A 72089-nucleotide genomic window follows, 5' to 3' on the forward strand; every position below is an offset into this window, starting at 1 on the left:
ACCGAGCTGGAGGAGGCCTTCCAGGCGTCTAAGCATGCCATAATTGGGGCCATTCGCGAAGGTGTAGAGATCTATGACATGCAGAAGCGCACCTGCCTCCGCCCCGACTGGTCCAGGCGAGGCATTGGCTACTTCCTTCTCCAACAGCATTGCAGCTGTGCCTCGGGCGTGCCGGACTGCTGCCCGGGAGGTTGGAGAATCACACTCGCTGGGTCTCGCTTCCTGTCCTCCGCGGAGCAGCGTTATGCGGCTATCGAAGGGGAGGCCCTGGCCGTGGCCTGGGGTCTGGAGCAGGCACGATACTTCACGCAGGGATGCGACGATCTCGTCGTGGTCACCGACCACAAGCCCCTGGTGAAGATCTTCGGGGACCGCACACTCGACGAGATCACAAACTCACGCTTGTTCAGGCTTAAACAGCGTACCCTCCCATGGCGTTTCGAGATTGTTTACCTCCCTGGCGTAAGCAACCATGCCGCTGACGCTGCCTCAAGGCACCCTTCCCCCTCGGGCTCGGCTAGCGGCCTCTCCCTGGAACCGCCAGGCGTGCCTGACACTGTCGAGTTGGCACTCATGGCTTCCATCTGCGTCGATGCTCAGGAGCTCGGCGCCGTCTCCTGGCCCCTCCTCGCGCAAGAGACAGCGGCTGACGCATGCCTCGGCCGCCTGCTGGACATGATTGAGCACGGGGACGGAGTGGACGCGCATGACCCTGCCGTGGTGAGTTTGTCGCCGGTCTGTGACTCCATCTATGCGCAGGACGGGGTCTTGCTGTATCAGGATCGCGTCGTGATTCCCCTATCCCTCCGCGAGAGAGTCCTTCGACACCTTCATGCTGCCCACCAGGGGGTTTCGGCGATGGAGCAGCACGCCCGGGCCATAGTCTACTGGCCTGGGATGTCTGGGGACATCCGCACTGTCAGGACCGGGTGCGCGGACTGCAACCGCAATGCTCCATCACAGGCAGCTACGCCCCCTCTGTCATCTCCGCCACCGTCCACCCCGTTCGAGGCAGTGTTTGCTGACTTCTTTGATTACGGGGGCCGCCACTACCTGGTCGTCGGGGATCGGCTCTCAGGCTGGGTGGAGGTCCTGGGCGCTGCGGCCGGGACTGATGCTGGAGGCGCAGCTGGCCTTGTTCGCCACCTCCGCTCATTCTTCCGGACCTTTGGGGTGCCTGAGGAGCTTTCAAGCGATGGCGGCCCGGAATTTATGGCAAGCCACACTCAGGACTTCTTCCGCCTATGGCAGATCAGGCATCGTGTGTCCTCCGTCAGTTTCCCACAGTCTAACGGGAGAGCGGAGGTCGCTGTTAAGACTGCGAAGCGGCTTCTGATGTCCAACAGTGGCCCGGCGGGCAGTCTCGACCAGGATCGCTTCTTGCGCGCGATGATACAGTTGCGTAACACACCCGACCCAGACTGCAACCTCTCACCAGCACAGATCATTTTCGGTCACCCCCTTCGAGGCTCGCTCTCCTTCGTTAACAGGCTGGAGAGGTTTTCGAACCCGCATATCCGTCCTCTCTGGCGTCAGGCATGGGCTGTGAAGGAGGATGCCCTTCGTACGCGGATGTCCCGTACCACCGAGTCTCTGGGGGTTCATTCAAGACCACTTCGCCCTCTGGCACTCGGTGAGAGGGTGTTTATCCAGAATCAGCAGGGCCCGAGCCCCAATAAGTGGGACAGGTCTGGGGTGGTGGTGGAGTCGCTTGGCCACGATCAGTATCGGGTGAGAGTTGATGGCTCAGGTCGCCTGACGTTGCGCAACCGGCGGTTCCTCCGTGGCTACACGCCAGTCGCCCCATGTACCCAGCGGCTGCCGTCGCCGCCTCCCCTGCCTCCTCCCTCCCTGGACTCTCTGCCCCTAGCTACCCCCTCTGGTCCAGTGGTGCCCCAGGGTGACGCCCGGCTGGGGACGGATGGGCCCCGTGTTGCTGTTCTGGGCCCCTCTCTGCTAGGGCCTTCAGGCGGGGCGTCGTCTCTCCCCGCGCCCCTAGTTCCCGCTGGTGTGGCTCCCGCTACACCTCTTCCTGCGCCGTCGCCACTGCGGCCCGCCCGTGCTAGGAGGCCACCTAAGCGATATGAAGCTGAGTCTGGCCAATGGATTTGAGCCCGTGGACCCACGTGGATTCGTGGCTCCCCGGTCTGGGGGGGATGCAGGGTGGAGTGTACTCCCGACCGCTAGGGGGCGATAGTATTGGTTTATGTGTTTAGTACTCTCTGTTAAGAGGTTAGAGTTAGGGGAAGTTGTGGGTGCCATGTTGGATGCCAGGTGGTCCGAGGACACACGGGGTTCTCCTTTCTCTTTAGGACGTGTTTGCCTGTTATACGTAAGTCTGTTATTAGTTATATGTATCTTATTATCAGATTGTGGTTAACAGTAATCGTTCATGTTTGTTTATATCTTGTTATGTATGTCTTGTTTTGGTAATTGTATTTACTCATACGCTGTATTCCCACCCACAGGGTGTTGACATCTTTGTCTGAATAAATATTATAAACCGACATTGAGGAGTCTTCTTCACAAGGGGGGCCTGATTGAAAAAGTTTGGGAACCGCTGTACTGACCCTTCACCCATAACGGCTATCGACTAGTGCTACTGTGCATGATATTTCTATTGTAATCATGGGAGATAAATGTTCAAAGAAGAAACGAAAGCAAACGCTGTTGGGGGGACTGGAGATGAAGACGTTAGGACCACGGCAAATCAAATGAAGAACTACAAATCCCTGATGACAGGGAGATGACGTATGACTGCTCTGATGCATCAACCCCTATTTCATTAATTTTCTCTATATAACGACGTCGAACATTGTTCGGCAACGACACTATATAATAGTTTGCCTAACTGGCCATCGGATTTGGGCTCCTATTATCTATCTTGCTCGCCATTCAAACTTCTCCGCTTCTATCACCCAAAAAGGGGCGTGGACATTCTGACGACAGGGAGATAATAATAATAACAATACATTTTATTTATGACGCGCAATTGCTCTGATGAATCCTATGGCCAGCGGTGAGGTATAATATTATGGTTTATAGTATGTGTGTGTGTGTGTGTGTGTGTGTGTGTGTGTGTGTGTGTGTGTGTGTGTGTGTGTGTGTGTGTGTATAAGCATATGTTGAGTGTGTATTGTGTGTGTGAATGTGTGTATTGTTGTTATTGTCATTATTAATGTATCTTTCTCCTTTGTTGCCTGTTAGTTAGTTTATATGTGTCTTCAGTGGTGTAGTCTAGTTTTTTCTAGTGGGTATACTGTGATTTTGCCCTCCCAGTCAGAGCGACACCTGTCCCGTAGCGACACCCCATAAGCACCACCACACTCACTTATGCATACAGTATGCATCTACACCGGTGTTTGCTGCCTTGGGGGGGTTGGTGTAACAGGGTTATAAATTATATTTAAGTTATAGGTTGAAGTTCATCAAAATCGTTTGCTTTTTATCATTTGGTTAAGTGTTTTGAATTGATTTCCCCATGGCTGCATACGTTGTGTAGTGCCCCTAGTGGTGGTTGGACTGGCCGCGTTTAATGTTTTGACGAAGGCCACCGTAGCTCACCCCTTTCGTCTTGGTGAGCGGTTGAGATGGTATGTTAAAGTTTGTGCTCCGGTCCCGTTTTATATTTCCTTTGATAAAGAGTTGCCACTAATGTAAACCGAATGTATTATTTGAGATTAATGTTTACCATTGGTTTTTATGCCATTACTTTTGAGTTATGTTTTGTTTATTTGTATTTTATGGATGGATAAAGTTGTGAGCTAACTAGCTAACAGCTAGCTAACAGCCATCTTAGCGTGAGCTAATGTATTGTTTTGCTGACATGCAGGGGCGAGAGCTGTTTTGTGCTGGAGCCTACCATTAAATAACCACCATTTTGTTTGCACATTCAGGTATGTTGTATGTATGTTGTATCCATGGGTATGGTTTAGTCTTGTGTGTTATAATGATATGAATGGTATGATAACTAATAATTATTTGATGTTATGACAAAGGCAGAAGCCCTTTCGTCTTTGTGAGCTGTTGAGATGGGGCGAGAGCTGTTTTGTGCTGGAGCCTACCATTAAATAACCACCATTTTGTTTGCACATTCAGATAAATAAACAGCTTGAAAGTGAACCTGTGTGCCTGCCTGGTCTGTCCGGATTGTGAGGGGTTACAACTGGTGCCGTGACCCTGCGACTTCAAAGGATCAGCCCATCGCCGATCCAACATCCTACGGACCCCAGGCCGGCTGTCGAAGAGCCCCATAGATGTATTGAGGTTCCATGAATGATACAGTTATATGTATAGCAGACAAGTTTATCAGACACAACGCAGAACGAGTACTATTGTAACGGGGCAGGGGCAGCCCTAAAGCTTTCCAACACCCCTGCCTTCTAAGAGGATACTGTTGAGGAGCCAACCAAGGTTACCCAGACAACACCCAGAGACCAGGAACAGTCCACAATGAATCTTTATTAAAAGGAATTACAAAAGCTAATTAAAAATAGAGTCTTTAAAAACAACAGAGTCCAATGGGATGGGGTAATCCGATGGAGTCTCGACTCGGGCTCCCCCCCAGGGTTAACTCCCGGCCGTATCCCGCCGGTCAAGGACCCTAAGGTCCGGCACGTCTCTATCCCGGCGTGGCGCCAATGGTCTCGCTGAGGACAGGAGGGAGAGGGACTCAACAGGTGGGATATAGACGACAGTCACTCTCACGGTGCGCACCTCCACTAACTCCCAGCTACGCTAGACCATAGGGTTAGCCCTCGATCTCCAAAATAATATAACTCAAAACTTCAAAACAATACTTAAAACTAAATGATCAAAGAAAACCACACAACTGTCGAGAAGACAGAAATAATAAACCACACAAATAAGGAGCTTGCCACTAGCTCGTCATAAACAACACTACTCAAAAGAATAGACACACCAAGCAAAAGCAAAATAAAGTTCACAAGAAACACTGGAGAGGCTAACCCTAGAACACTATGTCTGTATAGGAGGCGAGCTAATAGTCCGGACGTTCCCGTCAACAACAGCGGGACTACAGTGGCCCACAGGCCGCGACAGATGATGAGGTAAGGCGTAAAGTCCACTTAACTCTGGGAAGGGTGCTTTGTGCCACACCCTCCCTTATCCCCAGTCAGGCGTTCTCTCGATTCCACGCGGGTCCCTCTGGTATCCAGCAGGGGTTCGTCTAGTGGTCGTCCTATCGGCACTCGTGTCTCTGTACTCCCGTCTGGCCACTCGTTCTCGAACTGCGCTCCCCTCCTCTGCTTGCTGGCACCTTAAATAGAGAAAAGGGGAAGAGTGCCACTCCCAGTCCCCAATCACCATCAACCAGCACCAGGTGTACACAGGAGGGGCAGTGACCACAACACCAACGGTGCGCCCGACCGAAGGGAAATAAAACACAGACGAAAAAGGTTCCACATGCAAATGTCACCCCGTGACACTCCCCCCCACTGAAAGGTTCTAGTCCCGAGAACCCCGTGTATACATTACTGTCTATATTTCTCGGGGGGCTTCCCGAGGTTCGATCGCTGGGAGCGCCTGGGTGCTGGTTCAGCAACCCCCTGTCCTCCCAACTGCACTCCTGGGCCCATCCCATACATAAAAACCGAATCAGGGATGGCAGCGGCTTGGGAGGGACTTTGGGGGATTGTCTCATTCTGGGCAGTCGTAGGCTGGTAGTTGGCACAGGGGCGAAGTTGGTTGCGATGCAGGACTCGTTCTGGACGGCCCTTGCCCTCTGGTCGTACCTTGAACACAGGGAGGTTAGGTTGAGACTGCCCTACCACTACATATGGCTGGCCTTCCCAACGATCACTCAACTTTCCCTTGCCCTGTCGACGATGATCCAGCACCAATACTCGTTCACCTGGCAGTAAAGGGGCCTCTTTTGCGGTCCTATCGTATAGTCGCTTGTTTTTGTCTGCTGCCTTGCGCAAGTTATCTGAAGTCTTTTGGTATGCGTAGGCTAAGTGTTCATGGTGTCTTGCTACCCACTCAGTCGTGCTCGTCGGTTCCTCCCCCTCGGGTGTTCCCATGACCATGTCTATGGGTAACCGTGTGTGTCGGCCGAACATCAGGTAGGTGGGGGCATAACCTGTGGAGCTATGAACACTGTTGTTATAGGCATGAATGAGGCTTGGCAAATGTTCAACACATCGGTTCTTCTGTTCTACCTCCAAGGTCCCGAGCAGATTTAGCACAGTCTGATTCAGTCTCTCACAGCCTCCATTCCCCTGAGGGTGATATGGCGTTGTGTGGCTTTTGCGGCACCCATAAGTTTGACACAGTTCTTGAATGAGTCTCGATTCAAAATTGGGCCCTTGATCTGAGTGGAAGGTTTCAGGGCAGCCGAAAGGTTGGATCACATGGGTCCACAATGCTCGGGCTGTGGTTACAGCGGTCTGATCTAAGGTAGGAACTGCCCATGCAAACTTAGTAAAGAGGTCAGTCATGACCAGGATGTTTTGGTAACGATCAGTAGGTCTGCTCAGTGTAAGGAAATCGATCGCTACAATGTCTAGGGGTGCTCTAGGAATGATGGGGACCAACGGGGCCTTACCCTCAGTTCTAGTTTTCCTCAGCACACAGCATGGGCAGGCCTGGAGCCATGCGTGTACGTCGGGCTCCATCCTGTGCCAGTAGAAGTGTCTCCGCATCATGGACAGGGTTTTCTCCAGCCCTTGGTGGCCCGTCTGGCCATGGTAGGCGGTCCACAGGTCCTGCGCTTGGTCCTGGGGCACAAGAATCTGCACCAGAGGTTCATTTGTGATTGTATCAAGACTCTTACGACACACAACTCCGTCTCTCAACACAAGCTTTTTCCATTGCTGGAGCAATTTCTTTACTGGTTTAGGTTGTTGTTTTCTTTCAGCAGCAGGGGGCAACCCACCTCTCTCCAGATGCAACCTCACCCAGCTCAGATGTGGATCTCGCCCTTGGCGTTCGGTCCAGTATGTCGGGTTCCACCCCCAATTTGCCGGGGCTGGCTCAGCGAACACCCCCTGGACCTCCACGACGCTCACCAACAGCCCCTCGTCCTCAGGCGGCTCAGTACCTAGTACAGGGGATTCGCCGGGGGGTGGGTGGAGTCTAGAAAGAACATCAGCGTTAGTATTCTCCCGTCCTGGGCGGTGTTTGATTTCGAAGTTAAAGTTTGCCAATTGTGCAGCCCACCTCTGTTCGACTGCTCCTAGCTTTGCTGTTCTCAAATGGACAAGGGGGTTGTTGTCGGTAAAAACTATAAACGTTGTACCCCAGAGGTAATCCTTAAACTTTTCTGTCACTGTCCATTTCAAAGCTAATAATTCTAGCTTAAAAGAGCTGTAATTTGAGTCATTTCGCTCTGCAGGGTGTAGGCTGCGACTGGCATAACTCTCTCGGCGCCCCCCTGATGTTGTGCCAGTACTGCGCCCAAGCCACAGTTGCTGGCATCCGTGTAGACTACGAAAGGTGAGCTGAAATCTGCATAGGCTAGGATTGGGGCTTGTAGGAGTTGCTGTTTCAACTGCTGAAAAGCTGCCTCACACATTGGAGTCCAGGTAATAGAGAGCGAGCTACGCTTGCGATTTCGTCCTGTACCAATCAGTAATTCGTTTAGAGGCTTAGCAGTCTTAGAGAAGTCCTTAATAAATCGTCTATAGCAGGGGTAGGCAACCTTTTTGATATGAAGTGCCATTTTTAAATTTTCTTGTTAGTCAGTGTGCCAACCACAATATCAACATTAATTATGACTCGACATCAAACCAAACCAAACAGACCAACAGATCTGCAATTTTATTCCACAACATGAACAACAATTTTCAGCAAAGAGCTATGTATGCAAAGCCATGTATGCTAAATAAACCTAAAAATGTAACTAACTGAAACTTGAACAAAATTACCAACATAACATCTAAGACAACTAAACTTTGTGATGCGTAGCACAACTTTAAGCAAATTGGAGCGCTCAATTTCTACCAAAGTTGCTAACTGCGCTCCCTATGGTTATCATTTTAATAAGTAGGCCTAACTGGAGGGTGATTATACAAGGGTCTTACTTGTATGAATTATAATTTATATTTATATAATTATTTGGTTGTTACTTACATTTTATTCTTTTATTCCAACCACAACAAACATATATTTTTTTGGGGTTGCAAAGAGCTATGTATGCAAAGCCATGTAAACAGTCCTAACAATCAATGTTGTGATCCCTGGCCCTGTTTTCCTTTGCTCAACTCCATTATCTGGGGGTGGTACTTGGTCACTTTAAGTTGCACACAATTAATGCAACCGCTCCCCTCTGTTTCCCGACCATGGCAGGGGCACCATCTGTTGTCACTGCAAAAATCCTGCTAATGTCAATCCCTCGCTCCACAAAATGCTCGATAAGAACTTTAGCGATGTCCTCACCTTTTGTTGTTTCTGGCATTGGTTTTAGGCAGCAGAGCTCCTCCCTTACAGCAGAATCACAGTATCTTGCTATGACAGCCAGACGTGGCATGTCATTCACATCTACGCTCTCATCAAGTGCGAGGCTAAACACCGTCGCATCTTTCAAACCAGCGGTCTGCTGCGCTTTCACGTTTTCTGCCATTTCTCCTATTCTTCGTTCCACACTTCTGTCTGACACTGGGATGTCTTTTATTCTTGATTTTATTGTGTCTTTGTTTGATAAGCCTTCAAACAAAACATCTGAGCTACAGAGGAAAGCCTCCTTAATATATTCTCCATCAGTGAATGGCTTTCCACGTTTCGCAATGCAATGAGCAATGCGAAAGCTTGCTTCAGTTGCGTGATTTTTAGCAGTGGCAAATGCTTTAAAGGTGCTGGCCTGCTTCCCATACCTTGACACAGCACGTCTTATTGATTCGGCCTTGTCTGCTTCATCCTTGAACGACTTGAGTTATATTGATACAAGTATCGAATCGAATTCAGAATTTTACTTTGAAAATTGGCGCCAGAATACGGCTCTCGTGGAGTGGATGAGAGACTAGGGCTGCATTCGTAAATTCGCCCTGAGAGCGCCGGAGCGTCCCCGAGACTGCCTCTAGTCCAGTCATGTCAAAGTCAAATACACAGGGGGCCAACATTTAAAAATGGTACAAGTGGAGGGCCGGGCTGGTTCAATGTTTATTAAAACTCGCAATTATTGCACATATTGAACCAATACCAATAACACAGCCTATATTGCACTTAACATTAATCATTAAATTAAGTAAAACATAAATAAAATCAGTTGCAATATTTTCTCAAGGCTCTTTCAGTAATAAATTGAAAACGTTTTTTTTTTTTTTTTTTTTAACAGGTAAACAGCTAAATGTAATTTTCATTCAAAGCTCAATGGCAAGATAAATGCAAAAATGAAACAGCATGCATTAAAAACAAATCAGTGTGCTGCTCCGATCCTCACCAATGACTGTCTTCTATAATAAAATTAGAAAAGTTAGTGCAAACTTGCAAAAGTGCAAAACAGTTGCATTAATTTCTTAGGCAACATGTCCCTGGGTCCATTCAACTGGAGAAAAAATAAATAATTCCCTTCAAAGAAATATCAAGTCCAAGTCCTTTCTGCTCACTTGTCTGAGGCTGAGCCCGATACTTGGTGTCTCATCTTGAGTACAAGTTCATTAATGTTTGGGGTCAGGCTCTGAGCTGAGGAAATCCTCAGGATTGAGTTCAGATGTTCATCACTAAGACGACTCCTATGTGATGTTTTGTTTAGTTTCATCAACGAAAACAGTTGTTCACACACGTATGTGCTGCCAAACATAGACGGCGTGCGAGCAACTTGGGTGCGCAGCTCAGGCATTGTGTCGGGGATGAAACGAGCAAACTCAGCAGCGCCACGGACTCATATTTTGCCTTCAATGTGTCATTACACTGGAGCTCAATCAGCGCCATTTGGAGATTTGCTGGTGCACTTTCCACGTCAACTGCAAATGGATTGCTGAGCAGTTGAAGCCTGCTTTTTTGGGCTTCAAAGTCGGAAAATCTCCGCCTGAATTCGGCAGCAAGTATGCCGAGTTTGTCAGCAAACTGTACTCGGGAACACTCGGGAATTGACGGCGATGTTTCGGCCTCCACTGTGACTGTGCTGCTGCTGCTCATGACGAGTACTGAAGTGAAGAGAAGACGCGGGGTCGCGCTCGCTCGCGGGCACTCGGTACGCGCCAATGCATCGTGGGACTTGTAGTATTATGGTGCTGCGGGCACATAATACTGCGGGCCGGTTTTAATAGTAATTAAATATCATCCCGCGGGCAAGAGAGAACTCATTCACGGGCCTGATCCTACTTGGTCCCATTGTGACATTGTGCGCGAATTTACGAACGCGGCCAACATATATATATATTTTTTTTAAATAAAAAACATTCTCGCACTTATTGATTAGCTGTCGCGTGCCACTGTTTAAGCTGTCGCGTGCCACTGCTGGCACGCGTGCCATAGGTTGCCGACCCCTGGTCTATAGTAACCTACAAAGCCTAAAAATGATCGGACTTGCCTTACAGTCTTTGGGGGTTCCCAGCTTTGGACAGCAGACACTTTCTCAGGGTCAGGGGCTACCCCCTGAGGGCTGACCTGGTGTCCTAGGAACTTCACCTCTTTCTGGAATAATTTGCATTTTTCTGGCTTCAGTTTCAATCCGTAGCCTCCTAGGGACTGGAACACTTCTTCCAGGTGTCTTAGGTGAGCTGTAAAATTCTCAGAGTAAATAATTACATCGTCCAAGTACACTAGGGCAGATTCGCTTTGTTGGTTTCCTAGACACCTCTGCATTAACCTTTGAAAAGTGGCGGGGGCATTACAAAGGCCAAAGGGCATCCTCTCAAATTCAAAGAGCCCAAAGGGCGTGGTGAAGGCGGTCTTTTCACGGTCCTGGGGTTCCACCTCCACTTGCCAGTAACCACTGGCTAAGTCAAGGGTGGTATGCCACTCTGCTTTAGTTAGGCTGGTGAGGGAGTCCTCGATGCGGGGGAGGGGGAAAGCATCTTTGTGAGTCACCTGGTTAAGCTTTCGATAGTCTACACAGAAACGCCATGCGCCACATTTCTTCTGAACCAATACTATTGGAAAAGCCCACGGGCTAGAGCTCTCTCGAATGATTCCCCCTTCCAACATACCTTGGAGGAGACCGTGGATCTCCTTGTAGAGTGTGGGGGGCACTGGCCGATGTCGCTCTCGGATAGGGGTTGCCTCCCCCGTAGGGATCTGGTGTTTCACCGCACCGGTCCGCCCATAGTCTTCGTCGTGGCTAGCGAACACATGTTGCCATTTGGTTAGGAGCTGTTGGAGCTGCTGTTGCTGCTCCTCCTCCAGGCCGTCACCCTGTAATGATAGGCGTTCAGGCAACCCTCCAGTAGTCTGCAGTTGGTCCCCCCCTACCTGTACCACTCCCACCTCTACGACTCCCCGGCTCACTTCAGTCAGTGTAATGTCTCGCCCCTCTCGAACATCCTGTGGGTTGATAACAGAGACAGTGGCCAATCTTTGTAGTTTGTCTAGGGAGATTGGAAACGGAGTGACATTTCGTACTCTAACAGGGAGTCGGCCTCGATGCACAGTAGCCAATGTCTTGGCCACCTCGATACCTTTGCAGTCTCCCACTGGCTCCACAAGCACACATTGGTCCTGTACGGCTGATTTGGCTGGCACCTTGGCCCACAGCAGTGCCTCGCTGCGTGCTGGAACAGTCACGGTTTGGCGGTAGGCGAGCCTGGCTGTGCACTCTTGGCCACGCTCGCAGGCTGCTGCTTGTATACGCTGGCAATCTGCAAAGACACTATTCCATTCTTTGCCCAGTGGGCGTGTTTTGGGGTTAGATGACAGAGCATTTCTGTTTAACACAAACAATTCTTCCCAACAGTCCGATATTACATTCATGCCCAACAAGGCATACATTCTGAAACCTAAGCAGTGGACTCATCTCTTTGCATTCTGAGTAAGTAAGACTACTTCTACTTAACCTGGACTACTTATAGTGGATACCTGTGTTGTTTATGAAGTTTAATAGTTTAACGTCAAGTCACTCCGGTCTACTGAGTGCGCTTAGCTAGTCCTAGTTCTGTTGGTTCCTTAGCCCTCTTCCCCTCTACAGACTTTTGCCACAATGTGCTTTCTCCCTATCCCTGTTCTTCTGACACTCAGGAGGACACCTAGATGCTACATCCCCCCTCGCAAACCTTCCAATCTCATCTACCCACCTCTTTCTACTGACCATGACTTTATCGCCGCAGGCGGTCTCTGGAATTGCCAGTCGGCGGTCCGGAAAGCTGACGCTATCTCAGCTTATGCATCTCTTATGGCCCTCAATTTCCTTGCTCTCACTGAAACCTGGATCACACCAGAAAACACAGCTACACCGGCAGCCCTCTCTGCCGCCTACTCCTTTTCTCATTCCCCTAGACCCTCTGGTCGAGGGGGAGGCACAGGACTCCTCATCTCGCCCAAGTGGTCACACACTGTCCTTCCCCTGGCACACTTGTCGACATCCTCCTTTGAATTTCATGCTGCTTTTGTCTCTTCCCCGGTCAAACTCCACATTGTTGTCATCTATCGCCCCCCAGGCCAACTCGGTGACTTCCTAGGCGAGATGGATGGCCTTCTCAGCTCTTTCCCTGATGATGGCACTCCGCTCGTACTACTAGGTGACTTCAATTTCCAATCTGAGAAGCTTCTCTCATCTGGAGTACTTGACCTTCTCCTCTCCTTCGGCCTTACCCTGTCTCCCTCTCCTCCGACTCATAAGGCAGGCAATCAGCTCGACCTTGTCTTCACCAGATCTTCCCACACTTCCAACCTTACCGTTACCCCTCTTCCAGTTTCTGATCACCACTTTATATCCTTCTCCCTTCCCCTCAAAACTTCCTCTTCCCTCTCAGCCTCTAACCACTTAAGACCCTCTCGTCGTAACCTACGTACCCTGTCCCCCAGCACCCTCTCTTCTTCTGTCCTATCCTCCCTACCCTCTGTCGAATCCTTCTCCCTTCTATCCACTGATGCGGCATCCTCAACCCTCCTGTCCGCTCTCACCTCATCCTTCGACACCCTCTGTCCACTAACCTTGAAGCCAGCTCGATCCTCTCCTCGAGCTCCCTGGCTCTCTGAAACGCTACATGCTTGTAGACTAGAGCTCAGAGCAGCTGAGGGGAAATGGAGAAAAACTGGCCTTTCTGATGACCTTAACCTCTATCACTCTCTCCTTGCCAACTACGCCTCCTCGGCATCAGCTGCTAAAACATCCTACTATCATTCAAAAATGCATTCTTCTGCCTCTAATCCTAGAAAACTGTTCTCCACTTTCTCTTCACTCCTTAATCCACCTCCTCCCCCTCCTCCTTCCTCCCTGTCCGCCGATGACTTTGTCACCTACTTTGAAAAAAAGGTGGACGACATCAGCAGCACCTTTCTCCCCCCACCGCTCCCTCCTCCCACTAACAATGCTAACACTGTTCCCACTAACAATGCTAACACCCCTTCCAAACTCTCCCCTCGACACTCGATCTCTGGATTGTCATCTTTTTCCCCCCTCTCCCCCGATGAGATTCTCACACTTATCACATCAAAGCGGGCAACCACATGCCCTCTTGACCCCATCCCCTCCCCTCTTCTCCAATCCATTTCCGCCGACATCCTTCCTTACCTTACCACCCTAATCAACTCCTCCCTATCCACTGGATCTGTCCCAGCGGCCTTCAAAATAGCCAGAGTCAAGCCTCTCCTCAAGAAACCTACCCTTGACCCATCATCTGTCCACAATTACAGACCGGTATCCCTTCTCTCCTTCCCTTCCAAAACCCTTGAACACGCGGCATCTAAACAACTGACTGACTATCTCCGGAAGATGGATCACTTAGACCCCCACCAATCCGGCTTCAAGGCTGGGCATTCCACTGAGACTGCGCTCCTTGCTGACACGGAAGCCCTCCACTCTGCCCAAGCTTCCTCCCTCTCCTCTGTTCTCATTCTCCTTGACCTGTCTGCTGCCTTCGACACAGTCAATCACCAGATCCTTCTCTCCATCCTCTCAGACCTGGGCATCTCTGGCACCGCACACTCCTGGTTTTCTTCCTACCTGGCGGGCCGCTCCTACCAGGTGACCTGGAGAGAATCGCTATCTTCTCCACGAACCCTCTCCACTGGAGTTCCCCAGGGTTCCGTCCTAGGGCCCCTACTCTTCTCCCTCTACACCAAGTCTCTTGGCTCGGTAATCTCTTCACATGGGCTCTCCTACCACAGCTACGCAGACGACACTCAACTCTTCCTGTCCTTCCCCCCGTCTGATGTACACGTGGCAACCCGTATCTCAGCATGTCTCGCTGACATTTCAACTTGGATGGCTGACCACCATCTCAAGCTCAATCTTAACAAGACCGAGCTCCTCTTCATCCCCGGGAAAGCCTGCCCTCTCCAAGACTTCTCCATCACAGTGGAGAACTCTACTGTAACCCCCTCCCTGACAGCCAAGAACCTTGGAGTGATCCTGGATAACCGACTATCCTGTGCGGAGAACATTGCATGGGATTCACACTTCCCAAAGAATGAAACTGAGGTTGAACTTGGGCTTTCCCTTCAGTCTGGCCACAAGTCTCCTTCATCACATCAGACTGATGCTGTTTGATCTGAGAGGAATTCTCTGCTGCAGGGGAAGGCTTCACTGCCTCGTTGCTGCCTCGTTGCTGCCTCGTCTAGAATGACCTGCCTCGTCGCAGGGATATGACAATATTTCTTCTAGCGCTTGGAGGTCAGACACAGGGAAGTCAAATCCACTTTCCCAGCTGTGAGGACCGGGGCCTTCCACTTCAGGAGGTAGTGATGCAGCAGTAGCTGTGTTACCAGGGGCCCAGTGTGTTGGGTGTAGGTCACCTGTGCAGCAGTGGCGTGCAGTCAGGTGAGGCAGGGTAGGCAGTGCCTCACCCAGGCATTTAAGAAAGAAAAAGAATATCAGTCTTTTTAAAATATTTTTTTATTATTTTTTTATCTCAAAAATATATATATATATATTTTATTTATTTTACTCATTATTCTTAACTTTAATGTGTTAAAATGTTGTTAAAATAAAAATAAATGATGTAAAATGTGTTGTTTTAAAAATATAATGCATGCCCTGGCACCAGGAGAGTTTGCTCCTAGAGGCTGAGGCAGACTGTGCTTGTGCTTCTGTGCTATGCGAAGTGATAGACCAACAGTTTCGTAGGTTTGCGCATGCGTAGTCTGTTCTCACATTGTCTTCATTGATGGCCGTTGAGGCACCGTACCACGCTGCTTCTGACAGCATGATTGACAGTTTGAGTTTGGCTTGCCGTAGCGGCATTCCTCTGCTGTTCGCGCCGCGGTTCTAAATTTCTTTCACACTTGATGGCAGAAAAGGATGAGAAATTAACTGCACATTTGCCTACGCATGTTACATAATTATGCTTAAGATAATGTAGGCTATTGCGTGCCGGTTCAAATGCTGTATATCCTGTGTTGTTTATTTATATTGTCATTGAGCTGTTTTGCGTGCTGCTGTAAATCCTGTTGAGATGCATGTAGACAATGCCATACAGGCTGTTGCGCTACGCTATGTGTAGTTATGAGATAACAATACATGACATTTTTGACCAGCTATTTGATAGTATAGTATATATGGGCTTAGGCTATGTGATTGACTTTATAGTATAGTATATTAGCCTACATTACATTAGTCATTTAGCCGACGCTTTTATTCAAAGCGACTTACAATAATTGCATTTAACGTAGGAGTGTACTGCTTTTTTAAGGCAAAATGAAGAATAGCAAACTAAAAATACAGTATAGCAATATAGCAATAGCATAGAGAAGAATAGCAAACTAACAATACAATAGGTGCTTAACAGGGAGGATTCTGGTAGTAGGCCTACTTCTTGAAGAAGTGAGTTTTGAGCCTGCGTTAAAAGATATAAGGGCTATTGATTGCCTTTATAGTATGCGCTATGCCATTTGAAGTCTGGCTGCTGCGTTAATCGCATGATTTTTTTGTAATAGCTCACTGCCTACCCAGCCAATGACCTCACTGCACGTTACTGCTGTGCAGTCATTACAAGGACCTTTATCTGACCCTGGCCTCCATGGGTCCAGGACGGAGACCGATTCTGCTTGAGAAAGGTTTTGCGCTGAGTAGTTGTTCACTTGCAGGCCACTTTGAGGTTCAAATGTCTTGTAACTGTTGTAGCTGCCAGACCCAGAGCAATCTGAGCCGTTCTGCTCTAACACAAGCTTGGGCGGAGAGAGGAACATGTGGGAGTGGGAATTAGTGTGGGCTACGGAGCCTCCCAAATATGTAGCACTATCCACAGGCTTCCACTGTGCCATAGTGGAGTGGGCCGGATGGGGGAGGCTTTGAGACGTGGGCTGGATGAGGGATACACCGTGCTGAGAGATAAAGTGGCGCTTCAGGGAGTGAGAATCATAGTAGCTCTTCCGGCACCCAGGTTCAAGACATCGAAACTGCTTCCGTTTTTGATGAGTTAAGATGTGGTCATTACTGTGAAGAAGAATGATATTGCATCAGGCGCATTACAATGAAACAATTATTTTTTAAAGTACTATATTATAGACCAAAGCCACAATCTAAGAGCATACCAGCCAACACAAATGCACCCCATAAGATTTAATTTATATGGAACAAGTATTCAGGTGGAATGACAGGGAATGACTTGTTGTTTTTTCTTTTTCTTGTGATTCATGTAATTCTGGAACCAACATATCTGTTTCTACATCACTTGTTTACAAAGTCTCCCATAAAAATAAAAACATAAATGATGGAGTAATATATTAGGTCATATATAATATATTAAGTCATGGTAAGGTATTACGGTAAATAACATACAAGTCATATTCATCAAATTCAAGGGGTATGTTTCATCATTTGAAATGGCTTCATCTCAGACAGGAGAAAGGGTAAATGACTTCATCTCAGACAGGAGAAAGGGTACATGATTCACAGACAGGAGAAAGGGTACATGATTCACAGACAGGAGAAAGGGTACATGATTCACAGACAGGAGAAAGGGTACATGATTCACAGACAGGAGAAAGGGTACATGATTCACAGACAGGAGAAAGGGTACATGATTCACAGACAGGAGAAAGGGTACATGAGTCACAGACAGGAGAAAGGGTACATGATTCACAGACAGGAGAAAGGGTACATGATTCACAGACAGGAGGAAGGGTAAATGATTCACAGACAGGAGAAAGGGTACATGATTCACAGACAGGAGAAAGGGTACATGATTCACAGACAGGAGAAAGGGTACATGATTCACAGACAGGAGAAAGGGTAAATGATTCACAGACAGGAGAAAGGGTACATGATTCACAGACAGGAGAAAGGGTACATGATTCACAGACAGGAGAAAGGGTACATGATTCACAGACAGGAGAAAGGGTACATGATTCACAGACAGGAGAAAGGGTACATGATTCACAGACAGGAGAAAGGGTACATGATTCACAGACAGGAGAAAGGGTACATGAGTCACAGACAGGAGAAAGGGTACCGTATTTTCCGCACTATAAGGCGCACCGGATTATAAGGCGCACCTTCAATGAATGCCCTATTTTAGAAATTTTTTCATATACAAGGCGCACCGGATTATAAGGCGCACTGTCGTTTTTTTTTTTGACTGGGGTTGCGTTATGCATCCACTAGATGGAGCTGTGCTAAAGGGAATGTTAACACAACAGTCAAATAAAGTCACACTTTATTAAGCGTTCTTAAACGTTGTTCAACGTTCAAACGTTGTTCAAACGTTAATGTGCATATTAACAATATTAACAATATTAACAATAACACAGAGACATACTGGAGGTATAATTTTTTTTATTTAACCGTTATTTAACCGGGAGGTTCCTTGAGATCAAAATCTCTTTTTCGAGGGAGACCTGGCCAAAGAAAGCACACCAACCAGTACAGATACAAGTTACAAAATTAAAAACAATAAAATATTATAAAACAATAAAACAATAATAATAAAACAAAACATACTAAATAACAGACAAGAGATAAGAGCAGACTACCGTACATATTAAAACATGAAAACATTTTAAGAGTAGCAATTGCACATTTCTGTCACACAATTTCCAATCAGAGCTTTGAACTCTCACAGGGAGACGAGGTTAATAAACTGTAGTGTGTTCTGGAGGTTATTCCATGACCAGGGCGCAAAATAATAAAAAGCTATTTATTGTAAATGCGTCACCTCTCGCTACACATATGTACATAACAATATTAACAATAACATATTAACAATATTAACAATAACATATTAACAATATTAACAATAACATATTAACAATATTAACAATATAACAAGTTCACTCTTCTCCCAAACGTGGAGGGGAACGTTTCTTCCAAAGGCATGGGTGTTCTACAATGACATGGAGACAGAGGGATGAGATGTTCATTAATTCAATTCAGTCAAACATTCAAACTTTATTTCAGTAAACACGTAGTAAAAGAAACAGTCTGATACCACTAAATCAAACGTTAGTGCATAACTCAACATTGTTCAGTTATGTATAACACGTAAAGCTCACTTTTTCAGTTCATTCGTCTTCCACGAATCCCTTGAATTCTTCTTCTTCAGTGTCCGAATTGAACAGTTGGGCGAGTACGGGATCCAATATGCCCTGCTCCCTCTCGTCATTATCTGAGTCAGTGTCGCTGCTGTTGAATGAATGAATGAATGAATGAATGGTCTTTATTGTCATTGCTATAGTACAGGTACCAAACAACGAAATTTGGGAGGCGGGGCTCCCCTGGTGCTAGGAAAGAAAAAAAAACAAGAAGGGAAAGGAGCTGGTTTACATAAATAAAGGCTATGTACACTATCCACTATACTATACTATACCTGTTGCCTGGCAGTTCAGTGATTATTCCTGCCTTCGTGAAAGCTCGGACCACAGTTGAGACTGATATATCAGCCCAGGCATCCACGATCCATTGGCAGATAGTGGCATAAGTCGCCCGGCGCTGTCTCCCCGTCTTGGTGAACGTGTGTTCGCCTTTTTTGATTGATTGAAAACTTTATTAGAAGATTTGCAGAAGTAGGTACATGAAAATACATATTACATATACTGATTCTCAATTCATCGTTACCTTCTGTCATCCACTGCTCCCACGCAGCTCGCAGTCTAGATTTGAACGCCCTGTTTACACCAATATCTAGCGGCTGGAGTTCTTTAGTTAATCCACCCGGAATGACGGCAAGCTCCGAATTAGTTTGCTTCACTTGTTTTTTGACAGCATCGGTGATATGGGCCCGCATGGAGTCGTAGATCAATAGAGACGGAGCTGTGTGGAAAAAGCCACCCGGTCTCTTGACGTAAATTTCTCTCAGCCACTCGCTCATCTTTTCCTCATCCATCCATCCCTTCGGGTTAACTTTGATGACGACGCCGGCTGGAAAGTTTTCTTTTGGCAAGGTCTTCCTCTTGAAAATAACCATGGGTGGAAGTTTCTGGCCATTAGCCTGGCAGGCGAGAACTACAGTAAAGGATGACTTCTCATTCCCTGTGGTGCGTATAGACACCGTACTGGTTCCCGTTTTCTCCACAGTGCGGTTCACAGGAATATCAAAGGTGAGTGGAACCTGATGAGAGATGAGATGAGATGAGATAACGTTTATTGCCATTTATGCATACACATTAAGCATACACATATAGGAATTTGATTTGGCGTTACAGTAATAGCATTTCTAAATGCAATGCAAACAAAACAACACAGGTCCATATCAACCTCGTCCATGTTGGTGATGTGCTCTGGCAGGATCTTCTTTTCAGTTATCTTCTTTTCGCAGTATGCGCGGAAAGTGACCAGCTTTTCTTTATAATCGTTTGGCAGTTGCTGCGAGACGCTAGTTCTTGCGCGGATGGAGAGTTTACGTCTTTTCATAAATCGAAAGCACCAAGAAGGACCCCCTCGAAAATCCTCGATGTTCATGTCTCGTGCTAGCGCTGTTGCCTTCATTCGAACTGTGACTGTAGAGACGCTTCTACTTGCTGCTCTCTGTTCAATAACCCACTGTTCGAGTTGGTCCTCTAACTGTGGCCATCTCGCTTTGTTCCCTCGGAAACTTTGCTTAGTCTTCTTTACTTGGCGCAGGTCATCTTCTTGCTTCCTCCACTTCCTTACCATTGATTCATTAATGTTGAATTCCCTCGCTGCTGCTCTATTCCCATTTTCTACTGCGTGACTGACAGCCTTGAGCTTAAACTCTGCGTCGTACGCGTGTCTCTTGACAGGAGCCATTTTGTCGTCTTCTTTATTGGTGTGGGACTGTGAGTAAGCACCGGTGTTTACAGATTACCGTAATGCTGCAAGCGGTGCGGCTTTGCAGTTTACCAGTCGTACTGAAACATTGTATTATTATTAAAAAAAAAATATTGGTCATGTAATTTTTACATTTTGATCCATATATAAGGCGCACCGGGTTATAAGGCGCACTGTCGTTTTTTTTTTTTTTTGGGGACTTTTAAGTGCGCCTTATAGTGCGGAAAATACGGTACATGATTCACAGACAGGAGAAAGGGTACATGATTCACAGACAGGAGAAAGGGTACATGATTCACAGACAGGAGAAAGGGTACATGATTCACAGACAGGAGAAAGGGTACATGATTCACAGACAGGAGAAAGGGTACATGATTCACAGACAGGAGAAAGGGTACATGATTCACAGACAGGAGAAAGGGTACATAATTCACAGACAGGAGAAAGGGTAAATGACTTCATCTCAGAAAGGAGGAAGGGTTTGTGACTCACAGGTGATCGTGGCGTTTAAAGCCTCGCTGGCAGACGGGACAGACGTGTGGTCTCCCCTGCTGGTGGCTCAGCAGGTGTTTGTTGAGTGCATTGGCTGTTCCAAACATTTTATGACAGAGTGAACACTCATGAGGTGACATCCGGACAGGTGCTGTTGGTGAACATACCTCAGACGCCAACAGAGGGCCCTCACCCGCCATTAAAGGACATGGGGCATTGGCTGAGACAGCTGCTAATGAAGATAAGAAACATCAGTCCCAAAAAGGTACACAACAAGGGATTGTCCACTTATCGTTCATTCATAAACGCCCCCCATAGACAACAACCATGTCTTAAACTAATTCTACGATGTGTGTGAGAGGTGGGCCCGGCTACTCACCTATCTCTCTATTTACATCTGTCTCACGGCCCATCCAATGTACTCACCTATCTCTCTATTTACATCTGTCTCACGGCCCATCCAATGCTCTAGGTATGGGGGGCAGGGAGGAGGCGAGGGATTGGGGGCGTTGAGGAGAGCTTCAATTGATGAAAGAGGTTGCAGACACCCCTCAGCGTATTCCGTGTCCTCCATTTGTGGTTTTACAATCAAAAGTGTAGTCTTACAAAGAGACAAAAGTATTAGTATGCCATTGTCTATATGACATTATCTGTGTAAATATAATTTAGGTTTAAAAAGGTTTTTTAAAGACATTTTGGAGCTCAGGCTTTTAGCTACGTTACTCCCGTGATGCCCAGTGATAACTGTGCTGCTTCAACATTGTTGCGCTGCTGCGCTCTAATAACGTTCTAATAACGTTTAATAACGTTTAATAACGTTCTAATAACGTTTAATAACGCTCTAATAACGTTCTAATAACGTCTATTAACGTCTAATAACGTTTAATAACGCTCTAATAACGTTCTAATAACGTTAATAACGTTCTAATAACGTTTAATAACGCTCTAATAACGTTCTAATAACGTGCTAATAACGTTCTAATAACGTATAATAACGTTCTAATAACGTTCTAATAACGTTAATAACGTACTAATAACGTTCTAATAACGTTCTAATAACGTTCACTGTTGAGCAATTTACGATCACTCAAATATCATCCAAGAAAGATATAATAATATTGACAGCATGTTTTGTACTTTTCAATTGTCACGGATGGATTTGATGACCCACATCCTGCACATTTAGAGAATTAGACAAACGCATCGCACCTCCTCACCAAAAACCTCAAGTGAAAAAAGCCAAATGTGATGACGATATTTAGCTAGCTAGCTATAATCACCTCAGAAATATCTTGATAGCTATGCCAGCTCAATTCCAAACTTATTAAAGTTGCTCTAATATTGCTGGCAAACTTCAGCTACTAAGTAGGTGTACAATTAAATACTCTCAAACTCAGAAATGATCAGCAAAGACCCTCATGTCCCTCGCTAATCTCACCTTCCAACTAGGGCTGTTACGATTCGTAGACGTCGTCGACGTAATCGACTACGTCAATACGTCGACTTGCGTAATGTGCGTCGGTGCGTCGTTAAAAATAAATAAATAATTAAAGCTAAAAAATAAGCAAAAAAAAATAAGCAAAAATGAAATGGCCTATCACAGCAGTACATCTGCAATGAACGAGAACCTCAAGCGAAAGCATCCTGGAGCTATTTGTGAAGACAGCCGCAAGATAGCACCGTAAGTCAGTGTTGTATTTCTGTTCACTTTTCCGGCCGTGTATGAGTGAAAAATGGATAGCTACTAGCTAATGTTACACAAGCAATGTAGCTCACCACAGTTTGTATGTCTTGTCTTCTGGTGTTAGTAATGTTAGCTATGTAGCTGGCTAGCTACGGTAGCCTATTGTCATTGTGGTGCTCGCACCTACTGTACGTTATCTAGCTCGTAGCTCGCATGCTACGTTAGCATCAATTTAGCTAATCATAACATAGCAGCGAGAGTAACGTTAGCTAGCTATGTAGCTACTAGCTAGCTATGTGTTGTGGTGATGGACAGACTTCTAAATGGCCATGTTGGCATTCAAGTTGGCTAAACATAGCAGTGAGGTGGAAATTAAGGGGCCTACACATGATAATAATTGTTTTTTTTATCGAAAAGTAAAAAAATAAACCGTTAAATTAGTCGTTAGACTAATCGATTAAGAAATACACTCCCGTATTGCAATTAGAAAACCATTTTCTTTTCCAATTTAATGAGAAATAAATTTAAAATATTGGCTACCCCCAATCTATTGTTTGTCTGCTTCTTATCAGTCTTTATAATAGGGGTGTGTGCTTGGTTTAACGTAGAAATCCAGTGACGGCACACTCTTGAGACATTTACCCATACTGTTGTCTGTTTAAACAGAGCTGGGACAGAATTACACTCCTGTTGTTTGCCCTCCCCGGCAAATCTCTGGAGAATCAGCTTCTTGTTTGGGACTGGGTTGTTGTTGTAGTTGGTGATGGAAAAACAGATGGAGAGTGCCCCCTGCCGACCAAATATAATTATGAGTGCCCCCTGCCGACCAAATATAATGATGAGTGCCCCCTGCCGACCAAATATAATGATGAGTGCCCCCTGCCGACCAAATATAATGATGAGTGCCCCCTGCCGACCAAATATAATGATGAGTGCCCCCTGCCGACCAAATATAATGATGAGTGCCCCCTGCCGACCAAATATAATTATGAGTGCCCCCTGCCGACCAAATATAATGATGAGTGCCCCCTGCCGACCAAATATAATGATGAGTGCGCCCTGCCGACCAAATATAATTATGAGTGCCCCCTGCCGACCAAATATAATTATGAGTGCCCCCTGCCGACCAAATATAATGATGAGTGCGCACTGCCGACTAAATATAATGATGATTGCGCCCTGCCGACTAACAGCATGCTTATTTCAGAGATACGTACGTACCGGACGACCTGAGGTGCGTGCCGAGGTTACTTGAAATATTGTTTTCTCCATTACCATAGGTGTCAATAGCGTAGGAGACAGGTACCTCAGACACCTGCTTTCAGCCTTCTTTCGTAGACTATCCAGCTGCCAATGGCTCGGCACACCATATCCACTGAGTCACTCCTCGAGTTCAAACAGAAAGTTGGCAATTGTATTGACGAAGTCAAAGACAATCTCTATAGTCTAAGCAAAGACATATGGAGTTGCCCAGAACTTGCATATGAAGAAAGAAAGTCTCACGACAGGTTGGTGCAATTTTTCTCTGATGAAAAGGGATGGAGTGTGAATAGTCACTATAAACTTGAGACAGCATTCCGTGCGTCATGGGGACCGGTCAGTGATGTATTCCATATTAGTTTCTTGTGCGAATACGATGCATTACGATGCATCCACTGCCCTCCCGCCACTAGGGGCATCCGATCACAACATGGTCTGGATGGAACCTACATACACCCCTATCATAAAAAGGCTGCCTATCACCACCAGGACTGTCCAGCAATGGTCAGAAGACGTGGAGGAGGAGCTGAGGGCGTGTTTTGAAACAACCGACTGGGGGATGTTCCAGAGAGTCCACGGGGAGGACATAGATGGTCTGCTAGACTGTGTCACAGACTATATCAAGTTCTGCGAGGAGAGCATCGTCCCCATTAAAAAGGTACGGTGCTTTCCTAACAACAAGCCGTGGATAAATGGGAACATCAAGAACCTTCTGAAAAGGAAGAGGAGGCTGTTTAAGGCAGGGGACACTGAGGGAGCCAGGGCCACTCAGAAGGAGGTGAAGAAGGAGCTGAGAGCAGCCAAAGAGGAATACAGGAGGAAATTGGAGGGCGGGCTAGTGGCCCACAGCTCCAAGGAGGTGTGGAAGGGTTTCAAGAAGATCACGGGCCACAAGCAGCCACATACTGTGGTGGAGGGGACCCGAGAGCAGGCGGATGACCTGAACTGCTTCTTTAACAGGTTTGACCAACCATCCCCCTGTCACCCCCCACAGCCCCCGACCGTCTCCTCCCCTCTCCAATGTACCGCACCCCTGGCAACAGTAGCCCCCACTCCCCCTGACCCCCTCACACCCCAGCAGCAATTGCCTCCCCTTACCAACACCAGGAGCCAGGGAGCATGCTTCACACCTGGAGACACCGGTACTCACAGCTTTATAACATCTGAGCAGGTGAAAAGGCAGCTCTCCAGGGTGAATGTGAACAAGTCCAGAGGTCCAGACAACATCAACCCCAGGGTTCTGAAGGTGTGTGCTGGAGAGCTGGCGGACACATTCCAACATCTCTTCAGTCTATCTCTAAGACTGAGGAGGGTGCCACAGCTCTGGAAGACCTCTTGCATCGTCCCAGTGCCAAAGAAGGGACGGCCCAGCACCCCAAACGACTACAGACCTGTCGCCCTGACACCACAGGTCATGAAGATCCTGGAGAGGCTAGTGCTGCAACACCTTAAGCCCCAGGTGAAGGACTTCCTGGACCCCCGGCAGTTTGCATACCAGGAGAGCATGGGGGTGGAGGATGCCATCATTTACATGCTGCACAGGGCCTACACACACCTGGAGAGGCCACAGAGCATGGTGAGGACCATGTTCTTCGACTTCTCCAGTGCATTTAACACTATCAAGCCATCACTGCTGGCTGACAAACTAGCAGTGATGTGTGTGGAGGACTCCCTGACGGCTTGGATCCACAACTACCTCACAGACAGGCGTCAGTATGTGAGACTGCAGGGCTGTCAGTCTGAGGTGGTGGTGTGCAACACCGGTGCCCCCCAGGGAACTGTTCTGTCACCCTTTCTCTTCACCCTCTATACCTCCGACTTCCAGTTTAGCTCCGACCAGTGCCACCTGCAGAAGTTTTCGGATGACTCCTCTATCGTCGGTTACATCACAGACGACAGGGATGAGGAGTACAGGGCCCTGGTGGAGAGCTTTGTGCAGTGGTGCGACACCAACTACCTTTTGCTTAACACCAGCAAAACAAAGGAGTTGGTGGTGGATTTTAGGAGGAAGAGAAGGACCCCATCACCATCAAGGGGGTGGAAGTCGAGAGGGTGGACTCCTACAGGTACCTGGGAGTACAAATTAATAACAAACTGGACTGGACTGACAACACCGAGGCTCTTCTCAGGAAAGGGCAGAGCAGACTGTTTTTCCTGAGAAGGCTGAGGTCTTTCGGTGTCTGCAACAAGCTGCTGCAAATGTTTTATCAGTCGGTGGTTGCCAGCGTTCTGTTCTTCGCCGTGGCCTGCTGGGGTGGAAACATCTGTGCCAGGGATGCTGCGAAGCTAAACAAACTGGTGAAGAAGGCCAGCTCTGTGGTGGGGACCGGGATGGACAGCCTAGAGGTGGTGGCAGAACAGAGGATGGGGAAAAAACTGGCGGCCATGCTGGTCAATCCCTCCCACCCGATGTACGGCGAGCTGGCGGGGATGAGGAGCAAGTTCAGCCACAGATTTGTTCTCCCCCGCCAAAGTACAAAAAGATTTGGACAGTCCTTTGTTCCAGCTGCACTCCGACTCTACAACCAGGCCCTGCAGGGTGGGGGAGACCTGGAGCTGGAACTTTTGGAACTTTTTACTTATTGAGCCTGCACTGTTTTATGTATTTTATTGAATGTTTTCTGTTTTCTGTATTTAATGTTTTCTGCCCTAACTGAGCTGTTTGACAACAACATTTCCCCATTGGGGACAATAAAGGTTTTCAATCAATCATTACCTGGCATTGGACATGCCTGTGGCCATAACCTGATCGATGCATTACCTGGCCTTGGACATGCCTGTGGCCATAACCTGATCGCAGAAGTGGGAGCTGCCGCAGCGTTGGGGCTAAAAGCATTGGTAGAATGCACACCCGAGTTCCCTGTTCGTGTCCAGGTATCAGTGGTGGCTGGTGCAAAACAATTTGGGTGGGGCACAGGTTATGGGGGCATGCTCCACGGGGAAGAATATCAACTTTAAAATCTGGATTTACAGTCGATTTTAGCATGAGAATAACAGTGTTTCCCCTAGGTTTGCTGCCTTGGGGGGGTGGCATGGACCGTGGCATGGACCCCCCCCCCCCCAAGGGGGTAAGACCCTGCGACATACCAGCGTCATGTCCAGGGGGTGTATTAACTTGTACATTAAGCCGCCTCACGCTACGGAAACAGGAGATAGGCTCCTTCCCTATGGGCCATTAGGCTCGAGAACCATCGGTTCTCAAGGCTACTTACTTATGTGGTCTTGACTACCTGTCCACTTTCTCACCTGGTTCTTGCTCTCTCTCTCTCTCTCTCTCTCTCTCTCTCTCTCTCTCTCTCTCTGGTGTGCCGACACCATCCTGCTCTCTCTCCTTCTCTCCCTCCCTATCCTTCTCTCTCCCTTTTGCTGTCAACCAAAAGGCAAACATAACAACCAGAGTATTTATAATCTAATAAGAGGTATAAATTGATCCATATCAATTGTTATTCATATATACCATCGTTTCTCAACGGGGGCGTTCAGACAACATCGGGGGGCGCTGGAACAAATATTTTTAAAAGGGGGGCGTTGAGGTGTTCTTGGGGGGCGTTCGTTCACGCATAAAGTATTTTTCTCATGAAAAACAGCTGTGTTATTACGGGCACATTCGTAAATGCACGAACGGTCAGTTCGCTCGGACAAACCGTGTTTTCAGTCAGAGCACCCATCTCTGAGCGCTCCCAGAGCGCAGTGTTCTGAACTTGGCCGGGCTCTGTGACGCAGACACACGTAGCGCCACGCCCCAAAAAATAAAAGTTTCCAATGTGTCTGGGTAAGCTGCATTGTAGAAGAATTTTGACAGTTCATGTACAGTGCAGAAATTGCAATACTATGCTACGATAGAAAGAACCCCGGTTCATCCCATCTGTAACATCATGTTGACCAATGCCCAACTTCTATGAGTGTTTTCCTTGTAGGCTATGCTTGAGTGACATATGTTTCAGTTTGTGGGCTCATTGTAATTGTTGCGTTCGCTTCGTTCCCTTCCTTTCAATACAGCTTATTTAATTTAGTTAAAATGAGTGCTAATACCATACCACCATACCAGAACATCACAGCAGGAACAACCGTGTTTTCAGTCAGAGCGCCCATCTCTGAGCGCTCCCAGAGCGCAGAGCTCTGAACTTTGTTATGTTTTGATATGAGAAATTCGAAGTGGTCAGTTTATGAAAATAATACCATAGAATACTAAATAAAATATTAAAATAATAGCCCCCTAGCGTTTGCCGCTATATTGTGACACCCCCCCCCAAAGTCCAATCAAAAATGAATAAATATTAGCATCATAAAACAGCAATTTGGAGAAATGCAACACCAGCACACTTAAAAAAAACTAACAATGTTAGTTGTAATGTACAGTTCTGCATCCTACTGTTTGTTCTGCATCGGACATGTGTGAAATTGCTGCTGTTCCGTAGCAGTCTGTTTGTATTCTCTGATGTTGTCTGAGTTTGTTTAACACTCAGAAACAGCATTTTTATTCACATTCACATGGCTTTTCTGCTCTCTGGTAAACTAATGATAATGATATTCCAACTGCCCAGTTAAATCCAATCTATTATTTGGCATTCAGTGACATGCTTTTTAAATTATATAACACAGAATATTAGTCAACATTAATATTTAGGGAAGAAAATAAGCCTACTTTTTTTGATGGGGGGGCGGTAAGAGGCCTGGATAATGGACAGGGGGGCGCTGGCCCAAAAAAGGTTGAGAACCACTGATATATACATACATATCATATATTCGTCATAGTCAGGGACTCCAATTAAATGTCACGTAGCCTATAGGCATCTCCATCAATCCAGGATTCATTACATTGTCTACTGTCACATTGCCCATATAGTGGGCTGTTGTTCAGGTATTGATGTTAGCCATTGATGTAGTCAGGATTATAGAGTTGGTTTAATTACCTGGATGTAGTGTGCCATGGCCTCTCTGTGGTCCGTGAAGGAGGCAGTGTTGTTAGCAAATGTGACAATCAGCTTGCGTGGAAATAACAGCCCATACCTCACGTTAGCCTCCCGCGGGGTTGAGAAAGTTTTTGTTCGATATCAGTTAGACGGCGTTCCGTCTCGTTAGCGGCTGTTTCCAGGTCCTTTACCTTGGTCGTATTGGAAATCATATCCTTGCGGAGTGAATCCAGACATTCTTTAATTGGTTTAAGTTTCAGATCAAATGCGGAGTCAAGCTCTTCACGTATTTTTTTTATTTATTTAACCTTTATTTAACCAGGCAAACATGTAAGAACAAATTCTTATTTGCAAATGCAGCCTGACCAAAAAGCAATGGCTCTTTGGGGGGGGGGGGGGGGGGGGGGAGCTAGAAATAAAACAAGGTTAAGTAATACAATAAACAAAAAATCAATCAAACAATAAAACTATAAAACAATAAAACACTGGCAAATACAGATGCATTAAAATACTAACAGTCAGAGAGAGGGGAGAGAGACGGAGGAGGTAGGGGTGAGGAAGAGCGGAGGTGAGGGATAGCGGGGGTAGTGGAGCAGGGGTACTTAAAATGAGGCAGTGATGGGTTATGGGATGGGTGAGAGACGGTGATCAACAGGTGCATTGATCGACTATGGTTCGCTGCAGGGTTTGTTTGAAAGCAGTGAGTGAGGTGAGGGCGGTGAGTTTGAGGGTGTTTTGTAAGGTGTTCCAGTCGTGTGCTGCAGCGAACCGGAAAGCGACTACGGTACGGGCTTTGGGGATGGTGAGTCGGACAAGATCACTGGATCTTAGAACGATGACGGGGCGGTGAGAGAGGTGCAGAAGGGATGAGAGGTAGAAAGGTGTTTTGCAAAGTATGGATTTGTAGATAATATGAAGCCAGTGACAGAGCCGTCTGCTGTGAAGAGATGTCCAGTCTACAAGGGTGTACAGAACACAGTGGTGAGTTGTGAAAGGCGCACTAGTGGCAAAACGAATGGCGGAGTGATGGAGTGTGTCGAGTTTCCTGAGGGCAGACTGAGATGCCATCCTATAGATGGTATCGCCATAGTCAAATATGGGCAGGATGGTCATCTTGACAAGGGTATGTTTGGCTGCACGGGTGAAGGAGGCCTTGTTCCGGTATAAAAAGCTTAGGCGAGCTTTGACTTTTGTCTGCAGGTGCTTTATGTGGGTGGTGAAGGAGAGGGATGAGTCCAGCCAAAGGCCAAGGTATTTGTAACAAGAGACAAACTCCAGCTCGGAACCGTCAACACAGAAGATCTTAGGGGGGCTGCTGACACGAGGTCTCCGGTCGAAAAGAATGCACTTTGGTTTTTTGGTGTTGAGGAGAAGATGGAGGCGATGAAAAGACTGCTCAATGGAGGTGAGGCTGAGTTGTAGAGTGGAAGCCGCAGAGTGGAGTGAAGGGCCTGCACAATACAAGATGGTGTCGTCAGCATAAAGATGGATCTGGGATTTGCCAGCATCTTTTGCAACATCATTGATGTAGATTGAGAACAACGTTGGTCCCAAGATGGAGCCTTGAGGCACCCCTTTAGAGATGGTGAGATGGTCTGACAAGATATTTTCAGTCTTCACTTGCTGAACTCGGTCAGTTAGATAGCTGGCAAACCAGTTGCAAGAGTTTGTTGAGAGACCAATGTTGGAGAGCCTCTGTAGAAGGATGGAATGGATGACAGAATCAAAGGCCTTAGCTAGGTCGATAAAGGCAGCGATGCAGACCTGCTTGGAGTCCAAGGAAGTGCGAATGTCATCCATAACTTTCAAGGTAGCTGTGATGCACCCGTGGCCAGGCCGGAACCCAGACTGCATGTTAGACAGGATGTTGTTTGAGGCCATGAAGTGGCTGAGCTGTTTGAGAGCCAGCTTCTCCAGGACCTTGGCCAGGCACGGCAAGATGGAGATGGGCCTGTAGCAGTTGGGGTCGGAGCTAGAGCCACCTTTAAAGAGGGGAAAGACCAGCGCGGATTTCCAGTCAGGAGGAAAGACAGACAGCTCAAAAGACATGTTGAAAAGCCGTGTAATGGGAGCGGAAATGACAGGTGCAGCAGCTTTCAAAAACATGGGTTCGAGCCCATCAAGGCCAGCAGACTTGTTTGAGTCTAGCTTGGTTAGCTCCTCTAAAACCTCTGAGGTCAAGACAGGTTTAAAGGAGAAAGCGTCACAGCTGGAAGGAGGAGGAGAATGTGATGAAGCAGCAATGGGGGGAGTAGCTGAGAATACATGGACCGAGTTGACAAAGTCATGATTAAAAAGCGAAGCCATGAGAGACTTGTCAGTGACAACAGTGTCACCATAGGTCATTGTACTAGGAAGATGAGGGGAAGTGAGTTTGTTTTCCATGGCTTTGACCGTTTTCCAAAACATCTTGGCGTCAGAGCCACAGGATGCAAATTTGTCCAAGAAGTAACTGGTTTTGGCTTTTCTGACAGCCTGAGTGCTTTTATTTCTACACTGCCTAAAGGCAAGCCAGTCAGCAGGAGACTGGGTGGAACGAGCTTTCCGCCATAAGGTGTTCTTCTGGCGGATCAACTCAGCCAAGTCATGGGAAAACCAGGGGCTGAAGCGATCCTTTATCCGTCATTTTATGAGTGGGGCGTGTTTGTTGATGATCTGATTAAAAGTTATCTTAAAATAGGACCAGGCGTCATCCACAGTGGAGACTGAGTTAATTCGGTCCCAGTTTTCTGCTGCAACATCGTGGAGAAAGGCCCCCAGCTCAAACTTCTTCAGAGAGCGCTTGGTTACGATCACTGATGGTCGCTTGATTGAGGAGCCAGAGCGTATGCAAGCAATGGCACAGTGATCACTCAGATCTTGACTGAAGACACCAGATTTATAATTAGAAGGGGCATTCGTAAGGATGACATCAATCAGCGTGGCAGATGAAGGAGATTTCTGATTGCGTCTGGTGGGCTCAGATATGATTTGGGAAAGGTTCAGAGGATCGAATTGCTGCGTGACTACGTCTGGGGGGTTGAACATGTCCCAGTTTAGATCACCCAGGAGGACAAACTCAGAGGAAACGTGTGGGGCCAGGAGTACACCAAGTGCAGTTAGGGTGCAAGCTGGGGCAGAGGGTGGTCTGTAGCAGACAGCGACAGAGAGAAAGAAATTGGAAGACAGTTTGATCCTTAACACTAGCAGTTCAAATTGTTTGGGGACAGACTTGGAAATTAAGATAGAACATTGCAGATGGTCTTTAACAAACAAAACTACACCACCACCTTTGGTGGCTCTGTCCTGGCGAAAAATGTTGTAACCTGGTATGGAGATGTCTAGATTGAGAACACTGTTCTTAAGCCATGATTCAGAAATAGCTAGAACATCAGGAGTAACAGTGTGTGCCCAAGACTTTAGCAGGTCTAGTTTGGGTAACAGGCTACGGATGTTAATGTGTAGAAAGCCCATAGACTTGCGATCACAAAAATCATTGAATGACAGGTCAGAGATGGCATGCATCTCTAGCAGCAGACAACAGGTAGCAGCACAGGAACAGGTGGCAGCACAGGAACAGGTAGCGTAGCTTGCAGCACAGGAACAGGTAGCGTAGCTTGCAGCACAGGAACAGGTGGCGTAGCTTACAGCACAGGAACAGGTGGCGTAGCTTGCAGCACAGGAACAGGTAGTGTAGCTTGCAGCACAGGAACAGGTAGCGTAGCTTGCAGCACAGGAACAGGTGGCGTAGCTTACAGCACAGGAACAGGTGGCGTAGCTTTCAGCACAGGAACAGGTGGCGTAGCTTGCAGCACGGGAACAGGTAGCGTAGCTTGCAGCACAGGAACAGGTGGCGTAGCTTACAGCACAGGAACAGGTAGCGTAGCTTGCAGCACGGGAACAGGTAGTGTAGCTTGCAGCACAGGAACAGGTGGCGTAGCTTGCAGCACGGGAACAGGTAGCGTAGCTTACAGCACAGGAACAGGTAGCGTAGCTTGCAGCACGGGAACAGGTAGCGTAGCTTACAGCACAGGAACAGGTAGCGTAGCTTGCAGCACGGGAACAGGTAGCGTAGCTTGCAGCACAGGAACAGGTGGCGTAGCTTGCAGCACAGGAACAGGTGGCGTAGCTTGCAGCACAGGAACAGGTAGCGTAGCTTGCAGCACAGGAACAGGTAGCGTAGCTTACAGCACAGGAACAGGTGGCGTAGCTTGCAGCACAGGAACAGGTGGCGTAGCTTACAGCACAGGAACAGGTAGCGTAGCTTACAGCACAGGAACAGGTAGCGTAGCTTGAAGCACGGGAACAGGTAGCGTAGCTTGAAGCACGGGAAAAGGTAGCGTAGCTTGCAGCACGGGAACAGGTAGCGTAGCTTACAGCACAGGAACAGGTAGCGTAGCTTGCAGCACGGGAACAGGTAGCGTAGCTTACAGCACAGAAACAGGTAGCGTGGCTTGCAGCACAGGAACAGGTGGCGTAGCTTACAGCACAGGAACAGGTGGCGTAGCTTGCAGCACGGGAACAGGTAGCGTAGGCGGATATTCAAGGCGCACATTTTTGCGCCCCGGCCGAGAAATAGGAGACAGCCAATTGGAGCGCTGCTACAGCTCACGTGTAAGCGAAAAGTATTTGGCCTGCGATAGACTTGCATTCGACCGGCGTCCCGACTCCTCCCCCTATGTATTTTAACAGTGAATTTTACACACACCCAGATACAAATGTTTATTGTATTGGAGGATTTTTAATGAATGCTGATAGGCGCCGACAGAATATCAGCCGCATTTTGTGAATAAACAATGTTTATTTAAAAAAAAAAACTTTTACAAATCGCAACTAGGAAGTGAAGGTGGGGGCGGCGCCCCAGCGCCCTCTATCGGCCAGCCGCCACTGCCAGGTATTGTCAGCGCTCATACACATACATATACTGTAGATATATGATCGCACACACATGAATTATGCAATAGAAATCTGAGAAGTCTTTTCTGAAGACTGACACCTTGAGCATGCTCTGCGCCAATTCTCAGTGCAATAAATAGCCAAATTCCTCAACTATATTGTTTATGCTGTATTATACAGCCTGTATAACGTTGAATTATATACAAGTCCGTGGATGCCGTGAGAGAGCATGGAACTAGACACAGGTTGATCGGGTAACTTGCTCTCTCCACAGGTGACGGTGTTGGGGACCCCAGCCGAGGAGGATGGTGGGGGTAAAATAGACATGGTACGGTTGGGTGCTTTTGAAGGCCTTGACATGGCTTTCATGGCCCACCCCTCACAGGAGGATGCCTCCTATCTGCCAGACGTGGCTGAACACGAGTAAGGCTATTTGATTCGTTATTTTATCGGTTCTTACAACCAAAACAGTCTATTACAATATATTTCATGATGAATAAAGACAAATATTTGATTTCCACTTCTCACAGTAATTTCCAACTACACGAATAACACATTAGAAACATGCATGTTGTAGTAGTGCATGCAATCATTTATTGATATTGATAGGTCAATATCTTTTTTTTTAAAAAAATTTGTTTTTCAGATTTTATCCCTTTTTCACCCAATTTGGTAGCCAATTTAACCCAACTTAGCATCCAATTATCCCCTGCCTATTGCATAGGATCCGCCGCACGACCCCGTGGCCGGCAGTCCCAGAGGAGGGCGCCAGGCAGACTAGGCTGACTGGCTCCTCGAGCCCAGTACCGTTATTCCGGCACCCAGGGGGCGGTGTTGCGCGACGGATCCTAGTCCAGAAATACTCCTATACCCCCCTCGGAAGCGGCCGGCCAATATGCCGCTTCCCGTGTGCCTCGGCCATATCTGGATCTGGCAAGCCGGGATACGAACCCCGGCCCCGGTGGGCAGCATGCACTAGCGGCCAGTGCGTAGACCGCTACACCACCGCGGGGCGGATAGGTCAATATCAACTGTGCAGGAGCTCTCGTTGTAGTTGGAGGCCCTCGTTTCTGGCCTGTAGCTATTTCAGGCTACAGGCCAGTTATGTGTGAGAGATCTCTCGTGCCCCTGTCCTACTCCCAGAATAAACCAGGAGGACAGAGTCTAACACTTAGTGTCTGGTTTATGATTTCATTTCCAGTGTCATAGTGAGGTACCATGGCAAGGCGTCTCATGCTGCCGCCTACCCCTGGGAAGGGATCAATGCGCTGGACGCTGCTGTCCTGGCCTACAACAACATCTCTGTGCTCAGACAGCAACTCAAACCAGACTGGAGAGTCCATGGTGAGGGACAGCCTAGTTAACACTTATGTTCCTCCTGATCTTGTCTTCAGGAGTTATGTTTAACATACAACAACAACTGTTTCTTGTAGTGACCTTTCCCACTTGCTCTCAAGCACTGGTGGACCTTGTCCTGTGCAGGTATCATCAAGCATGGTGGGGTGAAACCCAATATCATCCCTGCCTACACTGAGCTGGAGTATTACCGTATTTTCCGCACTATAAGGCGCACCGGATTATAAGGCGCACCTTCAATGAATGGCCTATTTTAGAATTTTTTTCATACACAAGGCGCACCGGATTATAAGGCGCACCGGATTATAAGGCGCATAGAATAGATACTGCAGTCAAACGTTTGACTGGGGTTGCGTTACGCCCAAGCTCCACCTACTGCGTTGCGTCACCTCTCCATCGGTGTTGTGTCAACTTCCCGTTGTCCAAGCTCCACCTGAGCGTTGTCACCATCAACGTTCTACCTGCTCCACTGTCAAAAATATATATTTTTCCACCTCAAGTATCAGCCGTTCGTCATCCATTTTTGCAACAAGCGTCAAGGACCTGCGGTGATTCACAGCTGACTCGCGTGAATAGCAATTCGCAATAGCTGCAACCACGAGATATAGAGTAGTTAGCTACAAGCATTTTCAATCTGCTATTATCTCTATTAGTGGATTAACCGCTGTGGTGATTTAACAGCTGATAAAAATACATCAAGTAGACTACAAACAGAGCAAAACAACACCAGAAAACAACCAATAGGCTATACAATTATAACCAACAACCAATATGTGACAGCTCCTGGTGAAATGTGCAACGTACTTTTTCAGTTTTTACACATGCTTAAACTACAGATTGTAAGCTTTCAAATGATGTGTCATACATTCAAATCAGAGAAAGATTGAACACGACAGGCGTATTTGAATGTTGGTTCATCTCAAACACTGAATGGGAGAAAAGTGAATCTGACCAAACCACAACAAACGCTGCTAGCGGCTAACAGCTAACAAAACACATCGCTACGAAGGTCTAAACTGTATTTTAATAACATGACAACATACTGGGAGAACATCGACATGCTAAAAACACATAACTACACATAACTAGATGAACACACAGTTCTTGCTTTTGAACACGAGCTAAAACGAAAGTATGTTTACAAATCAACCCTCCCTTACCGGTAGCCTCCGGCAAACGAGAATAATGAATCCAATACACAAATGATAAGTGTTTAGTGATCGTTAAACTGTTGTTTATTATATCGAGTGGGTACTTTAAAACTTCAAGTTGAAAGCACCAAGAATCTCACTTTGTTCCCTCGGAAACTCTGTTTAGTCTTCTTTACTTGGGGTCTTGTGGTGTGGGACTGTGAGTAAGCACAACACCGGTGTTTACTGATTACCGTAATGCTGCAAGCGGTGTGAGTGTCCGAATTGAACAGTTGGGTGAGTACGGCATCCATTCAGAGCACATGATAGCATAACAATAGCATTCGCGGAGATTCCAAGATGGCGGCCGTCGTTTACTGATTACCGTAATGCTGCAAGCGGTGCGGCTTTGTAGTTTACCAGTCGTACTGAAACATTTTATTATTATTAAAAAAAAAATATTGGTCATGTAATTTTTACATTCTGATCCATATATAAGGCGCACCGGATTATAAGGCGCACTGTCGTTTTTTTTTTTTTTTTGGGACTTTTAAGTGCGCCTTATAGTGCGGAAAATACGGTACCTGCGCACTCCCTCACGCAAATACCTGCCCACTATCAAAGCCAAGGCTGAGAGGTGTTTTAGATCTGCTGCCATGGCAACTGGCTGTGAAGTAAGCGATTTTACAAAAAATCACCACATAGGAAAATTATTATAGAAATTAAGAACTCATCTGGTACAGTCATGCATTTTTCTGTTGCATTGAACCCAACGTGTATTACTTTTTTTCATTATTATTAAAACATTTTTACCAAAAATGTCTTCCTAAGGTTGAAGTCCAGTTTGCAAAGAATGCGTTTGACAACGTCCTGCGGAACACCACACTGCACAGTCTGTATGAGGACAACGGCAAAGCCTTGGGGATGGAATTCACAACAGATGAAGAGGTTCTTAAAAACTCTTCTGGTAGGAGAAGCATCTCTTATGCATCCCATAGGCCCTCTTGTGGTCATTAGAAGGTGGACATTCGTTTCTACACAATACTCAGGCAACAGTTCAGTTGCGATAGAAACAACAGTTATGCAATGAGATAGAAATGTTGTGTGTGACTATATGAAAGCTCTTGTATAACTTCATGAAAGGCCCATATTGTCTTGAACACCCACAGGCTCCACTGACTTTGGAAATGTGTCTTTTATTATACCTGGAATCCACCCCTACTTCTATATTGGTTCTGAGGCTCTGAATCACACAGAAGAGTACACTGTAGCAGCTGGTATGCACCTTAAACATGCATGACCACTGTTATCTGATTACAGTAATAGTTTTCCTTTTGATCACATTAGATTATATATACAGTATATGTCATCTTTATCAAAGCCAGCATGTTTTCTTCCCTACAGCATGCTGCATGTTCAGATGTTGTAGTCATTGGATTGGGAAAAGCATGTTAAAAATAAAATAAAACGATGTTATGTAATTCCTTGTCCTTGACTGATTCCTTGTAGGTGATGAGAAGGCTCAGTTCTATGCTCTGCGGGCAGCGAAGGCCTTGGCCATGACGGCCCTGGATGTGCTGCTGTGTCCAGAGCTGCTGCAGCGGGTGAGGGAGGAGTTCACAGAGGTCAAACTAAAGGAGGAACGACTCCTGGGGAGTGGACTGGGGCAGGACGCCTCAGGGGCCATGTCGTGTGGTGGAGTGCAGCTCTGAGACACCTGCAAACACAGCATGCTCTGGCAGACAGGAGATGCAACACCAGTGCTTGATGTAGAATGAAAACGACATAACTATTTACTATTGCATAAGAGTACGTTCTAGGATACTACGTTCTAGGATGACTTAAATGGATCATTTATTTGATTGAAATAAAAGACACAACGTAATCCACTATTGCATCATTTGTCAAAATTATATCACAGTTACCTAGAATCGAATTATATCTAGTTTACCTAGAATAAAAACACCATCATAAAAAAGTGTCCTATTTTGGCGAGAGATATACCCAGGCTTTGAGGTAAATTAGGCTTAATCCCAAATAGATGCCCTATCAATATTGCATTATTATGAATGCATTGTAATGGCCAGTTTTTAGATCTCCATTAAGACAATTTAATAAACCCTCTGACAAATCTCATCATGTCATTAGTTGTCATTTATCCAAGCAGTTATTATAACATGGAAATAAGTAGTCTGGGCAGTTAAAGCAATAATCTGTTCTTCGGTACAGTACGCCCACTGGATTTTTAAATGTATTCTAAGTATGCATCATTAAACTGAGATTATCCAAAATATATACATATGTATATACAATCTGTTGAGAGAATGATATACAATTTGAGAACAAACCTTAGAAGATAGAATTTTTATTCATAACTCAACAAAAAAAACACCACAGTGTAAATGTTAGAAAACCATGTCAGTAGTCCACTTAGCTTTCACAAATTCAAACAAAAACTCAATCTGACATTAAAATGGATAAGAATAGGAAGTGGAAACTAAAAGACATGCTGGGAGGTGTAAGTAAAACATACAGCAGCCTACATCAGTTGGTTCTTCTATCATGCTAACATCTGTGATTTGTTATAATGACCTGTGGCAGGGTGGACTGCTCGATGCCTCCCTCTGGTGGCAAGAACCGTGGAGTGATCTTCAACAACCACTTATCCGGTGTGGTGAACATCACACACTCCTGCAGATTCTTCCTCTCTGATGCTTCTTCAGGCTTCCTGCTTGACTGAAACTCTTCCCACACTCAGAGCACTGGTATGGTTTCTCTCCTGTGTGTATTCTCTGGTGTAGAATTAGGCCTCCTGATTGATTGAAACTCTTGCCACACTGGGAGCACTGGTATGGTTTCTCTCCTGTGTGTATTCTCTGGTGTATCTTTAGGTGTCCTGCATGATTGAAGCTCTTGCCACACTGTGTGCACTGGTATGGTTTCTCTACTGTGTGTATTCTCTGGTGTCTCTTTAGGAGTCCTGCACTTTTGAAACTCTTCCCACACTGGGAGCACTGGTATGGTTTCTCTACTGTGTGTATTCTCTGGTGTCTCTTTAGCTGTCCTGCAGTATTGAAACTCTTGCCACACTGGGAGCACTGGTATGGTTTCTCTCCTGTGTGTATTCTCTGGTGTATCTTTAGGTATCCTGCTTGATTGAAGGTCTTGCCACACTGTGTGCACTGGTATGGTTTCTCTCCTGTGTGTATTCTCTGGTGTCTCTTTAAGTCTCCTGCACGATTGAAACTCTTCCCACACTGGTAACAGTGGTATGGTTTCTCTACTGTGTTTCCTGATGTGGTGGAGCTGGGCTCGCTGTCTGAACCTGGGTTGGAGCTCTGCTCATCTGTAAGAATATGAACATATACAGGGTTACAAACACATTTTGTAAAAAAATAAATAGCAGTTAAACCATTAAAGCCGAGCGGCGATGTTTTATATAGCAGGTGATCAAATACCAAGATCGTTGTATGTGTTCAATATTTACGACCAAACATCATTATGTGTGTGGGCAACTCCCAACTCCCAACTAGGGTTGCCAGATGAGCTCGTTTTTGGGGGGTGGAATTAGCGGTTTTAGACTGTGGTTAGGGTGGAAAATGTCGATCCCATCTGGCAACCCTGTTCGCGAGTCCGGGAAGGAATGTAGCCAATCAAGAAGCGAGCTGACTTCTTCTTTTCGGATGGAAATATCGGCGCACACCACACACAATACGATCAAGGCTGTTCAATCCAAGATTTTTTATCTTTTTTAAATTAAAAAGTTTTTTTTTGCCCATGATTTGGCGGCCCACTTGCAGTACTCTCACAGACCACCAGTGGGCCGCGGCCCATAGGTTGGGAACCGCTGCTCTAGAGGTTCCATTGGGACACATCATAAAAAATAACAAAATTGCCTACCACAAATATGCAGATGACATACATAGCCCTCTCACCGAACGACTATAGCAGGGGTATTCAGCAAAAAATTCAACAAGGTCCAGTTAGAGAAAATGTCCTCAAGCAAAGGTCTGGAACATTATAATGTCTAAATTGCGTTATGATTCAGTGCCATATATAACTATAAACTTTATTTCAGTCGATTCTTCCTCCCCTTTAATAATACCAATGGGTATTGTATTTTATATCGTTGGAAAGCCTTATTAGTCACCTTTACAACGAGGTACAACTTGTAAGGATCATGCATTCGTGGAATGAGTAACACAGCTAAACGTGTGGGTAGCGAGCCAACATTATTTGACAAAATCCCCTGCAATATTCTTCTGTTGGTATTCACTCTCGTTTTGAGCTTCAAGTGCTGGCAGGTGTATGTGGCTGCAACCTGGTCTCACACGGCAGACTCCAAAGGTCGAATTCCGACGTGTAGCTCGCAGGGGTGCGCCTGCTATGTGCGCCTGTCGGGGCTTCTCTCGGGATTATTCCATTTTGAATTGCACTTGCATTAATAAGTTAGGCCACATTTATGAATGAATGAATGAATGGTCTTTATTGTCATTGCTATAGTACAGGTACCAAACAACGACATTTAGGAGGGGTGGCTCCCCTGGTGCTAGGAAAGAAAAAAAACTAAAAAAAACACAAGGGAAGGAGCTGGTTTACATAAATAAAGGCTATGTACACTATCCACTATACTATACTGTACAGATAGACGACTAGGGTTGTCATATTGCACATAGTGTTATTGCACATTCATTTGAAGTGTCGCAGTTTGCAGGCTAGAAATGTACATATGTGCCTCAGCACTACACCTGATTTTTTCAGTCCAGCAGCTGCCATCAATCCGTCCAGACTGTCCAGGGCCCAGAACCTAGGTCTTTGCTGTGTTCAGGGCCTGGATGGCCCTGGGGTAGAAGCTGTGCTTCAGTCTGTTTGTCCTTGCGGCCATGATCCTGTACCGCCTTTTCGAGGGCAGCCGGGTAAAGTGTTCGTACCCAGGGTGGGTTGGGTATCTGGAGATCTTGGAGGCCTTCCTGAGACAGCGTGTGTTGTACAGCTCTTCCAGAGAGGGGAGGGGGGCGCCGGTGATCTTCTGGGCTGTTCTCACGACTCTTTCTCTCCGCGGTTGTGCAGCTGGAGAACCAGTTGCAGATGCCGTAGGTGAGGATGCTCTCCACTGCGCCGCGGTAGTAGGCCACCATTATCTCCTGCTTGATGTGTTCCTTCCTGAGGACTCTCAGGATGTAGAGCCGCTGTTGTGCCTTCTTGATGGTGGCTGTTGTGTCGTTCTTCCAGGACAGGTCATCCTGTATGTGCACCCCCAGGAATCGGAGGGCTGAGACTCTCTCCACGCTCTCTCCATCGATGAGCAGGGGCTGGATCTCGGACTTTTTCCTCCTGAAGTCCACGATGATTTCCTGGGTCTTTGACTTGTTCAGCAGCAGGTTGTTAACCTTGCACAGCTTGCTCAGTTGCTCTACCTCATCCCTGTACGCCGCCTCGTCCCCCCCCGTGATGCAGCCCACCACGGTGGTGTCGTCTGCAAACTTTACGATGGAGTTGCTGGGGTGGACGGGGGTGAAGTCGTAGGTGTAGAGGTTGTAGAGGATGGGGCTTAGCACGCAGCCCTGGGGGGACCCAGTGCTGAGTCTGAGGGCTGTGGAAGTGTGGGAGCCCACCCGCACCCTCTGGGGGCGGTCGGTCAGGAAGTCCTTGATCCATGCACATATAGAGTGTGATAGACCCAGGTCTAGTAGTTTGGTCACTAGCCTGTCTGGAAGGATGGTGTTGAAGGCAGAGCTGAAGTCCACAAAGAGCAGTCTCGCGTAGCTGTTTCCCCTCTCCAGGTGGGATAGAGTGGCGTGGAGAGTCGTCGCGATGGCGTCCTCTGTGGACCTGTGGGCTCTGTAGGCGAACTGGTATGGATCCAGGTTGGGCGGGAGGCGTGTGAGTATGTGGGCCCGGACTAGTTTCTCGAAGCACTTCATGATGATTGGTGTGAGTGCCACCGGGCGGTAGTCGTTTAGGCAGCTCACCGTGCTTTTCTTCGGGACTGGGATGATAGTTGAGGTTTTCAGGCAGGGTGGGATGGTGGCCTGGGACAGGGACTGGTTGAAGATGTTGGTGAAAACCCCGGCCAGCTGGTCGGCGCAGTCCCTCAGCACCCGTCCCAGGACGCCATCCGGCCCCGAGGCTTTCCTGGGGTCCACCGCCTTCAGCACGCGTCTCACTTCATGCTCTGTGAGGGTGAGGCTGCTGAGAGCTGGAGAGAGTGGTGTTTGTGTTGTGGTTACCTCCGTACGCCCCTCGTCGAACCGGGCTTAGAAGGAGTTCAGCTTTTCCGCCAGCAGGGGGTCGTCCTCTGCGGCTGTGAGCCTATTGGCTCTGAAGTTTGTCATGTGCTGAACCCCCTGCCACATCCGCCTGGAGTCGTTGCTCAGGATGCCTCTCGGATGCCGCGCTTTAGGTTAGCCCTGGTGGTGCTGTACAGCAGTGTACCCTTCCAGCAGTGTGCCCTTCCCTGCGAGAAAGGCGTTGTCCCTCTCATTGATCAGTTTTTGGACCTTCCCAGTCATCCATGGCTTCGTGTTGGGGTAGACCCGGACCCGTTTGTCCACGGTGGCTGAGTTGGTGCAGTTCACTATGTGGTTCAGAACCGACGACGTGAACTGTTCCAGGTCCTCATGCTCATATTCCTGCCATGAGGTGTCATTTAGGCAGATCTGCAGTGGAGCGGACCCTTCTGGCCAGGTTCTGACAGTCTTAGTGGTGATGGGAGCACTTTTCCTCATGGTAGTGTAGGCTGGGATCAGGAGGATTGACACATGGTCAGACATGCCTAGATGAGCTAGCGGTCTAGCCTTGTAAGCACGTTTGATGTTGGTGTATACCTTATCCAGTGTTTTTTCTCCTCTTGTTGCACATTTAACATGCTGATAGAACTTGGGTAGTACTGCCTTCAGGTTGGCATGATTGAAGTCTCCGGCTATAATGTGAACTGCCTGTGGGTCCGCGCTTTGTTGACTACTGATGACGTCATATAGCCGCGCCAATGCTAAGCTACCATCTGCATTCGGTGCAATGTAAACGCTTGTAATATACAGCCCGTTCCAAATTATTATGCAAATTATATTTTTCTCAGATTTTCCTAAATAGTCGATGCAAATGACAATCAGTATAATTTTCAAGTCATCAACCGTTAGAGTATAATTCAAATTTTATTGAACAAACCTCCCAATGATAACAGTATTTTTTTTTTTAAATAAAAAACTCAAAATCCACTGTTCCAAATTATTATGCACAACAGAGTTTCAAAACATTTTATAGGTTGTAAAGAACTACAAATGGTAATTTGATGAATTTAGGGTTAGGAGGTCATTAGGAGGTCATATTTACTGAAATCAAAAGCTATTTCAAACAAAAACTTCTTAACAGGTCAAGTTACATGTTAACATAGGACCCCTTCTTTGATATCACCTTCACAATTCTTGCATCCATTGAACTTGTGAGTTTTTGGACAGTTTCTGCTTGAATTTCTTTGCAGGATGCCAGAATAGCCTCCCAGAGCTGCTGTTTTGATGTGAACTGCCTCCCACCCTCATATATATTTTGCTTGAGGATGCTCCAAAGGTTCTCAATAGGGTTGAGGTCAGGGGAAGATGGGGGCCACACCATGAGTTTCTCTCCTTTTATGCCTATAGCAGCCAATGACACAGAGGTATTCTTTGCAGCATGTAGTCTCAATTCGTCCATCTTATTAGTCAGGGACCTGACGTTGGATAGGAATATACTCGGCAAAGCTGGCTTGTCTTCCTCAGCCTAGCTAGCAGGCCTCCCCTGCAGCCCCGTCGTTGCTTGCGGTCCCTACGCCGACGTTTGCGCCTCAGGGTCGGGACTGTGTACCATTGTTCTCCCGGTAAGCGGGCGATATCGGGAGGAATCCTTTGTTGTTCCAGGAACTCCGCTGTTACTGTCTTCTCGTTTTGCGTACCAACTTCTAGTAAGTCGTGCCTGCTGTAGGTACTATTTACACAACAGTTCCCTATAAATATTGAAATAAAAAAGTACATACAAATGTACTTAAAAACCCTAGAAAGCACCGATGGTAGGAGCTCCGCCAGCCTCGCGTGTGAACCTCGCGCCGCCAACTTGGGTTAGGGTTAGGGTTAAGGTTAGGGTTAGGGTTAAGGTTAGGGTTAGGGTTAGGGTTAGGGTTAGGGTTAGGGTAACCCTAACACTCTCCGTTGGTTGTATCTCAAAATGTGGCCTAACTAATTAATGCAAATGCAAATGCAAATGCAATTCAAAATGGAATAATCCCGAGAGAAGCCCCGACAGGCGCACATAACAGGCGCACCCCTGCGCTTTCAAACGAGCGAACGTCGGAATTCGACGTTTGGATGCGATGGAAAACGTCTAATTCTGCCGTCTGCCGTGTGAGACCAGGCTGGTCAGTCACAGGTGTGTAACTGGCACCTGAATGGCACCTAATTGACAGTGGCAATCCCATATCTCCAGATTCTGGGACCAGGCTGGTGACCAGCATGAGGAGGAGGTGCCAAGCTGTTGTGACTGCGTATGGATCTTCCACACACGACTGAGGTCCCTGACAGTGTAAAATGGCCAACATGTGTTGTTTTTTCCTTATTACTGTGGGAGAGTGCAATCATCCAATCCACCAAGCAACTCAAAACGAGAGTGAATACCAACAGAAGAATATAGGGGGTTTGGGCCGCTACCCACATGTTTAGCTGTGTTGTTCATTCCATGAATGCATGATCCCTGTACAGGTGACTAATCAGGCTTTCCAACGATATAAAATACAATACCAATTGGTATTATTAAAGGGGAGGATTAATCAACCAAAATAACGTTTCCAAACTTTTTGAGGGGTTTATATATGTTAAGGTACATGTGGGAATACGGTACATGTGGGAAAACTAGGGTTAGGGTTAGGTGCTAGGGTGCTACGGTTAGGATTAGGGTTAGGATTAGGGTTAGGGTTAGACATGCCAGCATGTACCAAGTCGACGTAGCACCTAACCCTAACCCTAGTTTTCCCACATGTACCGTATTCCCACATGTACCGTAACATATATACATATAGTACATATACATATTAAAGTACAATTCAATAATATTTCAACAATATTGTAGATTTTCACTTTGAAGTGGAGAGATTATAAGTACTAATACATGTTCTTTTCTCATGTAAAATAAGGGCTGCATTTAAATGTAAAGATACATAACAGAGCTTTTGAAAAATGTGTATCTTAAAATAAAGTGCTTAATTTTTGAAAAATAAATAAAAAAACAAAATATAAAGTGTAGCTTCAGTTTCCCTCTCTCTTCTGTTTTGCTAGCATGTCCTGGGTTAATATTTCGGTTTCCCTTGTGGCTGATGATGCTGACGTTGGTATCTGTAGGTACATAGGTGTACAGATAAAGGCTGTAAACCCCTTATGCATCACTGTGTGCTATACTCTCTGGTTAACTGGTCATCTCTCTCTATCCGCCGAACCCTTCACTGGTATATTTTCATTTACAAATCCCAAGGACCCAAGGCGCACGGCAGCCCTAGCCCTCGTTTATTCAACTAGTGAATACTGCGCCCCAGTATGGTGTCGCAGTGCCCACACTGCAAATAAGTTGACCCTCCCTTTTGCCCATTACTGACCCCTCCCTGTCCCTAGCTCTTTAGCTGTCTAGTTTTTGGTTTTGTAGTTTTAGTTTAGTTTTAGATTATCTTAGACTGTTTTAGACTAGTTTTAGTTTAGTTTTAGATTATCTTAGACTGTTTTAGACTAGTTTTAGTTTTAGACTATGTAGTTTTTGTTTAGTTTTAGACTATATTGACGGAAAGTTTAGATTATCTTAGACTGTTTTATACTAGTTTTAGTTTTAGACTATGTAGTTTTAGTTTAGTTTTAGACAATGTAGGCCAGGTTTTGTATTGTATTTGGTTGTGGTGGATGTTGTATGCCTGTAAACAGGTCACACTTGAAAATGAGCCCTTGGGGCTCAATGTGTTTTTTACCTGTATAAATAAAGGTTACATTTAAACATTTAATTAAAAATAATAATAATAATAGCAGTGTTTCCTCCAGGAATTTTTACATTAGTGGCGGAGAGACCTGTCCGCGCGCATAGCGCACGCGCGCTCAAAACAACGACCTAATTTCAACCAAAACTAGAGGGAGGATGGCAAAAATATATATATATATACAGAATATAAACTTGTGATACCGGTTTCCATCCATCAGCTCTGAAGGTTTACGTTACTCACGGATCCAATGTCCTTCCAAACGAGCAGTCTTGGCTCCGTCTCAAACACAACAGGAAAAGTATGTCCAACTTGGCGAAAGTTTCCGAGTATTTCCAACTTGCGCGTTTACTTTCCTCCTGCCAGCCATGCAGTTTCGGATCGCTCATAGCCACTGCTAGCTTCAGCAATGTTTGAAGTGTCTGGGACATCTTTTTTCTTGAAAAATCCATCCATCTGTCGCTGTTTTCGTTTAATTTTTCGAAGTTATTTAACGTGATATCTTATTTGTGCACCTAGCTAGCTAGATCAGCTTTTTGTATCTTTTAGATGGTACTACCGGTGACTTTTAGCCCGTTATTCGCGAGGAGAAAACACAGGCGCCCGAGCATTTCGGCAGGTAAGACTGCTGAGCAGGGATGGTTGAGTCTGCACGGTTCTCATGCCGGTTCACATTTAGACCAATCAGGAGTAGCCCTTGTGTCACGTCGTCAACTGAATGTTTAATGTCATTAATCTGATTTTGGATCAGCGGTTAGAGAGAGATGGGCGTGGATTTAGGTGCACTTTTAGTCAACATCCATTATAGCGCTGATCTAGGATCAGATATATTTTAATCAGCTAAAATGTTAGAGGTGGATTTTTTTTTTTTTTTTTTTTTAGTTGACAATCAATTAGTGGCGGAGGAAATTCATTCGTGGCGGCCCGCCACCAATAAATGCATATAGAAGAAACACTGAATAGGTACATCGGTATCTGCTTGATCTTTTCACAAAACTCTTATTTTTGTTTCCCCTCAACGAAGGTTTCAGCTACCACTCATGCACTCCTTGACCGTCAGTAAATGTGTTTTATGTTGACGCAAAACGCAAGCAACTTTAAGGGAACATTCATTAGCACGTTGTTGGGCAGTGAATGAATGTGTTTGAATTCTGGTGGATCGATCATATTGGACTCTGTATCGTGTATTTTCTCTGTCCTCGGTTCAGATTTGAATGTGCATGTTTCTGCTCAAAAGATGGGTTTAGTCTCGTAACGCTTTACATTGCCGCTTTTAATAATCGCCATGGTCTCCAAACATATCAGACATACAGGGTTTGAACTGAACTGCCCGTGGGAAGAATGAACATGTGAGAGTCTGTCCATTCATCAAAAGGACAAAACAGAGATAATTGTATTCGGTAAACCTGACAAAAGATCGAAAGTCAGTGCAAAACTTGATTCTCTCTCTAAACTAAAAAACAGGTCAGAAATCTTAGTGTAATTCTAGACTAATTCTAAACTTCAACAGCCACATGAACTCGATAACTAAATCAGCCTACTATCACCTGAAAAACATAACAAGAATGAGAGGTTTCAAGTCCAAATAAGACTTTGAAAAAAACCTCATCCATGCATTTGTTTCAAGTAGACTTGATTATTGTAATGGTCTACTAACAGGCCTATCTAAAGGGGCTGTTCGTAAGCTGCAGCTCATCCAAAACGCAACTGCTAGGGTCCTAACAAAAATGAATACGTTTGAACACATTACACAAATCCTGAGATCCCTACACTGGCTACCAGTCTCTCACAGAAAATGGTCTTGGACCAAAATACATATCAGATCTCCTCCCACCCTATATTCCCGCAAGGCCCCTAAGGTCAGCTGAGACTAATCAGCTAATAATTCCAAGAGTAAAAACAAAACACGGTGCAGCAGCTTTCAGTCACGCTGCTGCATGCTCCTGGAACAAACTCCCTGAAGAAATCAACAGGCGCAAACCCTAAACATATTTAAATCTAAGCTGAAAACCTTCATGTTTTGCAGCAGTTATGATTAAACACTTCTATCAATGTATTTAATCCATGAACTATTGTCGTATTAAATGTTTTATCTATTTACCTCTTATATTTGCTTTTATTCAGTCGTTTTTATTTTCTTGCTATGCTCCTCTTGCTGTATTTTTAAATAATGTATGTAAAGCACTTTGAATTGCCCCTGTTGTATGAAATTTGCCATACAAATAAACTTGCCTTGCCACTGGCAGCATTGATTTTACAGCAGTGCAATGACCCTTACAACTATACAACAAAGACTTACCATCCGTGTCTTCAATCTCCACTTCTACTTCGACCTCTTCTTTCACCATCCCTCCCTCCTCCCTAATTTCTTCTCCTCCATCTTCTTCTTTCACCATCACACCCTTCTGCATTACAGCTGCACCTCCATCTTCTTCTTTCACCATCACTCTCTTCTCCTCCACTTCTTCTTTCACCATCACACCATTCTCCTCTACATCTTCTTCCTCCAGCTTCACTGCCACCATCTCTGGACCCCACTGTGTGATGTTCAGGGCTGGAGAACCACAGCCAGATCCGGGGGACTCTGTGGACTCTGGTTCATACATGGTTACATGAGCTGAAGAGGACCTGCAGCTAGAAACAATGGAGGCACAAACAGTGCAGAGTCAATTATAAATGGCAGTTCACAGAAAGCCCATCTAGACTGACAGGACATGTCCTGCAAATGCAATAATCTATGGATTACTGATTGCATTTCTTTGTAATTAAAGGGTCTGGAAAATAGACATTAAACGGTTCCAATTGTATTTTGTGTCCAAGAATAAATGACAATAATCTTCTAGTTAGGCTCAACTTCCTGGTGAGACAGAGGGCTGTATGGGCGTGGACTTTGCACGCTTGACTGGCAGCTCCCTTTCAAGCAAGCTTGCTGCGTTATCATACATGACATTCATCTATTAGATGTGCTTATAGTTCTGCCCTTTAATTACCAACTGTTTAGCTGCTGCTGAAATGTACTGAGCTAATACAAAGACTTGGCTACGATTATAGTTATGCACCTGGCAGTATAATTCATCATATCAATTCAATGACCACCATTAGCATACTGTACACCTGGCACCCTATGGTGAATTATTGAACCAGGGTTCGACAGTAACGCTTGCCCGGAGCAAGTAAAAAATTCACCGGATTTGTTTGCGCGAGCCCGACAACGCTGCTGGATCCTGGATATTTTTACCTGTGTGCAGGAAGAACAACAGACGGCGCAGGCGCCAGACCAGACTAGATGATCGTGGAGTGAAGATATTATTATTATGCCGTCTGTTGTTCTTCCTGCACACAGTTAAAAGTATCCAGGATCCAGCAGCGTCATCGGGCTCGCGCAAACAAACCCGGCAAATGTTTTACTTGCTCCGGACAAGCGTTACTGTCGAACCCTGTGAACACAATAGGCTCCTTGTGGACAGGATTCACAGCATGTGTATGACTTACTGATCAGTTGTACCACAATGGTGTTGTCCTCCTTTTCTAATTCGCTGCTGTATTTTCACAATATCCTCCATGTTTAGTTTCTTCCCACACTGGACGTAGCACTGGCGCATGTCGTCATGACCAGAACAAGCAGAAGCATCCATCATTGCCCAGATGGGGAGTTCACAGTGCAGGGAAACCTACGGATAAGAGTGAAGAAATTTAATCAAAACATATTTTATGTTATTTTTTTACCAGAAGTGGAAAACAGTAGCCAAGCTATATGTAGGTCCATATACTAGAGATGCTCCGATCAGGGTTTTTGGTGCCGATCACCGATCACTGGAATCAGTGATCTGCCGATCCGATATCACCGATCACCGATCACAGCGTCGTAAATGGCAATTGAAGCATTCTATTTATTGTGTAGCATTATTTATGTTTTTAATTATTCTTAACACCATTGACATTGTATATTAAGTATTCAAATGAAATTAGGAGATGAGAAAGTATCATGAATTGACAACCATCTGTTTTATTGAATTCACAACCACCTGTAGCTTACTTCAGGAAAAACAAATAAAATGTGAAAATAAAAATCATAATAAATAAAATGTACACTGTCACATCAAATGTGCAACATTCCACTCGAACTAGGGGCTCTTAGAGAACATGGAGCTTATACTGTAGCTTTCCTGAGGAACAATAAACATACCCAAACTAAACTGTAACATAAACAGGCTATAGCCAAATATAAAATACTGTTTCAAGTCAGTCAGTTTCAAGTCATATTTAGGAGGAGATAAGACAGCAAGTCAGCAATAATCAATAAAACAAAAAAACAAAACATTGCACCTAAGGAGATTTCAGACTCAAACCTTACTTCTTAAGCAGCATCACTGGCAGATTAGCCTTGAGAAATACAAGCATCTCAGCGTTTTTGGCACTCAGCCTGTTCCTCTTATCATCTAAAATATGTCCTGCTATGCTGAAAAGTCGCTCGCTATCTACACTTGGAATGGAATGGAATGGAATGGAATGGACTTTATTTGTCATTGCTACAGTACAGGTACCAAACAACGAAATTTAGGAGGGGTGGCTCCCCTGGTGTTAGGAAAGGGAAAAAAAAAAACATTTTAGAAAAAGCATAAAGGCATAAATCACAAGAAGGTAAGGAGCTGGTTTACATCAATAAAGGCTATGTACACAATCCACTGTACTATACTGCACAGATAGTCAACTAGGGTTGTCATATTGCACAAAAGTATTTTTTCACGTTATTTTAAAGTGTCACAGTTTGCAGGCTTGAAAATGTACATGTTTGTGCCTCAGCACTAGCTGCCATACAATCCGTCCGGACTGTCCTGGGCCCAGAACTTAGGCCTTTTCTGTGTTCAGGGCCTTGACGGCCCTGTGGTAGAAGCAGTCCTTCAGTCTGTTTGTCTTAGCGGCCGGGGTCCTGTACCTCCTGTTTGAGGGCAGCCTGACAAAGTGTACGTGCCCAGGGTGGGTCGGGTCCCTGGAGATCTTGGAGGCCTTCCTGAGAAATGCGCTACAGAGAGTCGTGAGAACAGCCCAGAAGATCACCGGCGCCCCCCTCCCCTCTCTGGAAGAGCTGTACAACACACGCTGTCTCAGGAAGGCCTCCAAGATCTCCAGGGACCCAACCCACCCTGGGTACGAACACTTTACCCGGCTGCGCTCGAAAAGGCGGTACAGGACCATGGCCGCAAGGACAAACAGACTGAAGAACAGCTTCTACCCCAGGGCCATCCAGGCCCTGAACACAGCAAAGACCTAGGTTCTGGGCCCTGGACAGTCTGGACGGATTGATGGCAGCTGCTGGACTGAAAAAATCAGGTGTAGTGCTGAGGCACAAATATGTACATTTCAAGCCTGCAAACTGTGACACTTTAAATAAATGTGCAATAACACTATTGTGCAATATGACAACCCTAGTCGTCTATCTGTACAGTATAGTATAGTGGATAGTGTACATAGCCTTTATTTATGTAAACAAGCTCCTTCCCTTCTTGTGTTTTTTTTAAAGTTTTTTTTTTCTTTCCTAACACCAGGGGAGCCACCCCTCCTAAATTTCGTTGTTTGGTACCTGTACTATAGCAATGACAATAAAGACCATTCATTCATTCAGTTTGTGGTTTTGAAGTCACGGTTCAGTACCTTTTCAGTACAGCAGTGTAAAAGTAAGTAAGTAAGTAAGTAAGTAAGTAAGTAAAGCTTTATTTACATAGCGCCTTTCGAACATGAAATGCAATCTTTTACTGAACAAAAAGTGCCATGGATAAGTGGTGGAAACTGTTTGTGCTTGTTTATAAAGGGCTGGTAACATTTGCTGTCTGAAATGCGGACGAGAGGGAACTAGTAGGCCTACGTCTAGGGCTGTCCCAAACGACTATTTTTCTAACGATTAATCTAGCGATTATTTTTTCGGTTAGTCGATTACTCTAACGACTAATTTAACGATTAGTCTAACGATTATTTTTGTTACCGTATTTTCCGCACTATAAGGCGCACTTAAAAGCCTTTAATTTTCTAAAAAAACGACAGTGCGCCTTATAATCCGGAGCGCCTTATATATGAATCAATTGGTTAATTGGTTGATCCATACTGGTTGTACACGGCGCTCAAGGCGCTCTGTTAAAATGTTTCAGTACGACTGGTAAACTACAAAGCCGCACCGCATGCAGCATTACAGTAATCAGTAAACACCGGTACTGTGCTTACTCACAGTCCCACACCACTTGTGTGTGTATAAAGACCCCAAGTAAAGAAGACTAAACAGAGTTTCCGAGGGAACAAAGCGAGATGGCCACAGTTAGAGGACAAACTCGAACAGTGGGTTGTTGAACAGAGAGCAGCAAGTAGAAGCGTCTCTACAGTCACTATTCGAATGAAGGCAACAGCGCTAGCACGGGACATGAACATCGATGAATTTCGAGGCGGTCCTTCTTGGTGCTTTCAACTTGAAGTTTTAAAGTACCCACTCGATATAATAAACAACAGTTTAACGATCACTAAACACTTATAATTTGTGTATTGGATTCATTATTCTCGTTTGCCGGAGGCTACCGGTAAGGGAGGGTTGACTTGTAAACATACTTTCGTTTTAGCTCGTGTTCAAAAACAAGAACTGTGTGTTCATCTAGTTATGTGTAGTTATGTGTTTTTAGCATGTCGATGTTCTCCCAGTATGTTGTCATGTTATTAAAATACAGTTTGGACCTTCGTAGCGATGTGTTTTGTTAGCAGCGTTCGTAGCTGTGGCTGCGTTCAGAGTCACTTTTCTCCCATTCAGTGTTTGAGGTGCACCGACATTCAAATACGCCTGTCGTGTTCAATCTTTCTCTGATTTGAATGTATGACACATCATTTGAAAGCTTACAATCTGTAGTATACTTTCATAACAGCGCCAACAGAACGGCCGTTATGAAAGCTGCAACACAGACCTTGGGCCTCACTGACTTAAAAATGAAGGTGAGATCACAGAAAAACATAATAAAATACTTTTAACTTTTAGCAGTAATGTTGGCCATGATTGTGTACTTCAGATGCACCTCCTGTGTTCTGAATGTCTTCTCTCATGACGGAAATATGTTTCAGCAAGTGAAGGACACACGCTGGCTGTCCCAGCACCTGGCAGTCATGAATTTGCAGCGGAACCTCAGTGCAGTCCTGGGTGCCTTGGCTGAAGAGACAGAGTACCATAAGTGCCCAGTAGCCAAGGGCCTGTATGGGTTCTGCTGCACCTACCGCTTCGTTGCAGCGGTCTATCTGCAGGCGGATGTTCTGCCACATCTGGCTCGGCTGTCCAAGATGTTCCAGAAAGAAAATGTCAACTTCTTGGCAAGCCATCTTCATCAAAGAGCAGGTATTTCCTAAAGGCAAATCACTTTTAACATGTTGCTCTAGAACTCAATAGAACTAATCACAGCCTTACTGAAAAAAAATTAAGCCTGGCCCTTGTGTGACTACCTTTATGAGGTCCCAGTGACGATGGCGTGCCTGAGGACCATCAGAGATGCACAGCCCCCTGGCTCATTCTTGGCCCAGCTCAATAATGAGCTTGATAACCCTGCAGAATTAGGGGGGTTTAATATCACCCATGAGGAGGAGAGGGAGAGGAGAGGCAGAGGCCAGCTGGAGCAGACTAGGGAGGCGCTCTGGTCCCGGTTCAGGACGCAGGTACATTTGTTTTGGATGTTACATGTTGATCTAGTCTAGTACTATAAGTGTTAATCTAGTAAGTACTATAATAAGTCTGAGGAAATTAAACAAAATACCAGATAGGCACTAAGGTAGCCATCCCAGTTGTGTTTTGGAGGAAACAACATGACATTCAGTTTTCATTGCAAAACCACTAAAGCTATCCAAACTCCAAAGCTATCCAAACTTGCAGTCTTCCACTAGTATTGTATGTTTATCCTCTATACAGGGCATTTCTGTAAAAGACTCCCAGCGCTCAAACTAGTCTGTAATTTGTGCCATGTTTAGGTAATGGAGCCCTATCTGGATGGCCTCCAGGATAGCCTGGACAGAAGGTTCCAGAAACTGGACATCATGGGGGCATTTCATGTTCTGGGACCCCAAGCAGCCGGCAACAGATGATGCCGTCAACATTGCACATCTTAACTCCCTGTCTGCAAAATTCCTGCAGCAGTCTGGAGGAAATGTACCGGTACTGCAAGAATGGCCTTCTTATAAGCAGCATGTGCTGATTGGAGCATTCAAGGTAAAATCTGAAAGTCACAATTAATAGTTCTGCAGAAAGATAATTGAGGACCCCAGAATAATGTTGTCTCACTGTGTTATGTGTTTCAGACCATGGACCAGCTCACTATGATGGGTAAACTGTCATCCCAGCACGATGAATGGGGACAGCTCTACCCATGTCTGAGTCAGCTGGCTGCCATTGCCCTCACAGTTCCCATCTCCAGTGTGAACTGTGAGAGGGACTTTTCCACAATGAATAGGGTAATTTACTAAGTAATCTACATCTGATATTGTTTGATTTCTCTCACCTTCCCACATACCACTTATTTTTGTCATTGTTTCTATTTGCAGGTGAAGACTGACCTGAGAAACAGACTGCAGGGGGACCATCTGGCCGCCTGCATGATACTGAGCATCAACGGGCCGCCAATAACCGAGTTCCCTTATGACAGAGCCTTAGAGCTCTTCTTCAAAAAGAAAAGAAAAATAAAGTACTCTCAGCCAGGCTGCACACTTTGCCACTAAGGCCCCCCCCCCTCCCAAAAAAGCATGACCCTCCCCTGTTTTTCCACCTAAGAAAAATCCACCTCTACCAGAAAACTGCATTACTTACTTTACTGTTATTGTGATTATGTACCTTGCTGCAATGCTAATGTTAAAAACATTAGGACACAGGAATTGCACACTACCTGACTACTTGAGAAATACTTGAACACTTTCATTTTCATCTTGTTGAACTTTGCACAGCATGTTACACTATTGATTGCACTTTAATTCTGCTGTAGTGCGACTACCATCACTTATCACTTTATTCCTTATCATTACTTAATTTACTTATTTACTTGTGATTATTGTGATGATGGTATTGTTGTGATTATGTACCTTGCTGCAAAGCTAATGTTGAAGAACCACAGCCAAAGATTTGTATTATTGTGTACTGTAAAATAAATTCTGATTCTGATTCAAGACTTTTTTGTATCATTAAAATAATAATAATAATAGTTACAACAACCATAAAGCCTCCATAATGATAAGCTGGCTAATTAGCTTAGGTAATACCAGATCAGCGCTATAATGGATGTTGACTAAAAGTGCACCTAAATCGACGCCCATCTCTCTCTAACCGCTGATCCAAAATCAGATTAATGACATTAAACATTCAGTTGACGACGTGACACAAGGGCTACTTCTGATTGGTCTAAATGTGAACCATCTAAAAGATACAAAAGCTGATCTAGCTAGCTAGGTGCACAAATAAGATATCACGTTAAATAACTTCGAAAAATTCAACGAAAACAGCGACAGATGGATGGATTTTTCAAGAAAAAATATGTCCCAGACACTTCAAACATTGCTGAAGCTAGCAGTGGCTATGAGCGACCCGAAACTGCATGGCTGGCAGGACCAAAGAAGCTAGGTGGTGGATCAGCTAACAGCGTTTATGGCGGGGTACCACCACCACCAGCTTCAACTACAGCTACAGCGGGAGAGCCATCAGCATCGGCTAGCTGTGTTGAAAAACGATTCTTATGTGCCGTCACTATAGCAACGACACAGTATTGTCAAGGGGAAAAGAAGGGGAGACGATTTTTTTATTGACAACGGAATTACATGCTGGAAAAACATGCAGCTAAAATTCAGGGAACATTTGGACAATAAGAGACACACGGGAGAAGTACGGGAAAACAGGGCTGATGTGGGTGTCATCAAAGGTAAGAGTTTGTTTTCTTTAACTCAGCTGATACTCAGCTGTTTACCGAATGCTCCATCTGACTGTGATTTTACTTCTGTAATGTGGTGGGTTGACATAATTCACGCACGGAACTATGGGTTGGGAGTATTGTTCCGTCCGCAGTTGAGTGCGTAGTACCCAAGTTGTTTAGTCTGTTCTATTTACTGCTTGAGTGTGTTGTTGACAATCGTTCATGTCCTTCATTAAACATTTAGCTTTGTCATTTGATACGCCGCCTACAACTACCATCTCTCTGCACTACAGTAAACAGTTAATCAGTAACGTTAGCCGCTTTTGTGCTCATGTAGGCCTACTTCGTATTATATTATAGCTGATGATCTTTGTGTGTGTGTATGTGACTGTCAGTCACAAGTTTATATTCTGTATATTCATATTATTTTTTTGGCCATCCTCTAGTTTTGGCTGAAATTAGGTCGCTGTTTTGAGCGCGCGTGCACGCGATTTTCTTTTGCTATTCACGCGAGTCAGCTGTGAATCACCGCAGGTCCTTGCCGCTTGTTGCAAAAATGGATGACGAACGGCTGATACTTGAGGTGGAAAAATATATTTTTTTGACAGTGGAGCAGGTAGAACGTTGACGGTGACAACGCTCAGGTGGAGCATGGACAACGGGAAGTTGACACAACACCGATGGAGAGGTGACGCAACGCAGTAGGTGGAGCTTGGGCGTAACGCAACCCCAGTCAAACGTTTGACTGCAGTATCTTCTATTCTATGCGCCTTATAATCCGGTGCGCCCTGTATATGAAAACAGTTCTAAAATAGGCCATTCATTGAAGGCTCAGGGATTAAAGCAAAAAAAAATCTCCTGACTGAAAATTTGTTCAAGCCAAGTCATATTCTCATTTTAACCTCCACTATATGTTTGTATTTTATAACGTTAGCGTTTTAAGGGAAGAAGATTCTTTTGAACAGCTTTTCTATTGCCAGTTTGCTTTTATGTGATATCAATGCTGTTTTCAATTCATGAAATACAATTGATACTTATTGCAAGGGTTGACTGACATACAAATAATCAACCATCTACATAACTTTTCAGTGCAAGTTTTTTATTTACATTGTGCCAACGGAGCAAGCTTACAACTTGAACAAGGAACTAAAAACACAAAAAAACACATGAACTGAATGTGTCTTGTATTGCACTTCCACACGTCTTCTGCATTCAGAGGTTCCTCTAGTCTTTGGTGTCTGCAATCAGCCAGTTTCTGTGCAGGTAAAATAAACATATGATGTTAAGACTATGCAATGCTACTGTATGCATACTGACATTTTTGTCAGGTTAATAGTAAGACCCACCTTGAGATGGCAGCTGTCTAGTATAACACCAAACAAACACAGTTTTTGTTTTGAAGTGAGCGATCACTGAAAAAGACCAAAACAGCATTAAATAATAATAAGTGTAATACTTACTATAGTGCTTTTCACTTTTTCTGCTTTTTGGCAGTGAAGTGATATGCCTGAAGCTTGGCTACACCTGATGTCCGTTTCAGGGTTTCTTCTGTGGGACCAGCTTTGACTCCAGGAGTGGAGGAGGAGGAGGAGGAGGAGGAGGCTCTAGATGATGAAGTGGCTCTGACTCCAGGAGTGGAGGAGGAGGATTTTGAGGCTGTAGCAGGTGAAGTGGCTTTGACTCCAGGAGTGGAGGAGGAGGCTCTAGATGATGAAGTGGCTCTGACTCCAGGAGTGGAGGAGGAGTATTTTGAGGCTGTAGTAGATGCAGTAGCTCTGACTCCAGGGATGGAGAAGGAGTATTTTGAGGCTGTAGTAGATACAGTGGCTCTTACTCCAGGAGTGGAGGAGGAGGATTTTGAGGCTGTAGCAGGTGCAGTGGCTCTTACTCCAGGAGTGGAGGAGGAGGAGGAGCAGGAGGAGGCTGTAGTAGATGCAGTGGCTCTGACACCAGGAGTGGAGGAGGAGGAGGATGAGGTGGAGGCTCTAACAGGTGAAATGGCTGTGACTCCAAGAGTGGAGGAGGAGGCTCTTGCAGGAGCAGAAGAGGTGGAACCTTTCTTTAACTTTTCTGTTACTTTTCTTACCCTAACTGCTGAGAGGACTTTCACAGCTTCCATCAGTTTCCTTTCCTTTTGCTTGTCAATGTTCTCCTTCTTCTTCTTCAGATGACTTTGGTATCTCTCATAAGAAGACAGGCACAAGCTCCTCAGTGCAGGGCTGATTTCCATTTTGGAGGCCGTTTTCCCTGTTGCCTTCATGTGGGACTTGATAATGGCTAAGCCTTCATATGTCTCAATGTTCAGCCTGACCCTGTCTTTTTCTATGATGTCATCCATGATGTTAAATGATCCTTCGACAAGAGGGCCAGTGAACAATGACAGAAGGGCCTTTACCAACTTCCCTAAGATGGGGAATCTCATCCCTCCTTCTGGCGTCTTCTTGGCCAAGATCCTACTCCACCAGTCAACATCGATTCGTTCGGTATTCTCCTCAAAGTGTTTGGCCTGTGCTCCTAAATCTGCGTCAATCTGGTAGGCTCGCACCTCTTCATTCAGTTGACCAAGCTCCTCAGATTTCACTGCATTTGGCAAGGCCTTGGCTAAGGTGTTGAATGCCCCTTGGACCGATTCGTGGAAAATCAATGATAGTGTCAGCACAGACAAAGAGGTGATGATGTGGTTGTTGAGGGGAAGGTTTTTCAGGAGGTATGTTGCTGCATCTATGTAGCCTTCTCTGAGAGAACTGTAGACGTTCTGCACCCAGGGCCTTTTCTCCACTCTAGCCTTGTTTAAGGTAGAGAAGCTGAATCTCCCCACAGACAACCTTTGGTCAGGGTACTGCAGGTCTCTCTTCTGAACATCAAGCTTCAACAAGCCCTTCACACTCAGGGGGATGTAAACAGGCTTCATGAACTTGGAGAGAAGTTCCCGGACCAGTAGCATCATTTCGGCATGCAGTGCGTGGAGCATGGGCTTTTCATGCTGCAACTTTTTCAGGAACACCTGGAAAGTTGGAAGTACACCTGAAAATCACAATTAAGCCTGATTAGAAAAGTCGCTGAATATGTTTTACTATTCTTTCCTGATCACAAACATAGTAATGTAACATACTCAGATTCCATTACAGGAAAAATATGCAACAATAAATAAATCGATAAGACATCTCTGTACATTTCTTTCCACTTCAAAAGTGACTGAGCTAGGGCTGCACAATATAGGGTAAACGTCCCTATTAAGCCCACTTGCAACTCCTGAAAAAACTGCATCATTATTTTTTGCTGTGTAATGTTTCTTCCAATGAAGCTGCTTCTTTCCTACATGCCAGGTCAGCCAATCACATTTACTGATCTTAAGTTAGATAAGTAAATCTGTAACACGTGCCTGCATGCCAGTTTTCTTTTATGTATCACAATAGGCCTATATATTGCAGTGAAAAAGAATATTGTAATGTCAGTTTTTTCCAATATCACCCAGCCCAAGAACATACCTCTGTATAAATCAATCAAGGCTGTGAGCTTGTTGAACTCTGAGAAAAGCATACAGATGCGTGTCTTCCGGTTTTGGTTGACATCAGTTCCGGTCCCTGCAGATTTTGCCATTTGCAGTTGCAGAACCGTGATCCTTGCCTTCTCATCAGATATAACTGCATGCTGATCAAGAACCTGGTTCAGGAGCCATCTGCATCACAAAAAGCATATAATTATACAGTTGGGGGAACAGGAATGCTATATTTGCTCTGATTTATTTAATTAGATTTTGCAAATTGGGCCTGCTAGTACAGAGAAAACAGACATAAAAAGAGAATGCTAATGCTATTGTACCTGTATTTGTGCTGATCTTGAGGAGACAGGAAGCTGTAGAAGTGCACAATCAATGGATCCATAAGCTCCCGTATTCTGTTGCACACATCCAGCATTTGGAGGAACCTGCTGCTGATGGGACGGATCAAGCTCTTCTTCTCCAAATGGAGCAAGGACTGAAACTCGCCAAAAAGCTCCTTCTGTTTGGGGAATTTTTCTACATCATAGTAGACATCAGAGCAAAATTCATCCACAAATCCCTGGAAAGGCTTCAAAAGGGCCTTGGTTGCATTTGAGACCATGTGAACCGTGTCTCCGCTGATGTCCAGGAGTGATGGATTTTCTTTTCGGATTTGTGTCTCCACTCCAGACCTTTTCCCTCTCATCACATTGCAGTTATCCAGCAGTATAGCAACAACCTGATTCCAGTTCAGGTTGTATGACTGGAGGATATCTGTCAGTGTGTGTGTGAGGGTTGAGGCATATGCGATGTTAACTATCCTTGAGGCCAGATGCTGGGTCAACACTTTCCCCATATCCTCATCGAAGTACCTTACAAGAACATTAAGGATCCTGTCCATGTTACCATCTGTTGCCTCTTTAGCAATGACCTTTTGTGTCTTGCCCTCCTTGTGCAAGGTGTCAATGGTCGTCTTTTGGACAACTGTCAGGTCAGCAGTCTTCCCCATGATTGTGTAGCCTACAGAACTGGACTGAGGGACCATTTAAAGGTGTTTGCAGGTGTTTTTAGTTAATTAGCTGATTAGAGTGTGGCACCAGGGGTCTTCAATATTGAACCTTTTCACAATATTCAAATTTTCTGAGATACTACATTTGGGGTTTTCATTAGTTAGTCAGTAATAATCATCAAAATTAAAAGCAATAAACACTTGAAATATATCAGTCTATGTGGAATGAATGTATACATTATACAAGTTACACTTTTTGAATGGAATTACTGAAATAAATCAACTTTTTGATGATATTCTAATTATATGACCAGCACCTGTATATGTAAAGGAAAAAACAATATTCAGGCACCAGATGACCATTCAAAATATAATGTAATATAATGCAATATAAGGCTCTCAGGCATTCTGTACTTTCAAATATGTATTCTCCTTGAGCAGTCAACATCAACTATCAGCTGTTTCGCTAGCAAACACGAAAGCTAACTTATTTGCGAAACAGCGCCCCTGCCACCACGTCGGCGAAATGCCGCAATTGCAGTTAGAATTTTTATTTATTTTTTATTATTTTTTCCCCCCCGCGCCGTAGCCAATTGACGGAAATCCGTCGCGACTTGGAAAAAATTGACGGAAATCCGTCGTAGCGACGGAGAACTTTAATCCCTGTGAAGGTGCGCCTTATAATCCGGTGCGCCTTATAGTGCGTAAAATACGGTACTGTTCGATTAATGTATCACTTAATTTCCCCCAACATAATGGCTGTAATGTCTCTCTCTGTTTAACAGTGTCTTTATGAATGAATGAATGAATAAAGCACTCTGGGTAATAGCTGCTGCTCTTATAAAACAAAGCAGCGTGTGACATGCACATTACTCAGACGGCCGCCCCTTTAAATGATCAGCTGATGTATGGGGGCTGTCTGTGGGCCCGCAATTAAACACAGACACCTTTAATTCGGCGACCTACTACTACTACTACTACTACTACTACTACTACTACTACTACTACTACTACTACTACTACTACTACTACTACTACTACTACTACTACTACTACTACTACTACTACTACTACTACTACTACTACTACTACTACTACTACTACTACTACTACTACTACTACTACTACTACTACTACTACTACTACTACTACTACTACTACTACTACTACTACTACTACTACTACTACTACTACTACTACTACTACTACTACTACTACTACTACTACTACTACTACTACTACTACTACTACTACTACTACTACTACTACTACTACTACTACTACTACTACTACTACTACTACTACTACTACTACTACTACTACTACTACTACTACTACTACTACTACTACTACTACTACTACTACTACTACTACTACTACTACTACTACTACTACTACTACTACTACTACTACTACTACTACTACTACTACTACTACTACTACTACTACTACTACTACTACTACTACTACTACTACTACTACTACTACTACTACTACTACTACTACTACTACTACTACTACTACTACTACTACTACTACTACTACTACTACTACTACTACTACTACTACTACTACTACTACTACTACTACTACTACTACTACTACTACTACTACTACTACTACTACTACTACTACTACTACTACTACTACTACTACTACTACTACTACTACTACTACTACTACTACTACTACTACTACTACTACTACTACTACTACTACTACTACTACTACTACTACTACTACTACTACTACTACTACTACTACTACTACTACTACTACTACTACTACTACTACTACTACTACTACTACTACTACTACTACTACTACTACTACTACTACTACTACTACTACTACTACTACTACTACTACTACTACTACTACTACTACTACTACTACTACTACTACTACTACTACTACTACTACTACTACTACTACTACTACTACTACTACTACTACTACTACTACTACTACTACTACTACTACTACTACTACTACTACTACTACTACTACTACTACTACTACTACTACTACTACTACTACTACTACTACTACTACTACTACTACTACTACTACTACTACTACTACTACTACTACTACTACTACTACTACTACTACTACTACTACTACTACTACTACTACTACTACTACTACTACTACTACTACTACTACTACTACTACTACTACTACTACTACTACTACTACTACTACTACTACTACTACTACTACTACTACTACTACTACTACTACTACTACTACTACTACTACTACTACTACTACTACTACTACTACTACTACTACTACTACTACTACTACTACTACTACTACTACTACTACTACTACTACTACTACTACTACTACTACTACTACTACTACTACTACTACTACTACTACTACTACTGTAACTGCCTCTGTCAAACAGCCCCAGACACAGGGCAGACTCACTGCTATGTTTAGCCAACTTGAATGCCAACATGTCTATCAGGGTTTTTCCTGGCTCAAAATGAGGCGGAGGTGGTACCAGTGGTGTTTGACATCGGGGGGGACCCATGAAGCAGGGCTGTCTGGGGGTCCTTAAACATCAAACACTTAATTTCTTGCATTCTGGTGAATTGATATGCACCAATTTGTGCCCTTTCTGCATCAATTTATGGTGGAAATGTCATTATTTATGTAAAGGAAAACACAATATTCAGGCACCAGATGACCATTCAAAATATAATGTAATATAATGCAATATAAGGCTCTCAGGCATTCTGTACTTTCAAATATGTATTCTCCTTGAGCAGTCAACATACTATCAGCTATTTCGCTAGCAAAAACGAAAGCAAACTTATTTGCGAAACAGCGCCCCCGCCACCACGTCGGCGCAATGCCGCAATTGCAGTTAGATTTCTTTTATTTTTATTATATTTGCGACGCACCGACGCACATTACGCAAGTCGACGTATTGACGTAGTCGATTACGTCGACTACATCGCCGCGTCGTCCCAGCCCTAGTCATGTCATGAGTAATTCACTACGGTAATGTTACAGAGTTGGCTGGTTAACTAGCCAAACAAAGCCAAATCTATTAACATGATTGTATTTGATTGTAATGAATAAGTATGTAATAATGATCTTGTATCGCTAACGCAGCTCCACCTATGAGCGGCTGCAACTCTGTACTAGGGCTGCACGATTAATCGATTTTAAATCGAAATCGCGATTTGAGATGATGCGATTAGCAAATCGCAAAGCCTGCGATTTGGGATACATTACACAGCGCGTCTGATTCAAATTCAATGAACGCACACACCCCAAGAACAACAACACTGCACGTGAAACGCCCACGTGTGAATCTGTGAAGACGTTTCAGTAGCTAGCAACATTCATGGTGTGGATAAATCGCTTCGAAAACAGCACTTCTGTTGTATGGAAGTATTTCGGGTTTAGGACGACAGATGTGCAACAACAGCAGGTGTTGCGCACAACCTGTCGTGGAACAGTCGCTACATCCAGAGGCAAGGAGAGTTAAGTGAACGTCCCGTAGCCCGGTCTAACGTTAAGCAACCTAGTGTTTTAGAGTTGTTTGCGTCTGTTACGCCGTATGAAAAGGGCTCACGAAGGCACCGTGAAATAACCAATTCCATCACGCACTACCTCGCTAAAGACATGATGTCTATTAACACTGTGAGCAACGAAGGGTTTAAAAAACTCATCCAAACGCTGGATAAAAGATATGCGGTTCCCTCTCGCACGTACTTTAGTCATGTGGCCATCCCAGAAACGTACTTTAGTCATGTGGCCATCCCAGAAACGTATGTAGCGGAATGTAGGAAGATACTTGAGACGGAGCTGAAACATGTTGAGTACTATTATATATAATATATTATATGCAACAACAACAACAACAACAACCGATCTGTCGGGCAGGACGACCAAGCCGTATCTCAGTCTCACCGTGCTTCATACATTACGACTTTGAGTTGAAGAGTTGCCTGCAAACGGTATACTTTCCTGCTTTGTCTATTTCAATGTTTACAGAAAGGACCTATTATTCTTTACTGGACATTTTTATTATCACTTTATTTAACTTGATTGCAGTATGTGCAATATTTAGATGCTGCTCCTGAGCCATAATTGAATAACCTTGTTTGTAGAAAGGTCCTATTTTATTTTCATATTGGAATTGTTAAAACATGTGGACACTTGTTGAGAGAAACAAAATCACAGCTGTTTAAAAAACCCATAAAATAAATGTGTTGTTCCAATTCATATCTTTTAAGTTCTCATCCTTGCATTAGAATTAGAGCAGTTAACAGGTTGATGGTATCATGTGGTAATGCTCTCTGAAATTAGTCCATGATAGAAGGTGATAGACAGATTCATCCAATCACCTGTATTTTTGAAAGTACCTAGCCTTTTCCAAACAGCTTCCAATGAAGCTTTCCTAGATGGTTGTGTGAAACAAACCATCTGAGTCAGGTTAGTAATGCTCCATCACATCTATTACACAGTGAATCTTAAACTGAAGCTTGACTTTAAAGCAACCCAACGTAAGTTTCATGTAAGTTTAGTTCTTTCACTCGTAACTCGGGCTGTGGGGCTGCTAGAGACGGGAGCCAATGTGTGCTCCAAAGTCCCCTGAAGACGTACAAATAAACTGCACGTTGATACGACCTTCCTAGCCGGAGATATGGCCGCACTTTACAAAAACCTCTTTAAAAATAATGCAATCGCAATATCTGTCAGAATAATCGCAATTAGATGTGTTCCCCAAATCGTGCAGCCCTACTCTGTACTGACCATTGTATCTAGCAGCTCTCTGCTTCATTCATCAATCACTCCAACTCCTACCGTCAGGTCGGCGCCTCCGTTGTTGTTCAAGCTAGTGTCGCTTTCCCAGTCTTTGTGTAATAAGTGAACATGTTGTAATGTTTGCCCTCTAGCACAGTTATAAACTTAATAAATGACTCGTGTTGTCTTCAGTCTCAGCACTGTGTACATTTATGGATCCACCATTTTAGTTTCACGTCCCGCCGTTTCAAATCCCGTTCCCTCGTCTCGTGAGAATAGCTGACGTCTATACTATACTAGTGTGTGTGTGTGTGTGTGTGTGTGTGTGTGTGTGTGTGTGTGTGTGTGTGTGTGTGTGTGTGTGTGTGTGTGTGTGTGTGTGTGTGTGTGTGTGTGTGTGTGTGCGTGTGTGTGTGTGTGTGCGCGTGCGTGCGTGCATGCGTGTGTATAAGCATATGTTGAGTGTGTATGGAAAGCCCTCTCCGCTAAAATGGACTCGCGTATCATAGCCAATGAGGGACCTTGAATCAAGGCACTCATACATATTAATGAGGAGTGTCGCGTCATTGCTGTCGACAACAGCGTAGGGGGTACGTTTCGCTACGTATGGAAGGCCACACCCTGCAGGCAGGCCAGGCGGCGAGCCGATTTGAAAACTTCTCGCGGGGGAGTAAAGTTTCACAAGCAGACCAACTTCGTGAGGATGGCATTGCGGGCTTTTCTTTCGAATTGCAACCGCACATTTAGTGGATGTTCTAAAGATGTATGCAGTGAACCAGTGCTGACATGGAAAAATAGTGAATATATAGAATTGAAGAATATTTCTATGTATGCAGTAGACCCAGTGTCCCAAGCCTACAAGCACTGTCACACAACAATGTTCAAAATAAATGTACATTCCATTTTCTAGGTTTTCATCCCATATAGCCTATATTTAATGAAAATTAAATGACCTCAGTGTGCACTGCTATCGACAATACCAACCCCAGCAACAGGGTATTCACCCTGCTGCAATCTGGCAAGAGATACAGAAGTAAGTAAGTAAGTAAAATGTATTTGGACAGCACCTTTCCCAGACCAAGGGTCACAAAGTCACAAAGAGTTTGGGAGCCACGGTTTGTAATGCTCTATCACCCTGGGTCTGTCTGTCTGTCTGTCTGTCTGAATGCTCTATCACCCTGGGTCTTCAGTCTGGCACGGGAGACAACCAGCAAACCCTGGTCAGAGGACCTGAGAGACCTGCTGGGGCTGTAAGGACCTGAGACCTACTGGGGCTGTAGGCTCAGAGACAGCTTCTTCCATCAAGCTATCAGACTACTGAACTCTGGCCACTAGCCTAGCTAGCCACTGCCAATATTGCACACTATCTCATTTAGTATTTTCTTTTTTTATTTAAAATATTATTTCTTTGCACTATGTTGTTGTCTGGTGCTGATGTAGAACGGAGCACGGACACACACACACACACACACACACACACCCACACACACCCACACCCACACACACACACACACACACACACACACACACACACACCCACACCCACACCCACCCACACACACACACACACACACACACACACACACACACACACACACCTGAGACCTACTGGGGCTGTAAGGCCTGAGACCTACTGGGACTGTAAGGACCTGAGACCTACTGGGACTGTAAGGACCTGAGACCTACTGGGACTGTAAGGACTATATCTTGCATCTCATTGTGTATCCCTGTGTTATAGAATGCCAATAAATGAACCTTGTACCTTGTTGTTGTTACTAAGAGTCAGGGGATAAGATAAGAGAAAGGGGATAAGATATCAGAATGTGTATTACTCAGGCAAGACCAAATTTGTTTTGCACTGAACATCCGCCACCATGTAACATGACTATGAGTTTGTTTACCTTAGTTGATACCAAAATGTCAAGCAAAGTGATGTCCCCTTGCCAAAATAAATGATTAAATAAACAAACAAATCATAATCTGTTCTCGCTTATTACTGTTAAGTAATAAATGGCGCTGTAGAACTGCGGCCTCGTACCTATCACAGCCGTGCTGATATTAAGTATAACAGCACTCCCTCTCGTGTGATATTGCTTAGATGTTCATATGCCAATGGGCCATAATGTTGTCTTTCAATGTCATCCTCCCCTACTTTTCACCCCTTCATATCAATCGCTGGACAGACATTTGCTGATCTAATCTAATCTACTAATTAGTCAAATCTATATGAGCCCCAGGAAATAGGGGACAATAGAAAAATCGAATTTTCTTTTCTTTGTCTTACATGTGTAAACATACATGCTCTGTGTATATGTTTTCGATGTACTTATTGTTTTAAGACTGTAATTTCAACGTTAGTATTGAAGCAGTATTGAAATGACATTAAACTAAGACAATAAGATGGTTATCATAATTTTTCAAATCTTTATTGCAGTGACCACTTGTTAGGTCTAGGATTCTTAATAGGACTAGATGTTAAAATCCCTAAATAATTAGCACAACAATTGACTGAGTGGAGTTGGAGATGTCCTCTTGGGTGGAGTGGAATTTGGCAATGATCACGTGGTGCCACCAGTACGACACATCTTCAGTTGTGGTCCCCGACCTCATTGGGTGTTTCGGCCATTTATCACAAGACACCCTCTGCCGAGGTTGGCCCACCACAGGCTGATCAGGCCTGGGTGTGTGTCGCACGGTGGCACCACATGGTCATTTGGGAGCCCATGTTGGGTCCCTACGTTTCAGCCACAGCCAGTGACTGCTCCGTTCTGCTGCAGTGGACAGTTCTTTAATTGCCTTCCGTTGGGCCTGTCCTCTGATCCCTACTGCCCTCAGGAGCCTTGTGGTGGAGCTGGCTACAAAGCCTCTGCAGCCCACCTCCACTGGCCACACCTTCACGTTCCAGCCCCGCCCCTCTGCTTCGACTGCTAAGTTGGCATACCGCAGCCTCTTCCGTTCGAATGCCTCATCGATGGCCTCCTCCCATGGGACCGTCAGTTCTACGATGAAGACACGCCGGCAGGACTTGGACCAGAGGACTAGGTCTGGGCGCAGGTTGGTCGCTGCAATTTCGGGTGGGAAGGTGAGCCTCTGGCTGAGGTCTACCTGCATTTCCCAATCCCGGGCTGCGTTCAGTGGGCCTGAGTCTGGAGGTGATGGCTTGGTCCGCTGTTTCTCCCCTTCCCGGATGAAGATTGTTTTCCGTGGAAAGGTAGTCTGGGCATTTAGAGGCATGGCGTTGGTGGTTACCCTCTTGTGCTCAAGTTCGGCAGCCAAGCACTTTAGCACTTGGTTGTGGCGCCAGGTGTATCTTCCTTGAGTTAGACTGGTCTTGCAACCCACCAAGATGTGTTTGAGGCTTGCTGGGGCTGCACACTGGAGACAGGCTGGGTCCTCTCCATACCAGAGATGTAGGTTGGTAGGAGAGGGCAGGACATCATATGTGGCTCTGATGATGAAACTTAGCCTATTAGACTCCATGCTCCACAGCTCGTTCCATGTGATTTTCCTCCTCTCCACGCTCTCCCACTTCATCCAGCGGCCTTGCTGGGCTTGGGAGACTGCCTTGGCGCACCTGGCTGCTTCCTCCTGGTGGCGCACCTCCTCAACCACCATCTTCCGCCGTTCGGTTGGAGTAGCCTTTTGCCATGTGGGTGTTGTTGTTTCCAAACCAAGGCCCCCTCTGCCATGTTGGACATGCCCCACTATATCCCGGTGTCTGAGGGCGGTCTTTGCCACCGCAACTGCTGCAGATGGCTTCCATTTCCTCCCCGTTGCTAGGATCGGAGCAGCACCTCTGACGAATGGATCCCGGGATTCTGTGAGAGTCATTTCCAGCCTTGATTTGGCACATTTGTACTCCTCCACCAGGCTTGAGATTGGTAGGGAGAGGGCTCCGTTGCCATACAGGCCTATGCTGCTAAGGCCTCTCGGCAGTCCAAGCCACTTCCTCACTTGTGCATTCACCAGTCTCTCCAGCCGGTTGGCATGGGATAGTGTGACCTCGTAGATGGAAATTGGCCACATGAGACGGGGCAGCAGCCCAAACTGAAAGCACCACAGCTTTAGCTTCCCAGGGAGAGCAGTGTTGTTGATCTGCTTGAGGCCACTGATTGTATCCTGCCTGAGTTGTTCCACCTGCTTCGAGTCTTTGAGTTCTGCGCTATACCAGCGGCCAAGGCTTTTGATAGGCTTCTCCAGAACTGTTGGTATTGGCTCGTTGTTGACGTGGAACCTCTCATTGGCGAGCTTGCCTTTGACAATGGAGATACTGCGGGACTTGCTGGGTTTAATCTCCATTCGTGCCCATTTGATGTTTCCCTGGAGTTTATCCAGCAGGCGTTTGGTGCATGCGTTTGTTGTTGTTATTGTCGTCATGTCATCCATGTACGCCCTGATTGGAGGAAGACGCAGCCCGCTCTTCAACCGTTCCCCTCCAACGACCCATCGGGATGCTCGAATAATGAGCTCCATTGCCATGGTAAACGCCAGTGGAGAGATGGTGCAGCCCGCCATTATGCCTATCTCGAGGTGCTGCCATGCAGTTGTACTGGCTTGTGCTGTAACACAAAACTGGAGGTCCTGGAAGTAGGCTTTGACCAGCCTTGTGATGCCCTCTGGGACTTGGAAGAAGTTGAACGCTGTCCACAAAATCTCATGAGGCACTGACCCGAAGGCATTGGCAAGATCTAAGAAAACCACATGCAGGTCTTTTTTCTCCTTCTTGGCCGTTTGTACCTGGTGCCAGATAACATTTGTGTGTTCCAGGCATCCTGAGAATCCACTTATCCCTGCCTTCTGCACTGAGGTGTCGACAAAGTTGTTCTTCTGCAAGAATACTGAGAGCCTCTGGGCCACAACACTGAAGAAAATCTTTCCTTCCACATTCAGTAGACTGATCTGGCGGAACTGGTCGATGGTTGAGGAATTCTTCTCTTTGGGAATCAGGATCCCTCCTGCCCTTCGCCATGCCTTTGGTATGATTCCCTTTTCCCATGCCACTTTCATTAGCTTCCAGAGGTATTTCAAGACGCCTGGACTGTTCTTATATAGCCTGTATGGAACGCCGTTGGGCCCAGGGGCTGAGGCTGTTCTTGCCCGTTTTACTGTGCTCTCAACTTCGCTCCATGTAGGGGGCCTTGTTTCCATCTGGTGCTCAGGTGGTTGGATTGGTGGCATGTCATCCGGAATGCTGGCTGGCACATGCCTCTGGTTGTCGGAGTAGGTCTTCCTCAGGTGCTCCTCTAGTTCCCTTATGGGTACTTTGAGGGTACCCGTTTTCTCCTTGACAAAGAGGTCTTTGACGAACTTGTAGGGATCTCTGTAGAAGGCAGTCCTCGTTCGCTCTTTCTTCTTGTGTTGCTTTCTCAAGCATTCTGCTCTTCGCAGTGTTGCAAGACGCTGCTTGATGTCGGCCTGTAGTGCCTCAAGTCCTTTCCTTTCCACTTCTGTGGCCTTCTTCCACTGTTTTCTCAGGCACCTTCTTTCTTTCACAAGTCTTTCAATCTCTTGTTGTCTCCTGGACTTGAGATGGGCTGATGGTTCCTTCTGTGTCCCATGGTTCTTACTTTTCACCCCAAATCTCTCTGCTCCATAGCTGTAAATGATCTCTCCAATCTTGTCCAGCTTTCTTTCCACGCCCCCTTTCAGGCCTTCTAGAAGATGGACAAGGTCTGTGTCAGTGTTTTCCCACTCCTTTTTCTGGCAGGCTTTAGGCCACAAGATTTGAGGCTTCCGTCCATTCATCTTCCTCTCTACTGCTGTCTGTGGCTGGATAGGCTCTGGACTCATGTCCGTTGATGGATCTGTGCTTGGTTGAGCTTCGTCTGGGGTTCTGAGATTCTAGATTCTATTGAGATCAATTCCAGTAATTGGCATGGAAAGAGGTAAACCATGATAACTTTTGAACCATACATGATAGAACCATGGGGTTTGGACCATTGTTTTTCTCATACAATTCTCTATGTATTATCTATCTCTCCTTTAATCTAAAGTGAAAGCAAAATTATATGTGTATATACATGAGAATAATCATTATATATGGCATAGTGACGCCTAGTGGTAGGACTGGTAACATTACAAACATACATAGATTTCGAAATCTATGTCTGCTTGTAATGTTACCAGTCCTCGTTGCTTCTTCTTCTTTTGTTGTTTAAACAGCATCATCGTTCTATAGGTAACTATTATAAAGTTAACTGGTAATGCACCTAAAAGCTGTTTGCCAACTGCCTTTAAACCACAAAAGGCTTCCTTTCATACTATGGAAGGCCATGCCCGCAAAAAACGGCTCGTCTCCACACGTGATATTTTTACGCCTCAAGGCGTCAATTCCACACGTCGATTTTGAACGTGTCTACGTAGACACGTCGATTTTTTGCGTGTTGCCTGTCATAGCCAACGGGCTGTTCCATTCTACTGATGTCTGGGTGTTAGAAAGGTATGGAAGGCCATGCCAGCAAAAAACGGCTCTCGACTATCGCGTTAACACGTCATATTTTGACGTCTCCACACGTGATATTTTGACGCCTCAAGGCGTCAATTCCACACGTCGATTTTTAACGTGTTTTTGCGTGTTGCCTGTCATAGCCAACAGGCTATTCTACTGATGTCTGGGTGTTAGAAAGGAAGCCTTTTGTGGTTTAAAGGCAGTTGGCAAACAGCTTTTAGGTGCATTACCAGTTAACTTTATAATAGTTACCTTTAGAACAATGATGCTGTTTAAACAACAAAAGAAGAAGAAGCAACGAGGACTGGTAACATTACACGCAGACATAGATTTCGAAATCTATGTGTAACGGAGTAGAAAGGTCAAGTTCAATTATAGCTAAAATAGGTATTATAATAAATAAGGTATTATAATAAAATAGGTATAATGACGTGGTATATCCGGGGTGTGTCCGTGACCCGGACGCTGTGTCCGTGACCCGGATGCTGTGTAAATATAGC

At 45.4% G+C, this 72089-nt stretch overlaps 1 protein-coding gene across 1 annotated transcript; it reads left to right on the forward strand.

Annotated features, from left to right (window-relative positions):
• Window positions 1–20733: 20733 nt before the first annotated feature.
• On the forward strand, window positions 20734–37703 carry LOC308170229 (peptidase M20 domain-containing protein 2-like; the record flags this gene model as incomplete). The annotated part of the gene is made up of 9 exons (XM_080544997.1): window positions 20734–20847; window positions 26415–26585; window positions 33780–33928; window positions 34707–34849; window positions 34988–35053; window positions 36559–36665; window positions 36823–36958; window positions 37161–37268; window positions 37501–37703. The coding sequence occupies 9 exons, from the start codon at window positions 20734–20736 to the stop codon at window positions 37701–37703; spliced, it is 1197 nt and encodes a 398-aa protein (XP_080401123.1).
• Window positions 37704–72089: the final 34386 nt, after the last annotated feature.

The sequence above is a fragment of the Nansenia antarctica genome (genome assembly GCF_963989245.1).
Source record: "Nansenia antarctica genome assembly, chromosome: 14".
NCBI lineage: Eukaryota > Metazoa > Chordata > Actinopteri > Argentiniformes > Microstomatidae > Nansenia > Nansenia antarctica.